We start from the raw sequence: 72,089 nt of genomic DNA on the forward strand, positions 1-72,089 counted from the left end.
ACCCATCTCTTCACAACTATTAATTTACTTCCTGTCTCTACAGATTTGCGTATACTGGACATTTCATATAAATAGAATTATACAGTATGTGGCCTTTTATGACTGATTTATTTCACTTAGCATATTGTTTCGAGGTTCATACATATTGTAGCATGTATAAATATTACATTACTATTTAGAGCCAAATAACATACCACATTTTGTTTATTTATTCATTTGTTAGTGTACATGAGAGTTGTTTCCACTGTTAGGCTATTATGAATAAGATGCTATGAATATTCATGTAAAACCCTTTGTGTGGACATGTTTTCTTTCATTGGGGGGTATATTTAGGATTGAAATTGCTAGATGAAATATTAACTTGATGATTAACTTTTTGAAGAACTGCCACATGGTTTTCCAAAGTGGCTACATTATTGTCATTCCCACCAGCAGTGTATGACCATTCAGATTTATCCACAACCTTGACAACGCTTGGTTATCTGTGTTTTTTATTACAGCCATCATAGTGGATGAGAAATGGCTATTCATTGTGTTTTTCATTTGCATTTCCCTAATGACTAATGATGTTGATATCATTTCATACATTTATTGTCCATTTATATATCTTTAATGGGAAAATATCTCTATCGATACTATGCCCATTTTAAATTGGGCTGTCTTTTTATTATTGAGTCATGAGAGTATTTTATATATTATTTATACAAGACCCGTGGTAGATATACAATTTGCATATGTTTCTCCCATTCTGTGAGTCATCTTTTTATTTTACTAATGGTATCCTCTGAGGTTCAGTTTTTATTATGATGGAGACCAATGCATACATTTTTTTCTTTTGGTGATTGTGCTTTTGATATCTATGAAACCAATGTCCAATGTCATGTTATATCCAAGATGATATATATGAACTATCCAATGTCATGAAGATTTTTTGTATATTTTCTTCTATATGTTACAGTTTTAGCTCTTAGATTTAGCTCTTTGATTCATTTGAGTTAATTCTTGTGTGTGGTGTGAGGAAGAGCTCCAATCCCTCTTGCCCTTTATTTAGCATTTGAATATCCAGCTTCCCTGGCTCCATTTTTTGAAAAAGTTTTCTTTTTTTATTGCATCTATTTAATTCTTCTCTCTTTTCTTCTTTATTAGTCTTTCTAGTGGTCTATCAATTTTCTTGATCTTTTCAAAAAGCAGCTGCTGGATTCATTGATTTTTTGGAGGGTTTTTTGTGTCTCTATCTCCTTCAGTTCTGCTCTGATCTTAGTTATTTCTTGCCTTCTGATAGCTTTTGAATGTGCTTGCTCTTGCATCTCTAGTTCTTTTAATTGTGATGTTAGAGTGTCAGTTTTAGATCTTTCCTGCTTTCTCTTGTGGACATTTAGTGCTATAAATTTCCCATCATGGAAAACACTGTGGCGATTCCTCAAGGATCTAGAACTAGAAATACCATTTGACCCAGCCATCCCATTACTGGGTATATACCCAAAGGATTATAAATCATGCTGCTATAAAGACACATGCACACGTATGTTTATTGCGGCACTATTCACAATAGCAAAGACTTGGAATCAACCCAAATGTCCATCAGTGACAGACTGGATTAACAAATTTTGGCACATATACACCATGGAATACTATGCAGCCATAAAAAAGGATGAGGTCGTGTCCTTTGTAGGGACATGGATGCAGCTGGAAACCATCATTCTCAGCAAACTATCACAAGAACAGAAAACCAAACACTGCATGTTCTCACTCGTAGGTGGGAATTGAACAGTGAGATCACTTGGACACAGGATGGGGAACATCACACACTGGGTCCTATTGTGGGGAGGGGGTAGGGGGGAGGGATAGCATTAGGAGATATACCTAATGTAAATGATGAGTTAATGGGTGCTGCACACCAACATGGCACATGTATACATATGTAACAAACCTGCACGTTGTGCACATGTACCCTAGAACTTAAAGTATAAAAAAAAATAAATAAATCTTACCTTATGGTCAGACATTAAAAACTAAATAAATATGTCTTAAAAAAAAGAAAAAGTTTTCTTCTCCATATTAAATTATTTACCATCAATTTTAAAAAATCAATTGACCATAAATTGATAGGTTTATTTCTGAGCTCTCAATTTTATTCCCTTGATCATAGTTTAAAATTTACTCAATATATCGATATCACACTGTCTAGAGCTAAATGATAGCACTGTTTAAAGCTACATGATAGCTGTTGTGGAAAGTCAGGGACCCCAAATGGAGGGACTGGCTGGAGCTGCGGCAGAGGAACAGAAATTGTGAAGATTTCATGGACATGTATCCGTTCCCAAATAACACTTTTATAATTTCTTATGCCTGTCTTTACTTTAATCTCTTAATCCTGTTATCTTCACAAGCTGAGGATATACATCATCTCAGGACCACTGTGATAACTGTGTTAACTGTAAAATTTATTGAAAATCATGTGTGTTTAAACAATATGAAATCAGTGCACCTTGAAAAAGAACAGAATAACAGCGATTTTTAGGGAACAAAGGAAGACAACCATAAGGTCTGACTGCCTGCGGGGTTGGGCAAAAAGAGCCATATTTTTCTTCTTGCAGAGAGCCTATAAATGGATGTGCAAGTAGGAGAGATATCGCTAAATTATTTTCCTAGCAAGGAATATTAATATTAATACCCTGGGAAAGGAATGCATTCCTGGGGGGAGGTCTATAATCAGTTGCTCTGAGAGTGTCTGTCTTATGTAGTTGAGATAAGAACTGAGATACCCCCTGGTCTCCTGCAGTACCTTCAGGCTTGTTAGGGTGGGGAAAAACTCCACCCTGGTAAATCTGTGGTCAGACCGTTTCTCTGCTCTCAAACCCTGTTTTCTGTTGTTTAAGATGTTTATCAAGACAATACATGCACAGTTGAACATAGACCCTTATCAGTAGTTCTGCTTTGCCTTTGTCCTGTTGCCTCAGAAGCATGTGATCTTTGTACCTACTCCCTGTTTTACAACCCCTCCCCTTTTGAAATCCTTAATAAAAAAACTTGCTGGTTTGAGCCTCAGGTGGGCATCATGGTCCTACCAATATGTGACGTCACTCCCAGTGATCCAGCTGTAAAATTCCTTTCTTTGTACACTTTCTCTTTATTCCTCAGCCAGTCAAAACACTTACAGAAAATAGAAAGAACCTACATTGAAATATTGGGGGCAGGTTTCCCCGATAGATAGATAGACAGATAGATAGCTTTCTAGTAAGTTATAAAATGTAGAAGTTTGAGTCCTGAAAATTTGTGTTTTGTTTTTTGATTTTCTTTTCAAAATTGTCTTAGCTATGCTGAGTCCTTGCATTTCCCTACAGGTTTTAGGATCAACCTGTCAATTTCTATGAAGAAGCCATCTGGAATTCTTTTTCTTTTCCTTTCTTTCTTTTTTTTTTTTTTTTTTTTTTTCCTTGAGATGGAATCTCGCTCTGTCACCCAGGCTGGAATGCAGTGGCATGATCTCCGCTCACCACAACCTCTGCCTCCCAGGTTCAAGTGATTTTCCTTCCTCAGCCTCCTGTGTAGCTGGGATTACAGGCATGTGCCATCACACCTGGCTAATTTTGTATTTTTAGTAGAGGCAGGGTTTCTCCATGTTGGTCAGACTGGTCTCAAACTCCCGACCTCAGGTGATCCAGCCACCTCGGCCTCCCAAAGTGCTGGGATTACAAGCATGAGTCACTGCACTGGCTGCCATCTGAAATTCTAAAAGATACTGTGCTAAATCTCTAGATCACTTTGGATATTCTTGCTGTCTTAACAATACTGTCTCCCCATCTGAGAGCATGTAATTTATTTATTTATTTAGATATTATTTCATTTCTTTCAACAAAGTTTTGTACTTCAGTTATATGTTTTACATTAATTTTGTAAAATTTATTCCTGAGTATTTTTATTTTTTTATGCTATTATAATTATTTTGCTCATTTTATTTTCATTTTGTTCATTGCATGTGTATAGATACAGAACTGAATTTTGTGTATTAACCTTGTGTCTTGCAACATTTCTGAGTTTGTTTATTAGTTCTAAAAGATTTGTGGTGGATTCCTCAGAATATTCTATATACAAATGTTATCTGTGAATAGAGATAGCTTTATATTTATTTCCAATATGAATGTCTTTTATTGGTGTTTATTACGTGTTGCCCTGTGTAAAATCTCCATTACAGTGTTAAATATATGTGATGAGAATAGACATCTTTGTCTTGTTTCTGATGTTAGGGGTAAAATATCTAGTCTTTTATCATTAACTATAAGGCTAGCTGTGAGTTTTTCATAGATGCCTTTTATCAAGTTAAGGAATAGTGTGTTGAGTGTTTTTATAATAAAAGGTCACTGAATTTTAGCAAACTCATCTCTGAATTATTGAGATTAGAATGTGGGTTTTGTTTTTTATTCTATTGCTATGGTATATTACATTTATCAATTTTCGAATATTAAATCAACCTTGCATTTCTTGGATAAATCTCAGTCATGGTATATAATTTTTATCTGTTGCTTGATTCGATTTGCTACTACATTGTTGAGAATCTTTGCATTAATATCCATAAGAGATACTGGTCTGTACTTTCTTTCCTATCTTGACACTGTTTTAGTATCAGGGAATGGATTGCAAGTATCCTTCCTTTTCTATTTTTTGTTAACAGGTTGTGAAGAAATGCTGTTAATTCTTCTTTAAGTGATTGACACAACTCTAGAAAATTTTTCAGCTCTTTAATGAACTAAAGATAGTCATAATATACATAAACCCAAATTCAGGAGCTTAATGCCTGAGTATTTTTACAATGATATAGAGGTTTGCCTATTACCAGGTGTAAATATTATTGAACTGAATCTCTACTGTTCTCTACTCTTCAACCCAAAACTATAAGCTGAAAAAAATAATTGCAAAAATGCAACCCATTGTCAAGAGAAAAAGCAAACAAAAGAACCAGATCCAGAGATACCCCAGAGATTGCAATTATCAGACAGTGACTTTCAAAAAAACTATAAAAAATATGTAAAGGATAACAATAATATGAAACATACCTAAGTAGAGGGTGAATTTCAGATGAGAGAGGAAAATTGTAATAAAGAGTAAGATGAAAATGCTATAAGTCAAAAGGAAAATAATATTAAAAGAGATAATGAATGCCACTGATGAACACAGTCAAGTGAATTATCATTGGATTTGAAAATAGACCAATATACATTTTCAAAACTAAAACACAAGGAGAAAAATTATTTGAGTTGGAGAGCCAGGACAGAATATCTATGAACTGCTAATTAATGACAAAGATTCTAATATCTATGTAATTGGAGACCCCAAAAGTAATGTTGAAGAAGTATTATTTTAAAATACAAGAGCCAAGCATTTAACAAAAAATTAACGATAGTTACTAAAACTCAATCCCAAGAAGATCACAAAACTCTAAACACATGCATAAATTTTTAAAGAAGAAACATTTTATTAAACTATTGAAACTTAAGCGTTTTTTAAAAGCTAAATATTTTTTAAAAGAAATATCACATACAGAAGAAGAAAGATAAGAATTTCAGTATACTTTTCACCAGAAACTGTGAAAACCAGGAAACAGTGAATTGACATTCCTAAAGTATTATTTTTAAAAAGTAACTGTCAATCAATCATTATATACCCTGTAAAAAATATTTTAAAAGGCTTTTTTACAAACAAATGATGAGAGAATGCATGACCAGAAGACATATAACATAAGAAATAATAGTTGAAGTACTTCAACCAATAGAATATTATATCAGACAGAAATGTTAATCTACAAAAAAAAAAGTTTTCCAAAAATGGCAATATCAGAGATAAATATATAATACTTAAATTGTTTTTAAAATTGTCTTATATATTATGGATTTTAAAAAGTAATAACAATGCATATTGGGAGTTATGACATACATAAGATTAAAATGTGTGATAATATCACATTCAATTTAAGAGGAAAATTGTTAGGAAATTGTAAGGTTCTTACACATCACGTGAAATATTATATTATTTGAAGGTAGAATGTGCCAAAGTTTGAGGGTCTCCAAGATCACCTTCAGGTTCAATAATTTGCTAAAACTCACAGAATTCACAGAAACAATTATACTCCCAGTTACAGTTTATTAGGGTAAAAAAATACTGATTCATAGCAGGTAATGAAAGAGGCATACCAGAGATGGTCCAGGACTCAACAAATATGAGATACCAGTTGTCTTTTCCCTATGTAGTTCTGCAGACAGTGCCTATTTCTCCCAGCAATGATGTGTGGCAATATATAGAGATGAAAGAGCTCATCTAAACACTCAGTGTCTAGTATTTTTATTGGGGGTTGATTTCAGAGATATGGCTGATCAACCACGTAGCTGACCTTAGTTTCCAGTTTCTCCAGAGGTTAAACTGATAACTGTCTGGCCCAAGGCCCCCATCATAGATCACGTGGTTAGAATAGGCTACCTAGAACGAACCAAGGACCTCATGTAAATAAAGACACTCTTATTAAGCAGGACATTCCAAGGATTTTGAGGTTACCTTCCAGAAGCCAGGGGGAAAGGGTAAAACCTTTATTTAGGCAAGATTAATCTTTTCCACACACTGCAATAAATTGAAGAAGTATAATGCAAATGCTAGAATAGCACTAAAAATATTTTTCAAGGATTATTAATCACATAAGGGGAGAAAGTCAAATTATAAAATACACACAAGCCACAATCAGACAAAAAAATTAAAACGTAAGAATGACCACATGGAACAAATAGAGAAAAACTAGTGAGATGATAGATTTAAATCCAGCCTCATCAATGATTGTTTTAAGTGTAAATGGTCTAAATTCCACAACAGAAAGACAGAGATTATCATATTGGTTAAGAAAAGAAGACCTAACTATATACTGTTCACAAGAAATCTGCTTTAAATAGAAAAACATGTGTGTTAGTCTGCTTTCTGTTTCTTGTAACAGAATACCTGAACCTGGATAATTTATACAGGAAAACAATTTATTTCTCACAGTTGTGGAGGCTAAGAAGCTCAAAGTCAAGGGGCTACATCAGGTGAGAGCCTTCTTGCTGGTGAAGACTCTCTGCAGAGTACTGGGGGAGCACCAGGCATTACATGGTGGGGGGCTAAGGGTGTTAGCACATTAGCTCAGGTCACTCTTCCTCTTATAAAGTAACTAGTTCCATTCCCATAACCACTCTTTAAACCATTACTCCATTAAGTCATAAATGTATTAATCCATTCATGAAGGCAGAGACCTCATGATTCAATCACCTCTTAAAGGCCCCCCTCTCAATACTACCACGCTGAAAATTAAATTTCAATATGAGTTTTAGAGGAAACAAATATTCAAACTATAGAAACATGGATAGGTTAAAATTTAATGGATGGCTATATATACATATATGTTATGCAAACACTACTCGAAAGCTAGAGAGTCTACATGAAATTCAGTCAAAGTAGACTTTAGAACAATGAACATTTACTTGGATAAGTGGGTTAATTCACCAAGAATATCTAGGAATATTTTTAATATTATAATGATCAAGAGACAGTGGATAAATTGGGTAAATCACCATGAATTATTAGAACACCTAATAATTATAAATGTGTATTCATCAATATAAAGCTTTTCTACACAGACACAACAAAGATAAATAGAACTCAAAGGATAAATAGAAAAATCCACAGATGTATTTGGAAATGTTAGCATTCCTCTCTGGAGTCAATAGAACAAAAAATCAGTTGAGTAAACAGAAGAGTTGAACAACATAATTAACCACCCTGACCTAATGTACATGAATAAAAAAGTCCACCAAACAATACAATTGATAGTGCTTTCAACTACCAATTGAACATACATCAGAGATGTCATAATTAATAGAGGAAAACTAAATATTGTTATCTCCAAGACTGGGAAAAGATAAGGATATTCACGTGTACTAATCTTATTCAACATCACTGGATGGCCTAACTGGTGAAATGAGAAAAAAAAATAGAAATTATGAAGTTCAAAAAAAGAAATAAAACTGCTTCTATTCACAGAAGGCATACATATTTACACAGAAAATAATTGAAGACACTTTCTTTTCTTTGAGACAGGGTCTTGCTCTGTTGCCTGAGCTGGAGAACAATGGTACAGTCATGGCTCATTGCTGCCTCAAACTGCTGGGCTCAAGAACTTCTCTGTCTCAGACTCCTGAGCAGCTGGGACTACAGACATGCACCACCACATCTGGCTAATTGTTTTAATTGTTTGTAAAGACAGGTTCTCACTATTTTGCCCAGGCTTAAAAACTACTTAAAAAAGAAAACATTTAGAACTAGTAAATGAGTTTAGCAGGGCTCCTGGATGTAAGATCACCACACAAAAATTACTTTTTATAAACTAATTTTTGTTTTTTTTTTATTTTTATAAACTAACAATAAATGACAAAAATGGGGGCACAACCAAGATGGCCGAATAGGAACAGCTCCAGCCTCCAGATCCCAGCGTGAGCAACACAGAAGATGGGTGATTTCTGCATTTTCAACTGAGGTATTGGGTTCATCTCACTGGGGTGTGTCGGACAGTTGGCACTGGTCTGTGAGTGTAGCCCAACCAGCGAGAGCTGAAGCAGGGTGAGGCATTGCCTCATGTGGGAAGTGCAAGGAGGAAGGGAATTCCTTTTCCTAGTCAAAGGAAATTGAGACACACAACACCTGGAAAATCGGGTAATTCCCACCCTAATACTGCACTTTACCAAGGGTCTTAACAAACGGCACACCAGGAGATTATATCCCACACCTGGCCCAGAGGGTCCCATGCCCACGGAGCCTCCCTCAATGCTAGCACAGCAGTCTGAGATCTAACTGCAAGGTGGCAGCAAGGCCAGGGGAAGTGCTCCTGCCATTGCTGAGGCTTAAGCAGGTAAACAAAGCTGCAGGAAAGCTCAAATTGTATGGAGCCCACCACACCTCAAGGAGGCTGCCCTGCCTCTCTAGACTCTTCCCCTGGGGACAGCGCATAGCTAAACAAAAAGCAGCAGAAACCTTGACCGAGATAAATGCCCCTGCCTGACAGCTTTGAAGAGAGCAGTGGATCTCCCAACATGGAAGTTGAGATCTGAGAATGGACAGACTGCCTATTCAAGTGGGTCCCAGACCCCTGAGTAGCCTAACTAGGAGACATCCCCCACTAGGTGCAGACCGACACCTCACACCTCACACGGCGGGGTACACCCCTGAGACGATACTTCCAGAGCAAGAATCAGACAGCAACACTTGCTGTTCAGCAATATTCTATCTTCTGCAGTCTCCACTGCTGATACCCAGGCAAACAGGGTCTGGAGTGGACCTCAAGCAAACTCCAAACAGACCTATGGCAGAGGGTCCTGACTGTTAGGAGGAAAACTACAAACAGAAAGGACACCCACACCAAAACCCCATCAATACATCACCATCATCAAAGACCAAAGGCAGATAAAACCATAAAGATGGGGAAAAAGCAGTGCAGAAAAGTTGGAAATTCAAAATATCAGAGCACATCTCCCCCTCCAAAGGAATACAGCTCATTGCCAGCAACGGATAAAAGCTGGATGGAGAATGACTTTGACCAGTTGAGAGAAGAAAGCTTCAGTCGATCAAACTTCTCAGAGCTAAAGGAGGAACTACGTAACCAGCTCAAAGAAACTAAAAACCTTGAAAAAAGAATGGATGAATGGATAACTAGAATAATCAATGCAGAGAAGACCTTAAAAGAATGGATAGAGATGAAAACCATAACACAAGAACTACGGGACAAATGCACAAGCTTCAGTAACCAACTCGATCAACTGGAAGAAAGAGGATCAGTGATTGAAGATCAAATGAATGAAATGAAGCAAGAAGAGATATGTAGAGAAAAAAGAGTAAAAAGAAATTAACAAAGCCTCCAAGAAACATGGGATTATGTGAAAAGACCAAATCTATGTCTGATTGGTGTGCCTGAAAGTGATGGGGAAAATGGAACAAAGTTGGAAAACACTCTGCAGGATATAATCCGAGAGAACTTCCCCAAACTAGTAAGGCAGGCCAACATCCAAATTCAGGAAATACAGAGAATGCCACAAAGATACTCCTTGAGAAGAGCAACTCCAAGACACAGAATTGTCAGATTCACCAAAGTTGAAATGAAGGAAAAAATGTTAAGGGCAGCCAGAGAGAAAGGTCGGGTTACACACAAAGGGAAGCCCATCAGACTAACAACAGATCTCTCAGGAGAAACTCTCTAAGCCAGAAGAGAGTGGGGGCCAATATTCAACATTCTTAAAGAAAAAAATCTTCAACCCAGAATTTCATATCCAGCCAAACTAAGTTTCATAAGTGAAGGAGTAATACAATCCTTTGCACACAAGCAAATGCTTAGAGATTTTATCACCACCAGAACTGCCCTACAAGAGATCCTGAAGGAAGCACTAAACATGGAAAGGAACAACTGGTACCAGCCATTGCAAAAACATGTCAAAATGTAAAGTCCATTGATGCTAGGAAAAAACTGCATCAACTAGCGAGAAAATTACCAGCTAATATCATAATGACAGGATCAAGTTCACACATAGCAATATTAACCTTAAATGTAAATGGATTAATGGTCCAATTAAAAGACACAGACTGGCAAACTGGATAAAGAGTCAAGACCCATCAGTTTTCTATATTCAGGAGACCCATCTCACATGCAGAGACACACATAGGCTCAAAATAAAGGGATGGAGGAAGATCTACCAAGCAAATTGAAAACAAAAAAAAAGCAGGGATTACAATCCTAGTCTCTGATAAAACAGACTTTAAACCATCAAAGATCAAAAGAGACAAAGAAGGTCATTAAATAATGGTAAAGGGATCAATTCATCAGGAAGAGCTAACTAACTATCCTAAATATATATGACCCAATACAGGAGCACCCAGCTTCATAAAGCAAGTCCTTAGAGACTTACAAAGAGACTTAGACTCCCACACAATAATAATGGGAGACTTTAACACCCCACTGTCAACATTAGACAGATCAATGAGACAGAAAGTTAACAAGGATATCCAGGAATTGAACTCAACTCTGCACCAAACGGACCTAATAGACATCTAAAGAACTATCCACCCCAAAGCAACAGAATATACAAGAATATACATTCTTCTCAGCACCACATCACACTTATTCCAAAACTGACCGCATAGTTGGAAGTAAAGCACCCCTCAGCAAATGTACAAGAACAGAAATTATAACAAACTGTCTCTCAGACCACAGTGCAATCAAAGTAGAACTCAGAACTAAGAAACTCATAATCAAAACCACTCAACTACATGGAAAGTGAACAACCTGCTCCTGAATGACTACTGGGTACATAATGAAATGAAGGCAGAAATAAAGACGTTCTTTGAAACCAATGAGAACAAAGATACAACATACTCGAATCTCTGAGACACATCTAAAGCAATGTGTAGAGGGAAATTTATAGCACTAAATGCCCACAAGAGAAAGCAGGAAAGATCTAAAATTGACACTCTAACGTCACAATTAAAAGAACTAGACAAGCAAGAGCAAACACATTCAAAAGCTCGCAGAAGGCAAGAAATAACTGAGATCAGAGCAGAACTGAAGGAGATAGAGACACAAAAAACCTTCCAAAAAAATCAATGAATCCAGGAGCTGGTTTATTGAAAAGATCAACAAAATTGATAGACTGCTAGCAAGACTAATAAAGAAGAAAAGAGAGAAGAATCAAATAGACACAATAAAAAATGATAAAGGGGATATCACCACCGACCCCACAGAAATACAATCTATCATCAGAGAATACTATAAACACCTCTACGCAAATAAACTAGAAAACCTAGAAGAAATTGATAATTTCCTGGAAACTTACACTCTCCCAAGACTAAACCAGGAAGAAGTTGAATCCGTGAATAGACCAATAGCAGGCTCTGAAATTGAGGCAATAATTAATAGCCTACCAACCAAAAAAAGTTCAGGACCAGACGGATTCACAGCTGCATTCTACCAGAGGTACAAGGAGGAGCTGGTACCATGATCAAGTGGACTTCATCCCTGGGATGCAAGGCTGGTTCAACATATGCAAATCAATAAACGTAATCCAGCGTATAAACAGAACCAAAGACAAAAACCACGATTATCTCAATAGATGCAGAAAAGGCCTTTGACAAAATTCAACAGCCCTTCATACTAAAAACTCTCAATAAATTCGGTGTGGATGCAACATATCTCAAAATAATAACAGCTATTTATGACAAACCCACAGCCAATATCATATGGAATGGGCAAAAACTGGAAGCACTCCCTTTCAAAACTGGCACAAGAGAGTGATACCCTCTCTCACTACTCCTATTCAACATAGTGTTGGAAGTTCTGGCTAGGGCAATCAGGCAAGAGAAAGAAATAAAGGCTATTCAGTTAGGAAAAGAAGAAGTCAAATTGTCCGTGTTCGCAGATGACATGATTGTATATTTAGAAAACCCCATTGTCTCAGCCCAAAATCTCCTTAAGCTGATAAGCAACTTCAACAAAGACTCAGGATACAAAATCAATGTGTAAAAATCACAAGCATTCTTATACACCAGTAACAGACAAACAGAGAGCCAAATCATGAATGAACTCCCATTCACAATAGCTTCAAAGAGAATAAAATATCTAGGAATCCAACTTACAAGGGATGTAAAAGATGTCTTCAGGGAGAACTACAAACCACTCTTCAGTGAAATAAAAGAGGATACAAACAAATGGAAGAACATACCATGCTCATGGATAGGAAGAATCAATATTGTGAAAATGGTCATACTGCCCAAGGTAATTTATAGATTCAATGCCATCCCCATCAAGCTACCAATGACTTTCTTCACAGAATTGGAAAAAACTGCTTTAAAGTTCATATGGAACCAAAAAAGAGCCCTCATTGCCAAGACAATCCTAAGCCAAAAGGACAAAGCGGAAGGCTTCATGCTACCTGACTTCAAACTATACTACAAGGCGGTAGTAACCAAAACAGCATGGTACTCGTACTAAAACAAAGATATAGACCAACAGAAGAGAACAGAGCCCTCAGAAATAATACCACGCATCTACAGCCATCTGATCTTTGACAAACCTGACAAAAACAAGAAATGGGGAAAGGATCCCCTATTTAATAAATGATGCTGGGAAAATTGGCTAGCTATAAGTAGAAAGCTGAAACTGGATCCTTTCCTTACTCCTTATATGAAAATTAATTCAAGATGGATTAGAGACTTAAATGTTAGACCTAAAACTATAAAAACCCTAGAAGAAAACCTAGGTAATACCATTAAGGACATAGACATGGGCAAGGACTTCATGTCTAAAACACCAAAAGCAACGGCAACAAAAGCCAAAATTGACCAATGGGATCTAATTAAACTAAAGAGCTTCTGCACAGCAAAAGAAACTGCCATCAGAATGAACAGGCAACCTACAGAATGGGAGAAAATTTTTGCAATCTACTCATCTAACAAAGGGCTAATATCCAGAACCTATAAAGAACTCAATCAAATTTACAAGAAAAAGACCAACAACCCCATCAAAAAGTGGGCAAAGGATATGAACAGCCACTTCTCAAAAGAAGACATTCATAGAGCCAACAGACACATGGAAAAATGCTCATCATCACTCGCCATCAAAGAAATGCAAATCAAAACCACAACGAGATACCATCTCACACCACTTAGAATGGCAGTATTAAAAAATCAGGAAACAACAGGTGCTGGAGAGGATGTGGAGAAATAGGAACACTTTTACACTGTTGGTGGGACTGTAAACTAGTTCAATCATTGTGGAAAACAGTGTGGTGATTCCTCAAGGATCTAGAACTAGAAATACCATTTGACCCAGCCATCCCACTTCTGGGAATATACCCAAAGGATTATAAGTCATGTTGCTATAAAGACACATGCACACGTATGTTTATTGCAGCACTATTCACAATAGGAAAGACTTGGAATCAACCCAAATGTCCATCAGTGACAGACTGGTTAAGAAAATGTGGCACATAGGAATACTATGCAGCCATAAAAAAGGATGAGTTTGTGTCCTTTGTAGGGACATGGATGCAGCTGGAAACCGTTATTCTCAGCAAACTATCACAAGAACAGAAAACCAAATACCGCATGTTCTCACTCATAGGTGGGAACTGAATAATGAGATCACTTGGACACAGGATGAGGAACATCACACACCGGGTCCTATTGTGGGGAGGTGTGGGAGGGATAGAATTAGGAGATATACCTGATGTAAATGACGAGTTGATGGGTGCAGCACACCAACATGGCACATGTATGCATATGTAACAAACCTGCACGTTGTGCACATGTACTCTAGAACTTAAAGTATAACAATAAAAAATAAATAAGTAAATAAATAAATAAATGACAAAAAATAGATACTAATAAGAATTGTATCATAGCACCAAAAACACTAAATCTAAGTCTTACAAAACATGTCCATAATTTATATTCTGAAAGCTATATAACTTTAATAAAACAAATCCTTAGGATAGCCAGTCAAAAGATTTAATTGGCTATGAAGGGGGAAAATCCAGCATGAGACTTCACTGAAGAAATATTGAAAGCTAGAAGACAGTAAAACAAGGTAAAACAGATGGAAACATTGGTATAAAAGAAGTGTTTCATTCTCTCTGTCATTCTGAATCAATTGGGAAAAAATAAAATGAAGAAGATGTAAAGCTCAAAATAACATAAATACTAAGTTGGATACAGTGGATACTAATTGAATTCTGTCATGAAAACAGAGAATGTTCATAAAACCTTCACAAAATTGACCATATATTAGGCTATAAAGAAAACTGTGACACAAGATCGAGAATAGAAGAAATACCAACTATATTATCTGAATATATTTCAATAAAATTAGGCTTTCCTAAGAGAGTCAGAAAACAGGAAACCCTACCACTTCTTCCTTTAAAAATTTTTTCTTAAAGAGGAAAATAAAGAGGACATTTTAGAACACCGAAAAATAATATTACACATAAGATCATATAGGATATGACTCAAATAGTTATTTTAAAAAATCATGGTTTAAATTTAAAATCACAAATATTAGTTGTCAAAATTGGGAGGGAAAAAATTGGTAGCATTAATAAATCAACACAGGAGTCATTTTGGGGGTTGGGAGACAGATAAAACAATCTCAAAGACATTGTATATAAAAAGCCAATTTCTGGGGGTTATGTACTATATGATTTCATTTATATAGCATTACACAAAATGCGGTATACACATTCAATAGAATATTATTCATTTATAAAAAGGAATAATGTTCTGATAAATGCTACAGCATGGAAGAACCTTGAAAACATGCTAAGTGAAATAAACCAACAAAAAAAGGATACATATTGTATGTTTCCACTTCTATGAGGACCTAGAATTGGAAAATTCATAGAGACAGAGAAAGATCAGAGATTGCTATGGGTTGGGGGAACGAAAAAATGGTGGAGTCGCTGCCTAAGGAGTAGTTTCTGTTTGGGTGATAAAAAAATTTTGGAAATTAACAGTGATGATAGAGGCACAACATTGTGAATATAATTCATGCCACCGAATTGTACACTTAAAAATAGTTAAAACAGCAAAGTTTATGAGATCTACATTATAATGATCTTGCAGTATCAAAAACCATTGGATTGTACACCTTAAATAGATGAACTGTGTGGTAGGTAAATTACATCTTAATAAAGCTGTCAAAAAATCAAAATGATAAAATTTTATAGATGAGAACAGTTTAATGATATCCAAGGGATAGTAATGGGGAGGGTGACTATAAAAAAAAAAAAAAAAAAAAAAGTAGAACAAGAGAATCCAGTGCTAGAACAATTCTGTGTCTTGATTGTGATAATGATTTATGGAATAAAATCGTTCTGAGCAACACACACACAGACACACACACACACACTAATGCATATAAAACCATGAAAATCTGAGTAATCTCCAGCCCGGCTACTGTATTGAAATAATACCAGTTTTCTGGTTTTGATACTTTACTGCGGTTATTTTTTGTAATGTTACCATTGGAGAAAGCTGGGTGAAGAATACACAGGACTGTACTATTTTTGCTATTTCCTGATATTTCCTGATATTTCAGAAAAATCTCAAATTTGAGAGTGGTTTTTCTCAATCTTAAGGAAGTGATTCTTTTGGAAGAGATTGGTCATTGGATCTGGGATATAATTGACTCACAGTTCAAATCTTTGCATTTTTTCTCCACCAGAAGCTGGTAGCTTCATGTACACCACCATGATTTCTCATGTGCACTTTGCAATAGCCTTCCAACTTATCTCTCTCATCCCATCTTATGCTTCCCAATCATTCTTCATACAATAGCCAGAGTAACCTTTTTAAAATGTCAATCCTATCAGGTCTCTGAAAGGGTCCCTTTCCTATATTAAAATATGGAAAGTAATTCTCTTTGTTTTTTTCCCATTTTTCTGTAATTTTTTTCAAGTAATTTCTTTTTTAAATTTCATTTTGATGTAAGTTATGGGAATCTATTTTTCTTCCAGCAGTTGACTGTTTATACTAAATTTAGTTATTAAATAAGACTTTCTCAATGTGTTTATCTGTGATGCTAGTTCTATCATACAATAAATCCAACATACCATTATCTATTTCTGAATTATTTACTGTGTTAAATTGGCCTCTCTGTTAATTTGTGGTTCATTGTTACATTATTTTATTGTTGTTTTACTTTTATTATAATTTATAGTGTATTGCAATACCTGATAATATAAATCATCCTTTAAATATTTTAATATCTAAAATTTTCAATATTCATTTTTGAATATTGAATACAAAGTTTTGCAGGATTCTCAGCCATTTTATCTTTATAGAAGAATTATTTATTCATGCTTGCACATTCCAAAACAAGGCCTTTCGGGATTTTCAATGTGTTTGCATTTAAACATATAAAATAAGTTGTAAGGCTTAAAATATTCAATCATTTTATTTTGGAACTAAATGAGCCCACTGGATTAACTTCTTATCATTTCAATATCTACCCTGCTGATACTTCCAAAAGAGTGGGTCTCAGTTTCTTGATGTTTTCTCCTCCAATGACCTTATCTTCCTTCCTACCTTACGCATTTACTCTCATAGTCATAATCCCAGGTCTCGCATACCAATAATTACATTTCTTCTATATCTTCAATTTCCAACTTTTCAGTTCACTGACTTTAGTATCCCAACTCCAGTGGTCCTTAGATCCTTAATTCTGTCATCTTTTCTTATTCCACCTGCCCACTTTCATTGTCACTGTTTTCCTTACACAGCTTGGATACTATGTTCCCATTATATTAATGATTAGTCTCCTGTATAGATAAACTCAACTCAGTTGCTCCTCTGTATATTCTTTTCATTCACCTGGAAAACCTTAGCCCTAATAATTTCATTTCTCTTCCTCCTTATACTAGCACCCATGAAGCAGAATATGTTTGTAGGAAGATCATTATCTTTGCTTTAAATTGATGGCCACCATCTTCCAAGGACCCATAGTACCACATGGGAATTCTACTACATTTCCCCAGCCTATTCAATCTCCAAATCATCTAGTAACTATATCATACACTCCTACAGTCTGCAATACATCTTCCCCATTTTCACTTTCAACTGATAATTTTGCTTTCTTTTTCAGTAAGAAAATAGAAACAAGTAAAAAAAGAACTTTTGCATGCTCATATCAGTATAACTTCCAACCCACCTGCATTTGTGCCCATAAAGTCTGCCTTCCATTCTGTTAATAGAGTTAAATGGTTTATGTGACATTCTAAGAGCCAGCTCTTCTAACTATAAACTGAATTTCTTTCTTTTGCCTACCCAAGGACATTTGGCCTGGCAATTGTTCCCTCTTTCTCTGGCGTCATGAAATTTTTCATCTCTAGGTTAATTCCAATCATCATGTAAACTTTTCTCCCATAAAAAAAAAAATTTAGGTTGACATCTGTATTCGTTCATTTTCACGTTGCTATAAGGACATACTCGTGACTGGGTAATTTACAAAGAAAAAAGCTTTAATTGCCTCTCAGTTCCACAGGGCTGGGGAGGCCTCAGGAAACTTAGAATCAGGGCAGAAGGGGAAGTAAACATAGCCTTCTTCACATGGTGGCAGCAAGGAGAAGTGCTGAGCAAAAGGGGAAAAACCCTTATAAAACCACTATGTCTCCTGGGAACTCCTTCACTATCACAAGAACAGCATGGAGATAACTGCCCTCATGATTCAATTACTTCCCACCAGGTCCTTTCAATGACATGTGGGGATTATAGGAACTACAATTCAAGATGAGATTTGGGTAGGGACACAGCCAAACCATATAAGCCTCAGATCCTCTTTCACCAAACACCTCATTCATCCAGTCTTCTGTATGACAAATTTTTTTTTTCTAATTTATTTTATTTTTTTATTATATTTTAAGTTCTCAGGTACATACACACAACGTGCAGGTTTGTTACATACGTATACATGTGCCATGTTGGTGTACTACACCCATTAACACATCATTTATATTAGGTATATCTCCTAATGCTATCCCTTCCCCCTCCCCCTATCCCACGACAGGCCCCATGTGTAATGTTCCCCCTCCTGTGTCCAAGTGTTCTCATTGTTCAATTCCCACCTATGAGTGAGAACATGCAGTGTTTGGCTTTCTGTCCTTGCAATAGTTTGCTGAGAATGATGGTTTCCAACTTCATCCATTTCCCTACGAAGGACATGAACTCATCCTTTCTTATGGCTTCATAGTATTCCATGGTGTATATGTGCCACGTTTTCTTAATCCAGTCTATCACTGATGGACATTTGGGTTGATTCCAATCTTTGCTAGTGTGAATAGTGCCGCAATAAACATACGTGTGCATGCCTCTTTATAACAGCATGATTTACAATCCTTTGGGTATATCCCCAGTAATGGGATGGCTGGGTCAAATGGTATTTCTAGTTCTAGATACTTGAGGAATTGCCACACTGTCTTCCACATTGGTTGAAGTAGTTTACAGTCCCACCAACAGTGTAAAAGTGTTCCTATTTCTCCACATCCTCTCAGCACCTGTTGTTTCCTGTCTTTTTAGTGATCACCATTCTAACTGTTGTGAGATGGTATCTCATTGTGGTTTTGATTTGCCTTTCTTTGATTACCAGTGTTTATGAACATTTTTTCATGTGTCTGTTGGCTGCATAAATGTCTGCCTTTGAGGAGTGTCTGTTCATATCCTTAACCCACTTTTTGATGGGATTGATTTTTTCCTGTAATTTGTTTAAGTTCTTTGTAGATTCTGGATATTATCCCTTTGTCAGATGGGTAGATTGTAAAAATTTTTCCATTCTGTAAGTTGTCTGTTCACTCTGATGGCAGTTTCTTTTGCTGTGCAGAAGCTCTTTAGTTTAATGAGATCCCATTTGTCAATTTTGGCTTTTGTTGCCATTGCTTTTGGTGTTTTAGACATGAAGTCCTTGCCCATGCCTATGTCTTGAATGGTATTGCCTAGGTTTTCTTTTAGGGTTTTTATGGTTTTAGGTCTAACATTTAAATATTTAATCCATCTTGAGTTAATTTTTGTATAAGATGTAAGGAAGGGATCCAGTTTCAGCTTTCTACATAGAGCTAGCTAATTTTCCCAGCACCATTTATTAAACAGGGAATCCTTTCCCCATTTCTTGTTTTTGTCAGGTTTGTCAAATATCAGATGGTTGTAGATAGATGTGTGGTATTATTTTTGAGGACTCTGTTCTGTTCCATTGGTCTATATCTCCGTTTTGGTACCAGTACCATGCTGTTTTGGTTATTGTAGCCTTGTAGTATAGTTTGAAGTCAGGTAGCGTGATGCCTCCAAATTTGTTCTTTTGGCTTAGGATTATCTTGGAAATGCAGGCTGTTTTTTTGGTTCCATATTAACTTTAAAATAGATTTTTCCAATTCTGTGAAGAAAGTCATTGGTAGCTTGATGGGGATGGCATTGAATCTATAAATTACCTTGGGCAGTATGGCTATTTTCACATTGATCTTTCCTACCCATGAGCATGGAATGTTCTTCCATTTGTTTTTGTCCTCTTTTATTTCATTAAGCAGTGGTTTGTAGTTCTCCTTGAAGAGGTCCCTCACAAAAAGAGGAAGTCAAATTGTCCCTGTTTGCAGAGGACATGATTGTATATTTAGAAAACCCCATCTTCTCAGTCCAAAATCTCCTTAAGCTGATAAGCAACTTCAACAAAGTCTCAGGATACAAAATCAATGTGCAAAAATCACAAGCATTCCTATACACCAATAACAGACAAACAGAGAGCCAAATAATGAGTGAACTCCCTTTCACAACTGCTTCAAAGAGAATAAAATACCTAGGAATTCAACTTCTATGACAAATTTCTTAAAAGATCTGTCCATATGCGTGATTGTCAATTCTCCTCCCATCTGTATTATTTGGAACTACTCAAATTATGCTTTAACCCCCATACTCCACCAGCACAAAATCTTATCAAGGTTACCAATGATCTCCATATTGTTAAATTTAATAATCAATTTTCATCTTACACAATCTATCACTGGCATGTGAATCAAGGATTACATCCTCCATTTTGATTCAATTTTGCAAGTTGGCTTCCTGGACAACACAGTTTTCTTTCCTTTGTTGTTTTCTCCTCATTTTTCTTCCAGCTTCCTAATGTAGGGCTCTCTCAAGCTTCCATCCTACGTATCTATATTTCTATCTCCAAATCTTGGTAATCTGTTTCAATTCTAAAGCTTTTTATAAGATTGAATCATATGAAATTGCTATTACTTTTAGTCCAAAATCATCAAGTATTGTTGATTGTATGTTATCTGACCTATCTCCCATCTACATGGTACCAACTCGCAGCTGAGAAGCATCTTCTAAATCACAACCTGTATAATCAAATGATAGATAACTCAGCTTCAGTCATCTATGACTGAACTGCTCATTTCCACCAAACCACTCATTCTGCAGCTTAGCCCAAGTAAATTCCTGACAAATCCATCCTTTCCACTACCCAAACCAAAAACCTGTGAGTCATCTCTGACTGGTATCTTTCTCTTGCTTCCCATATCCAGGCTGCCAAAAGAGCCTATTGGTTCTAAATTCAAACTATGCCCAGAATCTAATCAACTTCTCACCTACTTCATGGCTGTCACCTTGGGGTAGGTCTCCAGCATCTCTGTCTTGTGTTACTGCCCTGCTTCCACCTTACCCTCTACAGTTTATTCTCAACACATAGTCAGGGTCATCTCCTTAGTAGATAAGTTCAATTATTTCACTTCCTTTCTCCAACCCACTGATGGCTCCTCTTCTCACTCAGAGTCAAAACCAAATTCAGTTAATTGGCCTTGAGAACCTTCCTAATATAGCTCCCTCTGATTTTATCTCACAATATTCCCCCTCCCTCATGAGGCTTCAGGCTTGCTTTTCCTTCTGCCTGGAGTATTCTTCCTCTGGTTAAGCAAGTGGCAAACTCCAGTACCTACTTTAAATCCCTTCTCAAATGTCACCTTATCAGTGAGACTTATGTAAGCAACCAAACCTCCCTTCCAACTCCACCAAGGCACTGTCAATCTCTGCAATCCTGCTGAATTTTTTTCATTATTTAATCCTGCTAATTACCTTTTGACACACTATACAATTGGCATCTTTCTTACATTTATGGTTCTTTTCTTATTTACCTCTGCAAAAAGGCAAGCTCCAAGATTTTCTGATTTGTTTATTGATTCTATTCTGAATACCTAGAATAGTATCTGGCATGTAGTAGGTAATATTAATGCAATAAATATATGTATTCTTTCATTTAAAGTATTACCCAAATATCAGAAAAATCCATGCAGTCTTACTTTCTGTATTGCTTGAACAGAACTACCTTTCATAGAAAATTGTTGCAATTTTGTTTATCCAATTGATAGCACTCAGGATGTTCTTATCTTAAACTATGGGCAATCCTAACATATGCATCTCTTTTCATTCACTCTTCCTTGTTTTTTGTTTTAAACTTCAAAATGGTAGTCCAAAATCTGAACCACCAAGTGTGTTGACATCCAAATTTAAACTGAAATATCACCATATTAACAGGTTTTAAAACCTCTATGACAATTCACAATATAAAGTTTCTTTAATAACCACAGGTTCCCTAAACTCAGTTTTGACAGAGTTAAAATTTCTTTAACTGATTTTTCCCCCTCTCCTTAAACTTTTTAGCTGACACACTAAATTGATGCAAGTCATGTGATTCAGTGGAATATGAATTTGCCATCCATCTTGCTACATCCCAATTCAATGTGCCAGCTGAATTCATTTTCAAAAGCCCTGCAGCTCCACAGAAACGCTGCTTTTTAAAGTCACATAAAAATAATAAAAGATTGCAGGTTGGATGCTAACTTTCTAAAACACCACAAGCAATAAAAGCCGCTCCTTAATAGGAAGTGCTCCCTACCCATCCCTCGAAATAGCACACATCACTCTACAATGATATTCAGAATATGGTTTCCTCATCCTGGGCCTCTTCCAGGTTCTGTTCCTACGGTAACCAAAAAATATATTGTAAAGTGATCTCATATAGTCAGCAATGACACACACAGATCTCAAGGCTGGCATAGAATGTACCATTCAAGTATGACCAGTAACTCTTTTTCTCTTCTACTTTGAGTACCAACATTCTCTCTAGACCCACAAAATGAGAAATATGTAACTGACAGACATACTTTTCTATGTGTAATAGAAATAAATTGTAAACTCCAATATTTCATATTAAGTGGTTATCTACTGGCTCTAGATTTTGATATCAAAGGTCAGCATCTCTTTGCAGAAAAAAAAATCGTTTAGAATTTTTTTTTTTTTTTGATTTGATAGAAAATGTTGTGTGGTCATTTGGCTATGCTGTGGTACTCAGATATTTTGTTAAGCACTGCTGTTGATGTTGTAGTGAAGGTATTTTTTAGATGAGATTAACATTTAAATCAGCAGACGTGCAGTAAACAGATTACCCTCTAAATTGTGAGTGGGCCTTATCCAATTAGTTGAAGATCTTAAAAGAAAACAAAAATGCTGCTCTCCAGAAATAGACAATTCTGCCCACAGTCTGCCTTTGGACTTGAACTGCAACGTGAACTCTTCCCTGGGTCTCTAGCCTGCCGGACTACCCTGTCAATTTTGGATTTACCGGACTTGCCAGTGTCTATCATGGTGTGAGCCAATCCTGAACCAAATCAATCTCTTTCTCTCTCTCTTTCTCTCTATCCCTGTCTTGGACATATATATCCTGTTGGTTCTGTTTCTTTGGAGAACTCTGACTAATGCATGTGATACCACTAATAAAAAAATTTCAAATTAATATGAAGAAAAATTAAATCGTACTGTTATATTTTTACTTCCTTCTTTCCTCAAAAGGAAGTAAATTTGGTACCAATGAACTAACAACCTTATTTATTTGTTTATTTTTAATAATCAATACTTCTAGGAAAGAAAATAGTTCAGAATGGCTATAGAGAGAACCACCCTTGGTTGACGTTAGAAAATTGTTTTTTTAATCAAAATGTTTGAAATGTTAGGCTTAAGGTTTATTCTCAAAGAGTTTTCTTTTTTTTTTTTTAATAAGAGAAGTAGCAAAAACAGACAGTCTTATTTCAGAGTATGTTTAACTTATTTGATCTTTAGGGATGAGGGAGAAGTGAATTATTTATTTGGTTTGGACGCATTTTATTTCTTACCATGGGAGAATAAAATTTGGCCATCTCTTCCTTTACTTTCATTTAAACTATGAGAAAAATTATACATAAAATGCTTCTAAATTTCTTTTTCAGTTATAGTTTAACATAAATCTACAAACCATCACCATAGCACAGTGGTTGGTTGTGAGGGTATTTGAGTTTGAATCCTAATTCTTCCATGTACTAGCCGTGGAATGTGAGGTGGGTTTTAATCTTTGGGCCTCTATTTCCTGTCCATAAAGAGGGAAAATAATTGTACTTTTCCTCATTTTATTGTGCTGCTGAAATGAATTTAGTGTGTATAAAATTCTTAAAATGTAAGAAACAATCCATTTGATGTACCCATAATATTAGAGAGGTTTTCATTTGTATTTCTGTTTGTAGATACAATAAAACTAGTTTAGACTAAGAGACATATCTGAGTTTATTGTAACAAACAGAAAGTGGTTACTACTTATATGATTCCAAAGTTTTGTTATCACATTAATTTGAGCATTTTGACTAATTGAAATAAGACCTCTGTGGATCTACCTAGTAGACCTCAGATTTTTTATTATGATGGGAAGTAATCAGTTCTGCTAGATTATCCATCGGAGAAATTTTCTGAAAAACATGTCCTTGGACTTTAGTCTCCTTTCTTGTCTTTCTGGTTTTTTTTGTTGTTTTTTTTTGTTTTTTTTTTAAGATAGAGTTTTACTCTTGTTGCCCACTTTGGAGTGCAATGGCGTGATCTCAGCTTGCTACAACCTCTGCCTCCTGGGTTCAAGCGATTCTCCTGTCTCAGCCTCCCCAGTAGCTGGGACTACAGGTTCATGCCACCATGTCTGGCTAATTTTTGTATTTTTAGTAGAGACAGGGTTTCATAATATTGGTGAGGCTGGTCTCGAACTCCTGACCTCAGATGATCTGCCCGCCTTGGCCTCCCAAAGTGCTGGGATTACAGGCATGAACCACCATGCCTGGCCCTTTCCTGCCTTTTTGGCACCAACTTGTAAGCAAGTAATTTCTCTCTTCTGCAAATTCATTTTGTAAAAATTTTCCATATAATCCTTGCCTATTTTTCTTTGTTCTTCCATCTTCTATTCCTTTTCCCTTGGCATATTTCTGATGGGTTTTATTCTTTCCTTGCTTTCAGATTACATCTTTTTTTTTTTAACTAATACTTTGGCATCATAATTTCCCCTTGTATAATAATTGGCATTGACTGTTTCACTCTCATTTTGCTTTGGCTTCTCTTTAATTTTTCATTCTGTTGTGCTATTTTCTTGTTCTTTATTTTGTCCAGTTAAAGAAGACAAAAGTAAAATCCATGTTCAAATACTATGATATGAATGCATAAAGTATAAAACATAAAACATCCATTAAACAATTTCCTCCTAAATAAACTAATTGAATCTCAATATTTTAGTCTCTATTTTCCCTACTGTCTCTTCAATGCATAAAATTAATAATGCATAAAACTTGTGTACTTCCCCAGCCACAAGGAAAAAATAAATCTTTACCTTCCCCCAATTTCATTTTTTAGGTAAGGTAGTTGCCATATGGACATGTTAAAAATCACATCTAAAATTATATGCATGCAGATGTTCTGAAAATACTGTTTTTAGAGAAATATATTTTTTTCTGAAAATCCGAAACATTAGACATGTTCCATCTTTATTTAATGGAACAGTCTAAACCTTGCTAAAATTAAAACTTTCATGATTGATTACATCGTTGATCAAACCAAAGCTATTCTGGCATTAACATCTGCTAATCAGCCAGATGTTCTCTGTGGTCTCACTGACTGAAGAAAACTCTTTCCCTGCTGGTTAGGGACAAATAGAGAACTCTTTGGGATTTGGTTTTGGTTTTGTTTTGGTTTGGGTTTGGGGTTTTTTTGCAAGGAACTGTTCTCATTGCTGAAGAAAGAGGAGCAAAATAAATTATAAAAAGCACAAACAAATGATGAGTTTCTTTAGATTTGTGCACTGGTCTATGGGAGTTGAACATACACAATCTGCGTCTTCTTTGGGTTAATAAATCTGAGCCATTTGTGACATCAATTCCAGTCTTATATTAAAAGAGCATATTTGGAGTTTCAGTGACACAACAAAATAAAAACTACTTGTAAACCACAGCTCTTCACCTATGTTATAACTCAGTTTCTTACCAATCCTTGGCTTGTCCAAGTAAAATGTCAATATGTAAATTTACCTACCAGCAGTAATGCCAAATTCTCAGTGAGTGATTCATAACTAATATATCTTTAGTGATATCCAGGTAGAATTATTTTTTTAAATGCTCCAACAAACTTAACCTTATACCCTTGTTATAAAAGAGAAAAAGTGCTGGGGAGAGAAACAAAGGAGGGAAGGAAGGAAGGAAGGAAGGAAGGAAGGAAGGAAGGAAGGAAGGAAGGAAGGAAGGAAGGAAGGAAGAGAGGGAGGGAGGGAGGAAGGAAGGAAGGAAGGATCATAATATTTGATTTATTTATTCCTGAGGATGTCTCAAATCAACATAGGGCACCAAGTTATCCTTAGGAAGTATGAAGAAAATTTAATTTTTTCAATCGTGCTTCAAAGCACATCCCATGCCTAATATTTACATATATTATGCTTTAAGTAAACCTAAAAGAGCATTAGAGTTATAATTATAAGCTAGAAAACATTTTTAGCCTTAGAAGTCTAAGGCGAAAAAGATAAATGGGCTATGTTAAAGATTGACTTTGGGGTTATGGAAAACTGAGGCGATATTTGCACATTTTAGAGCCCTGACTTCTTGTAGCAGCAGTTAGCAGACCAGCCTCAAATCAACCTCCTCCCTCCTTTCCTTGGCCACTACTTGCATCTGAATCCCTGACCAGGTAAGCCTGCCAGGGCAAGGGAAAAGCAGGACTGCGCATGCCCTCCTAAAGACACTGCTGTTAATATCACAATGGTTCTGCTTTATATGATCACAATGTTGTTTTCCTTGCATTCTCTCATTTTCATCCTCACAACAAACCTGTAAGGTAAGCATTATAACACTGACTTCATAGCCAGGGGAACTAAGGCTCAGCATAGCCAAGTGACCACCCCAGGAATACACATTTGGTGGGGGAGCTGTAATTCTAACCTGGGTCTTCAAATCTCAAGTTAGAGCAGTTCTTTCCCTATTCTCCAGGGTAAAGGAGGTGGTTCACAAAAACAGTGAAAGGTCAGAAAGGATCAGGGCTGAACAAGCTGACATTTCTTCCTCAGTATCACAAACTCGCTTTCGGAATAACGTAACATGGACTCACCCCCACACTCTGTTATGTTCACAAATCCAAGATGCTGGATGCCTCATCTGGGAGGAGGGGCGGGAGGGTGGATGTCTCCAAAGACAGTAGCCTGGCCATGTGACTATTGTTTGTCTCTTGTATCCATGGAGAATGAAGGAAGAGTGATGAGTTTTTGCTAACAAACAACCATTGGAAAAAAAAAAAAAAAAAAAAAAACAAAGAGCCAAAACAATTTATATTTGTGAGTGATCTTTGCCAGGTGGGACAATTACTGACCTTTTCTAAAGCCACTTGCAGTGTCGAACTGCATGCATCTGTGTTTCACCTTAGAAAATCACAATGAGAATTAATAGCAGATTTCTTCACAGTAGGAGGGCTGGAGAGACTTTGATTTTGCAGCAGGGACCTGGCAGGCTGTTACTAGTTCTGAGCTTCTCATGCATTGTTCTAGTGATGCAATATTTCAGAGTTACAAAAAGCTGGCTTTGAAGGTGAAGTACCCAGGGAGAAATTTGTTCCTTTCCCAGGTAAGTAAGTGTCCAGCTGCAGCCAAACCTGACTGGGCACATCTTTCCTTTATCTTTTCATAAGCTGACCCTAGACTCAGATGGTAATAAGGGAGAAAGGCACTCCATGAGGTCATCCGACTCAAGTTTAATAGTTGTTTATTGTTGTTGTGGTTGTTGTTTTGCCTTTTCTTTAAGTATCCTAATGTATGGTCCCTAGTAAGCTATGTAGCCTTGTGATTATTAAGTGTCTTCACTTGGAATATTAAGAGTTTTTGTTTAAATAGCATCCCTACTACTTATTAACCACATTTTTTTCATCTGTTAATGGGGATAATGATAACTCACTTTTAGGATGATAGTTAAGATTACGAGAGTAATATTTGTAAAGTACCTAGCACATTGTCTAGCACATAACAAGTGCTTAATAAATCATAACTCCACAGATATCATAGGAGTGTATGTATGACACAAAGAAAGTTGAATAAACCTCACACACTTGAAAAAGAAAGAACAGAAGAAAAATAAATCCTCCTAAAAAAAGAATGTCATAACTCTAAGTCTTTTTGTAAAGTCCTCCTGAAAAACTGCAATCATGTTAGGAATAATAAATATAGCTATAAGGTCACATTCCTAGTCCTATTTATTTCTCTTCAATCTGATCAGCCCTCATCACTGACTCTGATGTCAGCTCTCTTAATTGAACTTGTTAATGCTATTGGCTTGAAGGAATAAGGTAGCAACCAATCAGGACATAGCAGGCAAAGCTCTCTTCATGCCTTCCTTTACAATTTTAAGAACTTGAATGTCTTGTATACTCAATGGACAATTCAGAGCAATGTCATGTTGATTTCCCAAAGGATAGAATTCAATGGTAAATCATTGCACATATGGAATATAGAGTCACATACTTGAAAATGAGAGCAAAGCTAGAATGCGTTCCTTGTTTGAAGTTAATTTAAGTTGTAGTGACACAGCACATAAAACACTGTCTACAGTCAACTAATTCTTCTATTGCAAAGATGTTGATTTATGTTGCTTCTAGTGCATATATTTTTCAAGGATATTTTTCTCCTCAAATTAAGAGAGAAAGGCCGGATGCGGTGACTCACGCCTGTAATCCCAGCACTTTGGGAGGCCGAGGGGGCTGATCACAAGGTCGGGAGTTTGAGACCAGCCTGGCCAACATAGTGAAACCCCATCTCTACTAAAAATGCAAAAATTAGCTGGGTATGGTGGCACGCACCTGTAATCCCAGCTACTAGAGAGACGGGCAGGAGAATCGCTTGAACCCAGGAGGCAGAGGTTGCAGAGACGAGATTAGGCCACCGCACTCCGGCCTGAATGACAAGAGCAAAACTCTGACAACAAAACAAAACAAAACAAAACAAAAAACAGAAAACAGTTCTCCTACTCAAATAAACAAGAGTGACTTTTTTTAGTTGTTTGAAAACTTACAATGGAGACTAAAAATTGGAAGTTTCAAGTACTTCCTGCTGGTCTTTTACATGGCATTCACTTCAGGCCGCAGATAAAAGGAACACAACTGTTTTTCCTGTTTTATTTTCCCTCTCAATTTCAGTAAATCTTTTCCATTAAATACTCCCTGCATCAAGAACAGAGTCTGATTGTCAATACTTCTATGACTGTTTAGTGAATAAATACATAACGTTATATTTTTGCTTTCTAAATGGCTTATGCCTAGCTATGTTCTTTTTGTATTATCAGTAAGACTCAAGCAACAATTGAATGATCCAAGCTGATATGTGTATATATATATATTTATATATATGAGATATTTGTATTATATATAACTCTCTCATATATGACATGTATATATGTAACATACCTATAAGATATACATACATATATGTGTATATGTGTATCTGGAAGGATAAAGTTAAAATTCTCTAAGGGTAAAGTCAATAATGTAAGGGTAAAGTCAAAATTCTCTAACACAGCGTTCAAGGTTCTATGGCAATTGTCTTCTCCATACTTTTGGTACTCCAAAACAATTAGCATTTTACTCAAGCTATTCACTTTTATTTCTCCATCACTTTATTTTTTCTATTTATAAGTTTATAATTATAAAGAATTATGATTTTTTTCTCTGCTGTAAAAAATCTACTTATATTTCAAGCCCCAGAGTCATAGATGTCCTCTACAGTACGTTCTGTAATTCCAAGGTCAGGATTGATTCTTCTATCCATTGTACATGTAACACTCTGGCCATGTTGTTAACCTTAGTTCTGAACATGCTTGTCTTCCCATTATTTTGAGAGATTCTTAAGCCAAGTAGCAATGTCTTTTTCAGGTGTTTATTCTCTAGTTCTTTAGACCAGGTTTTATCCTTAAAAGAAGGACCCAATAAACATTCAGCAAATGATTGAGGAAATGAATGAATATACAAAAGCAATGTCAAACATGTTTTCCATATGAAACATGTTGCTAAGCACTGGTGTTTATGAAAATGGATCATGATATAGTCTGTGCTTTCAAAACAGAGTCTAATGGTTTCTCTCTGAATATTCCAACTCATCAAAGATTTGTTGCTGTTTTTTGTACGGTTGTTCATTTATCTCAACTCTTTGAAGAGGTTGGAATTCAAAGCTACCTTTTACCTTTTGTCATATTTTATTATATATTTTAGGCTGTTCTTGAATTAAGATGCATAAAACCACTTACCCTAGAAAATGCATGAGATCAAAGTAAAATACCTCTGGAGAGTTCACTTAAGAATTAGGAAAGGTAGTCATTTTACCATATAATCATTTCTATTGTATCTTTCAAAGCCAAAATAATCTTTCTTTGTGTTTCCAGACAATCATCATCCATTCCTTCTTATAAACTCAGAAAGCATGGTGTACCACTCATTTGCTAATTAATCACTGCCTCATATACATTCTGTATTACCACCTACTACTGCTATGCAGTCTTCTTTCATTTAGTTTCAATATTACAGATACATTATTTCCTCACTAGAGTTTAAACTCTTTAAGTACAAAATCTCCTTCAGAAATTAGTGGTCTGCTTCATATATTATTCAAATAATAATTCATTTTTGCTTTGTTTTAAACTTTAGAACATACAATGAAATATTCATGTTTGCTTTATTTGGGGGAGGGGTGTCATTTCTTTTGCTTAGTTTGGCTAATTTCACTCTCTGTTATATGTTCAGCTTTTGCTGTTTTTTGTTTGTTTGTTTGTTTGTTTGTTTTACTTTTGCAATGGTGATGAAAGCACTTAATTCCAGCAAGCTATACTATATGTATTTTGATTGAACAGGAATTATTTGGTGGGACGATACTAAGGGAAATCATCTTGTGATTCATATTATTTTGCTCAGGATTTGAATGATTAAGCATACATGGTTCTAGAATTGGTTTTGAGAAATAACAAGAAAGAAAAGAAATGATTCATGCTGCGTTAGTAATAATGGAGTTTAAATGTCAAGTCTGATTTTTAACTCACAATTTTTGCTACTCCATGCCTTGGTCTAGTCTGCTATTATTTTACCCATTTTGCTTTTTTTATTTACTATACATACTGGAAGGAAGAAAGTTGCTTCCTTCATGTCTGTCTATTTGTCTCAGGTTTTTAGATTCATATCTGATTTCAATGAAGAAGAACTGAAAGCAAATGAGGGGCTTCTATGGGATCCTTGAGGCTGTTTAATTATGAATAAATAAATGATGGTGAGAATCATGTTTAAATAGTGGCAGTAAGGTTGTACCAGCCTGGGGTGGGAGAGCATGTTAAGCAGAAGCAAAAGCAGTCTCTCTGCTTCTCACCATCAACCTTGACTGTAGCCTGCTTAGAACACCAAAATGACCCATAACCCTTCCTTCCCCACTTACTTTGAATTTGGGCAGGACTGGGGGGGAAGTAGGCAGGTAATCAGAATGAGTAAGTAGAATTAAAATATCCATAGAAAAATTAGAACACAAATGTTGCTAAGTATCCTTCTTTCTCTTCTCCCCTGCTCCCTTGCCAACACCACCACTACCACCACAAAAAAAAAAAAAAAAAGAAAAGAAAAAGAAAAAGAAAAAAAATCACAAGTGACTCTAGTTACATTTGGAATGAAAAGTTAAGGAAAGACTGGTAGTCAATGTGTTTTTCTGAATTTTCTGCAAAGCAGCTCCATTCCAATGTCAACACTGCCATAATGCCTTGCCAAGCATCCACTAAAGAAACTATCTATCCAACTGTATCACCATTCCCAAGACGTGGTGGGTGGACAGTTTTCTGCTGTGGAATGTCAGTTTGCAACCTGCTCATCAAGCCCTCTGAAATCCCTAAGCCAGAAAGACTGCTGCAGAATAGAACTCTTTATTTGAATACTCAAAGCTCAGTTCCTTTAAGAAGCTCCAAACTTCCTTCCCTACAAACATCTGACAGGTGAAAAAAAGAGAAGGCTACTGATAGGGTTTCCCAAGGGTGAAAATCTTTGTTAATATTTGTTAGCAACATGAAACAGGGAATCCCCAGGCAGCACTTCTGTTCATTTAGCCTGCAAAATCCTCTCATTGTCCTTTTGTATATAATGGAGTTAATTCCCAGAGTCAGCACTAAACTAACACACGATGACAACTTCCTTAGCTGGACCTGGGGAGCTTGCAGTGTGAGGTTCAAGAGACGATGATCACCAGTCCTACTGTTTTCTAGCAGTGATAAACAATATAGAGAAACTTTTTGAAATCTGCTTTGAAGCCAGTTTGCATTGGTCCGTCCCCTGCCGCTTGTTACCGACAGGTGGAGCTGCTGCAAAGCAGATCAATGTATATACATGTACAGCGCCTACAGGACTGTGTTCAACACATAGCCACTGAGACATGCATGCACTCTGGCATACCCTGACAGCTATCAGAGAAACCAGCCTTAATTCTGTCAACAAAAATGATATTTATTCACTAAGTAGGGGATTCATCCACAAATTAAAAGAGTATGTATTTGCCCGAGATCCAAATCTTGACCTTAACTTAAACAAACCTAGACTTTTCTTTAATCATTTTTGAGTTCTTTTCCTTAAATGAACTTAACTATAATTGATGTCATTAAAACATTTTTAAAATATTCTTTACAGTACAATTTCCTCAGCAAGTCCTACTGTTAGAGCATTGTTGTGGTCTGTTTTAATAGATGACAAACAAAACTTCATTTATTTTCCCTGCTTACCTGGCATGGTTCTTCTGGGCTTTGAGAACAAAGCTGTTTAATGATGCCATGGACCCTAGGCAAGAACAGAAGCTCTGACTTCAGTAATCTATCCAACAGAGAGAAGGAAAAAAATCAAAACCAGATAAAAGCGTGTACATACACACGTACATACATAGACACATACATGTACATGAATGTATATATCTTTCCTACAAAAATGTGTCCATGTGTTTTATTATATACCTTTTCATATCTTGACAGGAGAAATGTAGTCATTTTATTGAAATTGTGTGCATAAAGATAAAGCCACATTAAAAAACAACGAGGAGTTGAGCATTACTCCAATTCATCTGAAATGTGTTGTTGATCAGCTAAAAAGAAGCTGTGAGGAAAGAAATGCTAAATAAAGCCAATTGTCCTGCCTTACCTATAGTTGTCTATTTCTCTTCTCCAATTATGGGGCTCATTAGCCCCATAATTGGAGAAGCTTCATGTAATTATGATTTCATGGGGAAAATAACATGGACCTGTACAAACTTCCAAACCTACAAGACATCTCTGAATTGTTTCAGCCATACAAAAACGACCCAAAGCCTTCCAAAATTGGTCCTGAATATTTTTGCTTATAATTCTGGCAAGACATAAATTTCCAATGATACCCAATGTAACTTTTCCTGAAATCATTCACTTCCTCAAGAAGCTACTGAACTATCTAAGTTTAGATAGATAAACTAAACTTAACTATCCAAAAGCCAGCCATATACTTTCTCCATAATTTAATGGGATCAGGCAAATGTTAGCCTCACAAGCATGGAAGGCCTGGGCAGGCCAATAGTAAGCAGAGTGCCAAGCAGATACCAAGAGCAATGGCCTACATGAAAGTTATTAGAACTCAGTTGGCCTCAACTCTAGTTTCATCACCAGTGGTGCTTGTTTATTCCTGCCAAGCTCAGCCTTTCTAAAAAGGGCTATCTCCTCAGGAACCTAACATAGGAAAAAGCAGACTTCCTGAAATTAGATATTTTAAAACATTAATTATGCAACCTTGGTTAATGGAATACCCTAAGAATGCCCAGAAACCTATGATGGTTCCCAGCTTAGGTTTTAGTTGCAGTGAACACTGAGCTGAGTTTGCCAACCCTGTTTCAAGGTTCCATGATTAATATTTTAAAATATCTAGTTTCAGGAAGTCTGCCTTTTCCTATGTTAGGTAAATAATGCATTTTCACATAGGAGAAATGTGATAGTATCAGGGAAATTGCTCCAAATGCATGACCTCCATCCCAATGGAAAATTATTGAACCATAAATTCAATATTGCGAAAATCAATTCCTAAACCTCCTACAGCTGACTGTTTATTCAGTTCAGTCCTGTCTCCATGCATGCTACTATATGTTTCTCCAAATAATGTCTTTTAAACTAACTCATAGTTTTCTTTTAAAAAAAAAAGATCATCTTCCATTTCCAAAGACAAGGAATATTTGAAACCCAATTAAATTGTTTTTTCTTGATAATGCAGACATTTTCTAAAAGTCACCTTTCAGTCAATGCAGGGTCTACCTTAGATAGCCATTGACAAATTCTATTTCTGATCTTTATTTCTCTCCCCTTGTTTCCCTACTCCTTATTCTTCACATTAGATTTAAAGCAAAATAAAACACAAAGATGCTTGGGCTCACTCCAAAAGATTCTTGTTCACTTGCTGTGCAGGCAAGAGATTTTAGAATCAGAGATCCGGTGAAAGACTATAGTTTATTGAATTTTCTCTGAACAACACATTGTCAAAGCATCATTTCAGAAAACCTATGACACGTTCATTGGTCTCATGAATTTTTATTAAGTTCTTAGTCAGTGGGGCAAATTAAATTTTAAGGTAGTGGTTATAAAGGCTATAATTCTTCAAAGTGATTCATCTCAACCACAGAAGAATATTCTTAATAGCACTCATCACCTTCTAAAAGTATCAAATTTATCATGTTCATTTTATCTCTCGCCCAATGGAATGAAATTTTACTAAGAACATTAGAATAGTACTTGATACATCACAGGGACTCAATAAGAAATTATGATAAATAAATACATTAAACACTGTCCCACACATTGTGGCATTACATATAGATGCCATATAAAAAGTTAATTAATCCTCATTCACTGGTGGTTGGAATGCAAAGTGGTACAGACAGTTTTGAAACTAGTTTACCAGTTTCCTATGAAATAAAACAAACACTTACTGCATTACTCAGCATAGTGAAGCTCAGCTACCTCACTTCTGGGTATTTGCCCAGGTGAAGTGAAAATTTATGTTCACAAAAGAACCTGTACACAAGCTTTATTCATAATTACCCAAAACTGGAAACAACCAAGATGTTTTCCAATAGGTGAACAGATAAGCAAATTCTGGTACATCCATTCAATGGAATGTTACTTAGCAATAAAAAGGATTGAGCTATTAATGAAACATGAATTCATTTTTCTAACAAAGGAAATTTAGACCCAAAAAACTGTACATGGTATAGTTCACTTAAGTAACAGTCTTGAGGAGGCAAAATCTTGGAAACAGAAAACAAATGAGCATTTGTTAGAGGGATTTGAGGAGGGTAGAGGCTGACCACAAGGAAGCACATAGGGAATTTACAGGGTGATAGAACAATCTGTATGTAATGCAGAGGCATATACATGACTCCATGCACTCATCAAAACCCATAGAACTATACGCTGTAAAAACTGAAAATCACAAGCAAATTAAAACAAATGAATAAATAAAAACCATCAGGGCAATCCCAGATGGAATGCAGACTCTGATAAATGAAATTAACTATATTAGGATTAGGTGAGAAAACCTCACTGAAGGGAGTGGAACAAAAAATGAGCTGGCTTAAGTAACTGGTAAACAGTGTATTGACTGGAAAATACAGGACTTAAAGACAAGAAAAAAGATCTGTACACAAGCACTACACTGTAGTGGGAATGTGTGTCTCTCAGGGGTACAGCCTAGCAATTCTGAAATTACACGTGGTTAGAGTTTAACAAATAAGTAAATGAATTGTAAGTAATGGGGGAGCCAACTTTTCAAAAGAAGCTGTAAGTAATCAAGTGGAAGGTGGATTAGAGTAAGAGATGTAGTATAAATTCATTTTATTTATTTATTTAGATAGAGATAGATAGATGTTTGTATACATGGGGTAGTATTCATACAGATATATTTCACAGTTCTGTGTGCTGAGAGGGCCTAAAAGCAGTGACAGTGCAGTAGCAGCAAGTACCACTAACACCAAATCTTGATTTCTAAATATAAGTTGTACTATCTCTCTTCACAGATGATATAATTCTGCATCTAGAAAATCCCATAGACTCCATCAAAAGGCTTCTAGAACTGATAAATGATTTCAGTAAAGTTTTGGGATACAAAATCAATGTACAAAATTAGTAGTATTTCTGTACACCAATAACATCCAAGCTCAGAGCCAAATCAAAATGGCAATCCCATTTACAATAGCCACAAAAAGAATAAAATACTTAGGAATAGAGCTCACCAAGGAGACGAAAGATCTCTACAGTAAGAATTACAAAACACTGTTGAAAGAATTCAGAGATGACTCAAATAAAAAAAAATTCCATGCTTATAGATAGGAAGAATCAATATTGTTAAAATGGCTATACTGCCCAAAGCAATTTATAAATTCAATATCATTACTGTCAAACTACCAAAGTCATTTTTAGGTACCTACAAAAAACTATTCTAAAATTTATATGGAAATAAAAAAGAGCCTGAATTACTAAAGCAATCCTAAGCAAAAAGAACGAAGCCAGAGGCATCATACTATCCAAACTTCAAACTATCCTATAAGGCTACAGTAACCAAAACAGCATGGTACTGCTATAAAAACAGATACATAGACCAATGGAACAAGATAGAGAACCCAGAAATAAAGCCACATGCCTACAAATCATCTTATCTTCAACAAAGTCAATAATAACTAACAATGAAGAAAGGACTGCCTATTCAATCAATGGTGCTGGGATAACTGGCTAGCCATATGCAGAAGATTGAAAGGTGGACCCCTTTCTTTCACCATGTACAATAATTAACTCAAGATGGAATAGAGACTTAAATGAAAGACTTAAAGCAATAAGAATCCTAGAAGAAACCTAGGAAATAATCATTCTGGACATTAGCCTTGATAAAGAATATATGACTGTGTAAGTCATCAAAAGCAATTGCAATAAAAACAAAAATTGATGAGTTGACCAATGAAAGAGCTTCTGTACAGCAAAAGAAACTATCATCAAAATAAACAGACAACCTATGTTTAGATGGGGGAAATATTTACAAACTATGCATCCAACAAAGGTCTAATATCCAGAATCTAAAAGGACCTTAAACAACTAGCAAGCATAAAACAAATTACCCCATTACAAATGAGCAAAGGACATGAACAGGCACTTCTCAAAAGAAGACATATATGCAGACAACAAATTCACGAAAAAATGCTCGTCATCATGAATCATTAGATAAATACAAATCAAAACCACATGAGATAACTATCTTAAGCTAGTCAGAATGGCTACTATTAAAAAGTCAAAAAACAACAAATGCTAGCAAATCTGTGGAGAAAAGGGGACACTTATATACTGTTAGTGGGAATGTAAATTAATCACTGTGGAAAGCAGTGTGGAGAATTCTCAAAGAACTTAAAACAAAACTACATTTGATGCAGCAATCCCAATATTGGGTATCTATCCAAAGAAAATAAATCATCCTACCAAAAAGACACATGCACACATACATTCATGGTAGCACTATATACAATAGCAAACATATGGAATTAACCAAGATGCCTATCAAGGTAGACTAGATAAGAAATTGTGGTATATATACACCATAGAATAGTATGCAGTCATAAAAATGAATAAAATCCTGTCCTTTGCAGCAACATGGATGGAGCTGAAGGCAGTTATCATTGGCCTCATTGTAGAACTAATACAGAAACAGAAAGCCAAATATCACATGTTCTCACTTGTAAGTGGGAGCTAAACACTGAATATACATGAACACAAAGATGGGAAAAATAGACACTGGGGACTCCTTGAGGTGGGAGGGTGGGGAGGGAACATGGGTTGGAAGGCTACATATGGGGCACTATGCTCACTACCTTGGTAACAGGATTAGTTTTACATGAAGCATCAGTGACACACAATCGACTCATGTAACAAATATGCACATGTATCCCGGAACCTAAAATAAAAGTAGGAAGGAAAAACTGTGCCATTTTGCTCCTCCCTTCCCTCATCCTTTAATAAACATCATCCGAACCTCTAAATGCCATTCTCCATTAATAGGAACCAAGGATCCTTGAAGAAATAGCTGACTCTGGGGTAGTCTCCAGGAAAATATGAGATAATTCTGCAGCATCTTCAAGTACCAGAAATTAAAGAAGTGCTTAAAAAAATGGGTGCATATCAAAAAGACATAAGAGCTCCCAAAGTACAATACTGGAACAAAATAAATAAAGGAAATATTGAATTATAACACTAATAATGAAATAAAGGTTCATGACATTCTGATATAAATAAATAGAAAAATTGATAAATATTTTAATGGAAAAATCTTTAGGGTTACAATGATAAACATAGGAGAAATGAAGGAAATAAAAAACCATTATTAGACCACCATAGAAGTAATTACTTCTTGCAAGATCCACAGATAGATGTTAAAATTAATGAGCAAAATGTTAAGGAGAAACAGAAAGTTTGAATAGCCTCAGAGTAATCTCTCCCACAACACATATTAATTAATTGCCATCATGATTCTTAACATATGTCCACAAATTCTTTGGTACATCTTTCTGCAGGAAGCACACCTTAATTCCTCTCCTCTGTAGTGTAGGCTGGACTTAGTGACTAATTTCTAATGAATAAAATATGAAAAGAAAAAATAGTAACTTAGTAGAGAAACCTGGTAGATGCTAACGTAACAAGTGCTTAATGTTGGCATCATCAATAATAAGCCATGATGACATCATGTACCTTCTAGTAAGATGTATTAGTCTGTTTACACACTGCTATAAATAACTTCCTGAGACTGGGTAATCTATAAAGGAAAGAGGTTTAATTAAGTCACAGTTCCACATGGCTAGGGAAGCCTCCAGAAACTTACAATCATGGTGTTTTCATGGTGGAAAGTGGAGGATAAATATGTACCTTCTTCACATGGCGGCTGGAGAGGAAAGCAAGCTGAGGGATTGCCAGACCATCAGATCTCGTAAGAACTTACTCACTATCACGAGAACAGCATTGAGGGAAACTGCCCCTATGATCCAGTTACCTCCACCTGGTCTCTCCCTTGACAAGTGGGGATTATGGAGAGATTATAGGAATTATAATTCAAGAGTAGATTTGGGTGGGGACACGGAGTCTAACTATATCAGATGTTATGATGGGGGCATTTCATCTTTCCAATATTTTGCCAAAAAATTCATAACCTTCATCTAGTCATGAGAAAACCTAAGGTAAATTCAAACTGAGGGACATTGTACAGAATATTTGTCCAGTACTCCTCAAAGTGTCAAAATCACACACACACATACATGTAAAAAAACTGTCAGATATTGCTGAAGACTAAGGTGGCATGATGACTAAATGCGAAGTGGTATTCTGTATTGAATTCTGGAGTAGAAAAAGGTCACATTTGAAAAACTAGAGAAAACCAAATAAACTCTGTAGTGTAGTTGTACCAATGTTAATTTCTTAGTTCGGATAACTATACCATAGTGATGTAAGATATTAACTTTAGGGACAGCTGGATAAAAGATATACAGGAATTCTATATACTATCTTTGTAATACTTCTGTAAATCTAAAATCATTTTAAAATAAAAACTTTTAAAAGAAAAGCAAATTAATAACACATGCCAAACAAATATTAAGAACCAAAACTGATCACGGATAATGCTGTGAAGCTGGACATTATCAAGGGACCAGGTTAGAAATTGAATGCTGAAGGGTGGTTGAGATTTGGAGACCTAGACAGTAACAGAAAGGTGCAACATGAAGAGTTACAGCAACAGAAGTGCATGAAGTGGGTTAAGAGAGCAGTGAGTGAACTAGTCACTGAGTCAGGCTGGGAACTCAGTGAGGGGCAGAGATAGGGCTCTTTTACAGCATTGCAATGTAGGCATTTGATTTAATTACTTGCAATATTTCTTTTTCTAAATGAAAATATCTTTACCCTTATTCCTAGATGAAAGGGTGAGTTCCTTACTACAATCCAGACTTTATGTCGTCAAATTGTGTGACTAATAACGATACAGGATTTGTTTTGATTGAATTTGAGGCTTTTGTTCCTCACTATCAATGACCATTACTGACCCAAATGGTGGGTAAAACATATATTTAAGTCAGTGTCTTAGAGGCACATTAGGTGGAGAAGTTTAAGTCGATGGGTTAGAATAAATGATGTGAGCTTCCCTGGATCAGTATGTTTGTTTGGCAGTTGTGGTGGTTGTTTATAATTTTAGTCAAAGACCCAAGCAAGCACTCCAGAGGCAATGCCCTCAGTTATTGATTATTTCTCCTCACAAGAGGGTACCTACCCAAAGGTTTCTCCTCTCTTGTCATCTTTGTGCATGGCTTCAGTGAAGGCATCTTTACTGAAAACACTCCTGGTTGTTTCTATATGATTTAACATTTATGTTAGTTAAGCAGACTGCTTGGAATGACTGTGGCATTGTGCATTTTCACATCCCCTTTTATTCCCATCTAGAAAGCTTCCTATGGTACTCAAGAGCTTTCTGTGGTGTTCTTTACTGTGCAGCATCTTTTCCACATCAATGTTTTATGGGAGAAACACAAAGCTAGTCCTCTAGGGGCCTAGCATGCTACTTAGTTGAAGTTAGACTAATGATAGGAACTGCACATGAAGCATGGAGGCTAATTCCCTTCACTATCTTTATTTCATTGACAATCATTAAATGCTCCTGGCAAAGTGTTTCCAAGTATCAATCCCTCCATCCAAATGCAAACACACATTAAGCCTCCTCATTGCTGTCAGTCCTACACACACACACACACACACACACACACAGATATACTGCACCTTCATTATTGGAGAATCAAGCCTAGAAATGATAGTCTGCTTTTGGAGAGGAAAATTATTTCTTTCCTGAAGGTAATGAAATGTGTAAAAATGTGCCCATGAAACCTCTATCTCCCAGGAATTCACAGCTGCTAAAGTCAGAATTTCTGCTGGCAACAAATTACTGAGGAGGGGACCTGGGGTTTTTTTTAAACAGCTTGAGGTGGGCCAAAAAGGTATCTTCATCACACTCCATGCTAACATCTGGACAGTCGATGGCAAAGTAATCCTGGAAATTATTTATTTTGTCCCCTAGTCCCAACAACAGGATCTAACATGAGTAATTTTAATAAACCTACTTTTGTTTTTAAAATTAATTATGGACCAGTCCAGAGAGCAATGAAGTTTAGCTCCTGCCTGACGAGAGTGTCTTATTGTAGAAGGTGGCAGAAAAACATTTCCTAGAATATGGACCTAATTAAACTGAAAATATGGAATGTTAAATTTCAGGCCTTAGACTCATAGTGTGATTTGATCCAGAAAAAAACAAAAACAAAACTAAAAAGCCTTTTAATCCATGCAGAAATTAATGTTGTGTAAGAATGTGAGTTTGGTGCCAATGATGGATTCCAGCCAGAAACCCAGAGACCAAGAGAAAGCCCAGGTAATTGTAACCAATAACTCTTACCATCTCCTCCCAGCTCCTGCCTGGAACCACAGCCCTGTCCCAGAGCCGCTCCATCCTTTATATAGAGTAGCATGAAGCCCCATTCAGACTTTTGCATTACTATGAAAAGTCAAACAAAGGATTGCTTATTGAAGTGGTTTCTGTCCTATGAATGCCTCATATTTTGAAGGGGAAAGAATTATGTTTAATCTTGATTTTTTATTGTTTTGCTGTGCTGGTCAATCTGCCTGCAGGAATTCTCTTAGATCTCCCCATGCTCCCAGATCCTTTCCCCTTGATGCACACATGCATGCACACACAAACACACATGAACACACACACACACACACACACAAATCACTGGAACTGAATCCCTAAGAAAACTGAGACACAAGGCCCTTTTATATGCACAGTGCCAAGCAGGAGCAAAAACTGCCTGCTCCTATTAATAAATTCTGTTTTATTTCAACAAGAAAGCATGCTCTTTCTCCATCTCTGTCTTGCATATACTCACATACATCTACTCACAGAAATGTTCTTACTTTCAGCACATGATCAATAGTAGGGTATACTCCTTAGGAAACTTGTTGAGTGGACTTCATGAATCTAGCAGGCAATAGAAACTCTGGCAAAGTTTTCCAGGAAGAATCAGCGGGGTGATCAGCATGAAACCTGATTTTAGTCACCTGCAGAGAAAGTGAGTGAGCATTGGCCAGTACGGGGTGGGACTCACACAGTCACTTCACCAGCTGAACCTGCCACAGGGTGTCCTTACATGATAGCTTGACATTAGATAAATAGATAACCAGGATGAAAAATCACTGGGGAACATAATTGCACCTGACAGAAAGGGATAGTGCAACATTTCTGGATCCTCCAAACTTTTTTTGTAAGAAATCACTCTTTGCTGTCAAAAAGCCTCATCGTTAAAGTCTGGTAATGTTAAGGGGTTTTATTATCCCTGAGGAAAAAGGAAACAGAACAGTCAAACAAAAAATGTTTCCTAGGAAAACAATACGGTGGGTTCTTTCACACTTCAGATGAAGAACTCAAAAATCAATTTACAAAGAAAATCTTGCTATTCCTGTGAATTAGGAACTCTGCAGATGAAAATTTCCCTTCTTTGACTTCAATTTCTGCCTTAAATTTCAGAAGCAGCTCAGCTGATATTCTCGAAAGCTCCACCTGTTGAGGATATAGCATACCAAAGTTTTTTTAATAAAATGATCTTTTCCTTTCTTATGCATACAACCTTCAATTTCTCCTCCTCTATGCTTCAGCAAATACAAGCAATACACTGTGTTTAAGGAGAATTTTTCACCTAGCTCATCCTAGACATCATGGCCAATTCCAACCTGAATAATTTGTATACTACTTAATGAAAATGTTTTCTTTGTTTAAAAGAAAAAAGTTTATCAAGCTTTGAAATGCGATCACTCTATCTCAGCTCATTACAATTACCCTTTAAATAATCAGTAATCATCCCCTTCTAATGTTTAATTCTTTCCTTGGCTGTGACTGAAGGATTCAAAACGTCAAAGGAATGGGTGCTCTTCCTCTCCAGCAATCGGGTTTAAAGTTTTCTTTCTCATCCTTTCATACTTCCCACTTTGTTTCCTTTACTTGGGTGGCTTTCTCTTCACTACCACCCATATGTATAAAGAATGGTATTTGTCCTAATTAAAAAAAAATGATTTTCAAAATCTGATAGATACTACCTCTTTTTTTTTTTCTTTTTGAGATGGAGTCTCACTCTGTCACCCAGACTATAGTGTAGTAGCATGATCTCAGCTCACTACAACCTCCGCCTACTGGGTTCAAGTGATTCTCCTGCCTCAGCCTCCCCTGTAGCTGGGATTATAGTGCCTACCACCATGCCTGGCTAATTTTTATATTTTTAGTAGAGATGGGGTTTCTCCATGTTGGCCAGGCTGGTCTCAAACTCCTGACCACAAGTGATCTACCCATCTCGACCTCCCAAAGTGCTGGGATTACAGGTGATTACAGGCTGAGATAACATGCCCAGTGAACATTACCTCTTAAAAGCAAGAGAAGAGGTATGAACCGTACTTATACTCTGTAATACATCTATATGGTTTGGCTCTGTGTCCCCACACAAATCTCATCTCAAATTGTAATCCCCACATGTGGAGGGAGTGACCTGGTGGGAGGTGACTGGAACATGTGGGTGGTTCCCCCATGCTGTTCTCGTGATAGTGAGTGTATTCCTACGAGTCTTATGATTTTATAAGTATTTGCATTTCCTCCTGCTCTTTCTCTTTCCTGCTGCCTTGTGAAGAAGGTACTTGTTCCTCCTTCGCTTTCTGCCATGATTGTAAGTTTCCTGAGGCCTTCCCAGTTATGCAAAACTGTGAATCACTTCAACCTCTTTCCTTTATAAATTACCCAGTCTTGAGTAGTATCTTTATAGCAGTGTGAGAACGAACAAATATGTATGTTATTTTATTTTTCCTCATAATAAGTGTGTGCCAGGCATCACTGATCTCCAGTACTTAAGAAAACTGGGGTGCACAGAGTTTATGTAACTTACACACAACTGAGCTGAGAGATGGGATATCAATTCAAGCTTCTGTTACTGTCAAGCCTATCTTCCCTCTGCTGCACTGTGCTACTTTCACAGGTCAAAAATGGGTGAGGAAGAACTACCAGGTAAAATCTAGGAAAACTGAAACTGGGGATATTTTTGTTTGCCTTCCTTTTAAATGAAATATTAAATCATTAAAAACGGCATTTGTATTGTTCAAACTTCAGTATTAACATTGGTGTTATACGTTTTTTGAATGAACGCTAGTGGAAATCAGTTACTATAAAATAATTTTTAGAAACTAATAAATGTGTGTTTTTAATTCCAAGAAAAATAGAAAGAATTTTACCCCCCTTTAAGCATCATCTGGATCTTTAATTTTAAAATGCCAACATAAGAAAAATGGCAGTGCTAAAAGCCAGAAATTTACCAAACGAAACATGTATCTGGCCCTTTAATTACCTATGCTGAATAGAATTTCAAAAGCACACTATGAATGATGAAAAATATTCTCCTGTTAGGAAAGAAGCCTGTCCTCTATTGGTAACAAGAGCAAGAAACATTTTTTGAAGTCTTAATTCTATCTTTGTGAATGGCATCTACAAATATACATAGATCAAAAGGCAAAGAATAATTTACCACCTGTATGCAAAAGTATAATCTCTGCATTTTACTTTTTAAAATTCAATTTATCTTAGCATCTTCCTCTTAAAATATAATCTCAGTATCTTACCCTTAAAAATCTAACTCATGCAACTCAATTTTTTTATGATGTGAATTAAACGTGTGTCTACAAAGGAGGAAATTTAGAAATCCTATGCAATAACACCTATACAGTAATTAATACATAACATCTAACTAAATTCTCATTTATTTATTTTTTATTACAATATTTTTATTGGTAAGTATTAGAGTACTACTACAAAGACCAGCTGAATGTTATACCAATGTTGTCAATAAGTTATATAAAAGGTAGAAAGTATGTAATTATATATTGCATATATCTGGTTTCGAGGTATAATATAAACATATTTGTGTTTATGTAGTGCTTCTTCGCCAGGGGTTGGCCAACTACCCTTAGGGCCAAATACTGCCCACTACCTGTTTTTATACATAAAGTTTTTTGGAACAAAGCCACATTCTTTTGTTTATGTATTATTTATGGCTGTTTTCATACACACACAATGGTGGAGTCAAATAATTGCAACAGATACCTTCTGGTCTACAAAGGCTAAAATATTTATCATCTGACCCTTTACAGAAAATGCTTGCCAATGTCGGATCTATATATGACACAACACTATCAGTTTTTGTAGGACTGAGTTTCATTAAGGATCTTTCCTGGATTTACTGCAGCAACAAATTCTGAAATTATTTCTGTAAATTAATGGGAGGATAAATTTATATAGTTGAATAAACTCTGTGATGGTATTTCTGTTCAATATAACACAACTGAGAAATTAGTAAATACCGATATATCTCTATATGGGTATATATACATAGATTAGATAGATAAATAGATAGATAATAGATGATAGATAGAAAAATAGATAGATAAATAGATAGATGGATGGATGGATAGATAGATAGATAGATAGATAGATAGATAGATAGATAGATAGATACATTAGAAATATGGTTTTGCTCTCTTTCCCAGGCTTGAGGGCAGTGGCATGATCATAGTTCACTGCAACCTCGAACTCCTGGGCTCAAGTGTTTTTCCACCTCAGCCTCCCCAGTAGCTGGGACTTACAGGTGCCTAATACTACACCCAACTAATTTTTTTAGTTTTTATAAAAATGGGACTATGTTGTCCAAGCTGGTCTCAAATGTGCCTCAAGCAATTGTCCCACCTCAGCCTTCCAAAGTGCTAAGATTTCAGGGTTGAGCCACTATGCTCAGCCTACATACCTATATATAAATCGTATATACCTGTTTCCAGCTCTGAGGGAAGTCATGATTATCTTTTATACAGGGAGAACTAAGACTCAGAATATTAGTTTCATCATCTGTACCACCAATATGTAAAGTAAATGGATGCTACCTTAACGATGTGCCAATAATTTGAACTGAAGATTCCTGTCAGAGCTTAGTCTAGAATACCTTGTCTTCAACTCATGTGGCGGAGGGGGGAAACCTCAAAATAATTAGAATCTACTACAAAGAGTGCTAATCACTCTTCTTTCCGGATTTCTCTGGTTTATATTGCATCAATTTGCACAGAAAGAGAAGAAAAAATCTAGGTGGTGTTTATTTCTCTTCCCATCAATCTATCAGGAGCCAGAGAACACCTTTAAATTATCAGAAATACTAGTCCAGTCCTATAGAAAATTGCTTTAGATTGGGGGTTTTGTACACTCAATGACGTTTGGAGTCTGCTTCTCTCTTGTACCTCTTTCTGTCATCAGCTCAACCTGGTTTTCTAGTTACTGATCTCAGGTGATCATTTCTTGGCTCCAGCTCTGGTTTCTCTCATACAGCTTTTGTCATCTTCTCTATATTTCATTGTCTCAGTGTTCAACTTTTTTTTTTTTTTTTTTTTTTTTACTTCACTATAGGGACTGGAAAAGATTAATTCTCTCTGCTTCTCCAGAAAAGCAGCTCACCACCAGCTCCTGCTGATCATAACCCTTTTGCCTGTGTCACATCAGACATAGTAAAATACTTGCGCTGAATTAAAATTTAACATTACGTCCTTATTTTTCTTTAGGATCACTAGAAGAAATGTCCTCATGAAGGAAGTTTTTGAATCTTCTTGAAAACTTGCTTTTGAAGGAATTGTTCATTATTAATCAGGAACCATAACAAAATAATTTGTGTTAGGTTGTGCTTGCAGAATTTAGTGCCAAAAATTGTCTCTTCAAAACAACCTACATGCATGCTTTTTTCACATCATGAGTAAAGAGAATCTTTCTTATTTATTTGTTTGTTTTTGTTTTAATATCTGGGAAGTCAAGACTACACATTTAAATGTAGCTACTGCTGAGGCCAAATTTCTATGAGAATTTTTACTCCCACTTTCTGTGAAATCACAGATCTCTCTTTGGGACCCAAAATAAATATGAAAACAACCAAGTACTGTCTACTTTATTGTGATATTTTGCTGGTATTTTTGTTCTTATGATTTATGGATAAATTGGACATAGTGTTGACCTATCATATGCTCTCAATAAATAATCACTATCTGTATAGGTATATGATTACTGCTCTATACACATTTGGAAAAAGAGAGCCCATTTCTGAAAATGCATAGAGAAACAATCAAGTGCTTCGAGATTCATATATTTTTACAGAGACTTACTGACATGGTATATTGCTATTTTAGTGTAGTGAAGACATAAAGTGAGAAAGTAAGTCAGTCTACCTGTTAACAGTGATCGCTGCATAATGTAGGAATCTAGATTTTGGGAAAGACAAAATACGCAATGAATAATGCTTGCTTAAAGGAAATCACAATCTTTTTTGTTGCTTAAAACAACTCATTATTATTTCTCAAGGTTCTGGGATTTGGCTGGGCCCACCTAGCTGGTTTTGCTTGGGGCCTTTCCCAACTTGTAGTGAGAGAGTTTTCCCTTGAGTGTGGTGCCTGGGCTGAGATGTCTGCAATAGTTGAGTATTATTGATTGGGCTTGTCTCTTCCTCCCACTCTCTCTGTGCAGCCTTTCCATGTAAGCTACTTCACAGCATGGCAATCTCAGAGTAGTTGAACTTGTCACATGGCAAATGGCTTTCTTTAAGCAAAAATAACAAGAGCTTAAAAGCATTTTAAGAGATTTTTTAAAAAATGGTAGTAATAGTTAATGAGCACTTATTCCCATGTTAGATACTATGAATATATCTTACTCCATTCTCATAATAACCCTGCAAAATGGGTACCACTTTTCCTATTTTAATGATAAGGAAACTGAGACTCAGAATTTTTATGTGATTGTGCCAGTCCACCTCACTATAAAATGAGCAATCCAGTTTTTTTTTCCCTAAAACCCTCATATTTTCTTCTATCAGAGCCCCCTCTGATAAAACTATAAAATGTTGAATGGTAATACAATACATAAATAAAATTCAATACATAATACAAGCGATGTTATAAATCCCATGTGATTAACAGCTAAATTAAAATGTAGACAATTACTCTAGAAATAGAGTAGAGAAAAAATTCCCTATGAACTGGTATTTCTGAGGAGCCTTCTTAGAAGAGGGTAAGTGATCTAAGTGGTACAAAATTTTGTGCACAAAAATTGAAGATAATTTATCAAAGCATACATTTCATTATTGTTTATCAGAAACTTTTGCTTACTTAAAAATTCTGTAGCTATATTTCCCCTTCCTTTATATAGATATTAAAATCCCAGATCTGTGAAAGACAGAGTAGATACAATTTTCTTTAAGTGGCTTGGGTAATAACTCTTGTTCATCAAGATATTTTTGCTGATTTCCTTTTTACTGTATTAGATTATATGACCATTATGATATAATCCTAAAAGAGAGTACAATCAGCTGATTAAAGCAGGAAGAAGAGACTATTTCATTAGAAGAAGCAGTTGTCCTTTTCTTTATGGGGAGAGTAATGATCATAATGCTAAATTGACTGAGTATTTTCTCTGCTGGTTGCAGACAGAGATGGGCCTTGTGCAACCCTAAAATACAGTTCCAACTTTGTCTTATTCCTGCTGGATGTGTTATCACTGAGTTTAGAGCTCTATTCTTATGTTGCTTTTCACTGCAACCACATCCCTGATGAAAGTTCCAATAAGGTAGAAGGCATGCAGCAGATTCATCTTTATGCTGGCAATTTAACCCAAATCCAGCAAGGTGGGCCAGTGACAAGTTAGGCAGTAGAGCCATGCAATAGGTTTGCAAGCTGGTATTTAATAAACCATCTATTGTTTCTAAAGCTAGAGCTAACATCCTTTGCCAGAGCCTTGAATAATAAAGTTGCCTTGGTAAAGTGTGCATACAAACGTTCAAACATTTTTTTTCTTATTATGCTTTCTACCAGTAGGATTATAATTTTCTTAATATTTCTTTGGCACCAACCAGAGTCTTTTGGTTTGGTATATAAATTAATTCAATGATTCTCTCAGGTACCTAGACTCTAAGTTCCTGGGGGCAGGGATGTAGTCATGGCAGTGGAATCCTTCCAGGTTTCTAAGGTGGTGCTTGCCTACATTGTGGTTGCTTCATAAACAACACATTTTGAATGACTTCCTTCTGTATACTTCGTTCTCTACTAATATTGAACTTGTGCAGCTGGCTTCACACCCAGTCACTAATCTGTCCCTTGCTTATATTATTTCCTCCATTATTCTTCACTCATCCTAATCCTCCCTTCAAGGCTCAGCTCAGGTGTTTTCTTCTCCAGGAAACTTTCCTAAATTTCCCTTTCATTCCATGCACACCTCTGTCATGTCACTGAAATAGTCTTTTGGAGGCATCTGTATATTTGACTCCATGAGGTCATTGAGATTAAACATTATTTCTTATTTTTCTTTGAATTTCAGCCCCTCACCCAGTGCCCGACTGGTAGTTTAAGCTCACTAGCATATGTTGAACTGATCTGAAGAGTGGGAATGGAGACAGAAAAATCGTTAGGAAAATAAGGGGGTTGAACATTCCAGGAGCCATTAGTGTCTTTTGCATCTCTTAGGAAAGGTTCCTTGTATGGAAATTTTGTTCAAATTATCTTTATATTGTATCACAGAAGAATACTATTAATATATTTTTTAACTTTCTAAAGTTCAAAATTGTTATAGAAAACACAATTGAAAGGTTCTAATAAATAATTGAATCTGTCTCACTTTCCTTAGGAGTCATAAGGAAACAGATACAAGTCATATAATCAGAGCGGTCCCATGGACCTCAGGGCTGAAATGGGAATTTCTTATTATCACCAGAAAAGCACCAAATCTGAGATTCCTGATCCTATCTCAGAGGAGATCTCACAAAGTCTGCTAGCTAACTCAGGTGGTGGTCACAGGCCCCACAGGAGACAGTGAATTTGTTCACATGCTTGGCACATTGGTACTACAATCAGCATCTGAGAAAGCCATTGCACACAGATTCTCTATAACCAAGGAACTCATACAGAGTCATCACCACTGAAAGCACACAGAGCTGAAGCTAGGTGACAATAAACAATTAACTTTAAAGTTACAACCTCAAGGGATAAAACAAGAAATGTAAAAACTCAATTTCATACAAACTAATTAGAAAACATAGTCTACCCAAATGAAAAGGACCTGGAAAATCAATATTGGCAATATGAAAAAATGGGGCTCTATAACACCCCCCAAAGATCCACAAACTCTCCAACAGTGAGTACCAACCAAGATGAAATCTTTGAAATACCAGATAAATAATTTTAAAGTTTGATTATTAAATTATTCAAGGAGAAGCAAAAGAAAGGTGAAAATCAACATAAAGATATTTTAAAAATTCAAGATATGAATGGAAAACTTTGTAAAGAGAGAGTTATTTTAAAGAAAAACCAATTCAAACTTCTGGAAATGAAAGACATATTTAGAAAACTACAAAATGCAGTGGAAAATTTTGACAATAAAGTAGACCAAGCGTAAGAAAGAATTTCAGAGCTCAAACACCAAACTTTTATATTACCATAATCAGAAATAAAATAAAGAAAAATAATTTTAAAAAATGAATAAAGTATCCAAGAAATATAAGATTATGTAAAATGGCCAAACCTAAGAATTATAGGTGTTCTTGATGGAGAAGAAAAAACATGTTTGGGAAACCTATTTGAGGGAATAATTGGGGAAAACTTCACTGGCCTTGCTAGAGATTTAGACATCCAAATACAAGAAGCACAGAGAACTCCTGGAGACTCTTTGCAAAAAGGACATCAACAAGACCTATGGTCATTAGACCAACTAAAGTCAACCTAAAGGAAAAAAATTTCTAAAAGCAGTGAGACAAAAACATCAGGTACCTACAAATGAAAACCTATCAGACTAACAGTAGACTTCTCAGGAGAAACCTTCCAAATCAGAAGGAATTGGGGTCTTTTCTTTAGTCTCTTTAAACAGAATAATTGTCAGTCAATAATTTTCTATTCAGAAAAACTAAGTTTCTATATATAAAATTTAGAATGGAGAAATAAAATCTTTCTCAGACAAGCAAATGCTGAGAGAACTTGTCAATGCTAGACCAGCTTTAAAAGAAATGCTAAAAAGGGTTCTAAATATTAAAACAAAAGGTTGATACACACCAGACTGGAAACTCCTGAGAGCATAAAATCCAAAGAGCTTGTAAAACAATAATACAATGAAGAAAATAAACTCACTAGGTAATAATCAACTGAATGACTGAAACAGAACCCCACATCTCAATATTAAAGTTAAATGTAGATTGGTCTAAATTCTCTACTTAAAAGTACAAATTGGCAGCTTGAATTAAAAAAAATCACAAACCAAATATCTACTGTCTTCAGGAGGCACACTTAACACATATTCTTATAGACTCAAAGTAAAGCAGTGGAAAAACATATTTCATGCAAATGGAAACCAAAAGCAAGCAAGACTAGCTGTTCTTACATCATATAAAAAGACTTTAAGTCAATAACAGTAAAATAGACAAAGAATGTCATTATATAATGATAAAAGTATCAACACACACATAACAGTCCTAAATATGTATGTACCTTATTTAAGAGCCTCTAGATTCATAAGTCAATTAATAAGAAGAAAAGAGATATATAGCAACTTTCCAACTGAGAACACTAGACATATCATCAAGGCAGATCATCAACACAGAAACATTGGATGAAAACTGTGCTTTACTAAAAGTGGATGTAAGATACCTACAGAACATTCACCCCAAGAACTGAAGAATATACATTATTTTCATCAGCACATGGAACATTTGTCAATTTAGACCATATGATAGGCCACAAAACAAGTCTCAGAAATTGAAATTATATCAAGTTTCTTCTCAGACAACAGTGGAATAAAACTAGAAACCAATTCCAAAAAGAGTCTTCAAAACTATACAAATACATGGAAACTAAAGAATCTGCTGCTGAATAATTTAGCTAAGAGGAAAGTTTATAGTGTTAAATGCCTACATCATAAAGTCTGAAAGTTCACAAATTGAGTACCTAAAGTTACACCTCAAAGAACTAGAGAAACAAGAACAGACCAAACCACAAACTAGCAGAAGAAAAGAAATAACAAAGATCAGAGCAGAACTAAATGCAACTGTAACAAAAAAGAAAAAAAAAAAGAAAAGAAAAAGTCAATGAAACAAAAAGCAAAATGCTGGTTCTTTAAAATAAATAAATAAAATTGACATACCACTACCTAGATTAACCAAGAAAAGAGAGAAGTTTCAAATAAACTGAATTAGAAAAATAATGGAGACGTTATAGTTGATACTACAGAAATACAAAAGATCATTTGAGACTGTTTTGAACAACTCTATAAACACAAACTAGGAAATCTAGAGGAAATGGTTGAATTCCTGGAAACATATGACTCCCTAGCTTGAATAAAGAAGAAATAGAAATCCTGAACAGAACAATAGCAAGCAGTAAGATTGAACCAATAATAAGATAAATCTGCCAACAACAACAAAAAAGCCCAGGGATAGATGGATTTACACCTCAATTCTACCAGATATTCAAAGGAGGATTGGTATCAATTCTACTGAAACTATTCCAAAAGATTATGAAGAAGGGACTCCTCCCTAATTCCTTCTACAAAGCCATTACACCCTGATACCAAAGTGAGGAAAGAAAATAGACAAAAAAGAAAACTACAAATCAATATCTCTGATTAATATAGATGAAAAATCCTCAACAAAATACTAGCAACTAGAATCCAACAGTACATCAAAAAATAATTTAGTGTGATCAACTGGATTTTACACCAGGGATGCAGGAATGGTTCAACATAAGCAAGTCAATAAATGTAATTCACCACATAAACATAATGAAAGACAAAAACCATATGATCACCTCAATGGATGCAGAAAAGGCATTTAATAAAATCCAGCATCCCTTTGTGATAAAGTTATTCAACAAACTAGGCATAGAACAAACATACACAACTCAAAATAATACAAGCCATATGTGAAAAAACCTACAGTCAACCTTATAATGACCAGGGAAAAGTTCAAAACATTCTCCCTAAGAATTTGAAAAAGACAAGGATGCCCACTTTCACCAGTCCGACATAGTACTGGAAGTCCTCGTCAGAGCAATCAGGAAAAAGAAAAAATAAAAGGCATCCAAGTTGGAAAAGAGGAAGACAAACTAACTCCGTTTGTTGATGATATGATCTTAATCCTACGAAACCCTAAAGGCTCCTCCAAAGGACTCCTAGATCTGATAAATAAATTCAGTAAAGTATCAGATTATAAAATCAATGTATACAAATCAGTAGCACTGTTATAAACCAACAATAATCATGCTGAGAATCAAATCAAGAACTCAATCCCTTTTACAATAGCAACACAAAAGATACTTAGGAATATACTTAATCAAGGAGGGGAAAGGTCTCTACAAGGAGAACTACAAAACAGTGCTGAAATAAATAATAAGTGACACAAACAAATGGACATACCTCCCATGTTCATGGATTGGAAGAATGAATATTGTGAAAATGGCCATACTGCCCAAAGCACTCTACAGATTCAGTGCAATTCCCATCAAAATACCAACATCATTTCTCACAGAATTAAAAAAAGTCTAAAATTCATATGGAACCAAAAAAGAGCCAGAATTGCCAAAGCAATCCTAAGCAAAAGGAACAAATCTGGAGCCATCATATTACCTGAATTCAAAGTATACTACTAGGATATAGTAACCAAAAGAGCATGGTGCTGGCATAAAAGTAGACACATATTCCAATGCAACAGAATAGAGAGCCCGGAAATAAATCCAAACACTTACAACCAATTGATCTTTGACAAGGCATGCAAAAACACAAACTGGGGAAAAAAACACCCTATTCAATAAACAGTGGCTGGGAAAATTGGATAGTCACACACAGAACAATGAAACTGGATACCTATTTCTTACTATGTACAAAAATTAACTCAAGATGTATTAAAGACTTAAATCTGAGACCTGAAACTGTAAAAAATGTAGAAGAAATCTTCTGGCATTGGCTTAGGCAAAAAAATTATCACTAAGGCTCCAAAAGTAAATACAACAAACCTAAAAACAAATAAATAGAACATAAGTAAATTAAAAACTCTCCAAAACAAAAGAAATAATCATCAGACTAATCAAACAACCTACAGAATGAGAGAAAATATTTGCAAATTATGCATTTGACAAAAGACTAATATCCAGAATCTGAAAATAACTCAAACAAAATCAGCCAGAATAAAAGACAAATAACCCCATTAAAAAGAGGGCAAAGGACATGAACATACATTTCTCAAAAGAAGATGTACAAATGTCCAAGAAACATGAAAAATATCTCCATATCTAATCATCAGGGAAATGCAAATTAATACCACAATGAGATACCACCTTACTCCACCCAGAATGACCATTATTAAAATGCCAAAAAAAAAAAAAACCCAATAGATATTGGTGTGGATGTTGCAAAAAATGAATGCATATACACTGTTGGTGGGAATGTAAATTAGTACAACCTCCATGAAAAACAGTATGAGGATTTCTCAAAGAACTGAAAGTAGATCTACCATTAGATTCAACAACCCCATTGCTGGGTATCTACCCAAAGAAAAATAAATCACTAGATCAAAAAGACAGTTGCACACATGCACACATATGTTTATTGTAATGTAATTCACAATTGCAAAGATATGGAACAACTTAAGTGTCTATCAATCAGCCAATGAGTGGATAAAGAAAATAAGGTGTGTATACAGTATGAAATACTGCTTGGACATTAAAAAGTGAATTAATCTCTTGCATAGCAACTTAGGTGGAACTGGAGGCCATTATTGTATGTGAAGTAACTTCAGAATCAAAAACCAGATACTACATGTTCTCACTAATAAGCAGGAGCTAAGCTTATGGGGACACAAAGGCATACACAGTGGTATAATGGACATTGTAGACTCAGAATGGGGGAGGATGGAAGGGGTGTGAGGGATGAAAATCTACCTATTGGGTACAGTAGGTGAAGAATGCATTAAATCCTAGTCTTCACCACAATACACTTCATCCATATAACCAAAAACCACTGGGACCCCTAAAGCTATTGACATTCAATTTCTTAAAAAATTTCAAAATGAAAATAAATTTTAAAAGAGAGAAGCAACAAATACAGGAAAGCTGAAAGAATAGTGTGATACAAAACTGAAGGGTGTGTTGTCCTGGCCCAGGAGAAAAGAGAACAAGCCAAAAAGTATAAGTATAAATGCAACAGAATCCAGGTTAATTTCCTAGTAGAACTGACAATATTTGAGACTTGTTTGAGCATGCCAGACTTGAAACGGCCACAGGATGAATGTGTAGTGATGCTGGTTGCCTTGTAGTGCTTTCCAGAGATAGGCAGCACATCCAGGCCTGCTCCATGGCAGGTCAGAAATGAGGAAGCCCAAAATGCCGACTGCTCCTGTGAATAATCCAAGCACTGATCAGCAGATCACAAAGTTATTTAAGGCCAGCAGGAAACGAAGTAGGCATCAAGGCCCCCCTAATATTGTCTGATCAGCTCAGAAGGCAGGGAGGCAATGGGATGCAGTAGATAGTCCTCCAAAATGAGTGAACCGTTATTTGCTTCTCACTGGGGAATAGGAGACGGTGCCAACATGAAAGGACAGGCAGGCATCTGTTTCACCATCATGCTGTGAAGCCCCTAGGAGCTTAGACCCAGCTTCACTGCTCTAAAGATATTAGAATGAGATCTTCTGCAATGTGTGCCTTCTGCAAATGATGGTACGGTGTTTCCCGTTGAGCTTAAAGAAAAACAGTCAAAGAATTGCATCATCTTCCTTAGTTTCATCATCAGTAAATAGGATTCACAATCTTGGACTAAGGGGCTTTGGAATTCTTCTGGTCAAATCCTGTCCATGAGAGCAAGGCTTGTGGCTTGTTTGCCCTGAGCAATTGAGAGATGCTCCTGAACAGAGGAAAACAATGAATTGTGGTTCCCAACTGCATAGTGAATGTTTCCTATTAGCTCACTATCCTTTGCAATAAATCAACTTAACTCTCCATTACAATAGATGGCAATAGTGCATTACTTGTCAGCAAGATGCTGCAATAATAAGGCTCTTTCAGACAGCCTCTCAAATACAGATAGTGATGTCTGTGGAGCAATAGAATAGCTTTTAAAATGAATATGAGCAGTAGCTTCGTAATAAGGCCAGATACAGTATTTCAACAGGAAGATCCCTGCATTTTCTTGCATGGCAAGAAATTTATTGAAAAGAGCATGATGACGAATCATTATTTAATTGAAAACTCTGTAAGAAATTTAGCCCCTATTAATTCAGTGAAATATAGTCTCCAAAATTTTTGAAGCTTCCAGAAACTACAGATTGTCTGGTGGGCTCTGGAAACAGCCAGAATGCTTCAATTCAAACGCTGTCTCTGCAGATTATCAGCGGTGGCAGTATAGGTGGGTTATTTAACCAACCACCTCTCAAAACTTTGTATGTGTGATGGAAACAATAATAGTGCTTTCTATATGGGATTGTAGGTTAAATGAAACAACGTCTGTAACATTCTTATAATAATGTCTGCAACACAAGCATCTAATATATGTTATCTGTTATTATCTTATGCCCAATGTTTTAAGTTTCTAACATTGAAAGGCCAGATGCTTCCTTTAATTTAGGGGACCCATGGTAATGTCTGCTCCTTATCTGTTGCCCTTCCCCTCATGCCAACATAGATTTGAATTCTCAGAAAATATTCCAGGGGGATTGAATTTTGAGCTTCCCAAAGGAAGAAATAAAGAGACCAAAGTCAGCCTGTCCCCACTGGGGTTGGCATATGACAAATATCTGACGTGGCTCTGAGGCATCATGGAGAACAGTTGAAAACCACATTGTCAGCTCGAAATGCATCAAAGCTATTTGCTGGCTTGAACTAACTTAGAGAGAATTCCCATTCAGTTCAATCCGTGCAAAATCATGCTTGGCCCTGGCAGGACTGGGACTAAGTTACCACCCCATATGGCACCAAGTTTGTGATAATCGCTCTATGAAAAAATAATAATGACAGTAATAACCCCTCTTCACCCAGAAACACTACTTAGTAAGGGACATCTGTCACCATTATCATCACTGAGACAAATTTTGATATTACTCCCTGCTGTGGAAAACCTGACAAAGCTCTTCACTCCATAGCTAATAAGGAGGATATCTTGCTTATGCTGTATTAAGGAAATCCACCAATATTAATAAACACCCCTGCCCCTGATCTCTGTGGGTGTGTTGTCAAACACAGAGAAAGAACTGATACATCCACTTCAAGTTATTTTTCTAGTGTTTAATTGTACTTCATTAGTCAGAATTTCCCCTGTACCTTAGTGTAATCTAGATTCAGTGACATTTATTTTTCATTTGGATGGTTGATTAATGTGTCCCTTCTACTAAAAAGGACTCTGCAACCTTCAAGAGGAAGTTCCAACTGCGAGAAATATGACCAGCCCAGCCTTTCCTCATTCAGTGGTGGCATTGAGCCCCTTCTGTCACACACATCCCATAAGTCTTAAATAATTCAGCTTCTTGGTGATCAGAGGTATACAGTGTTCCTGGGACGGTGGTTCGTAAAACACATACAGTTGATTTCGGTTTTCTCATGGATTTAAGGACATATCATAGTGCAGGCTATTTCTACACAGAAAGAAGCAGGTTAATGGCAAAAGGGGGCAGGTTACCAAAACCTTCAGAATTTGACAAAGGTCAAGACAACATGGAGCCTTTTATTCCTCATGATTCCTTAGCAGGTCTCAATATTCTGATTAGCTCAGAGGAAACAAAATTTCCATGCCTGATTAATCCAAAGAAATGAGCAAGTCCAAGTCAACTGAAATGTTTTCAGTCAAGGTAAACACACTTCACATTGTAAATGGTAAGTGTCAACTCCCTGCCTCTAGTTGGTAGAACTTGGTGACCATCACTACGCTGACACTCATATGGTTTTCCTCATATCCTTATCATTCTTGCAAAAAATACTGGACCAATGGTAAATGTTTCTGAATCATAAACCAGCCATAAAATTTTCAAATTAGATCTTTCTGTTTGCCACTAAAGCCGTTAACATGCACAAACCCAATTTCTTAATAATCTGCCTGATATATCAATAATATATTTTATATTACATATGTTCTAAATAAGTCTAAAGGTAAATTTTTAAAGGCCTGAAAATAATAACTGAGACTTAGATGAGTGGATAGTGTTGGTTTGCTAGTAAGAGATCAATTTCCATACTCTGTTCTGTCTGCTTGTGCTCAGCTGAGCACTTCCACCCATCCCTCAAATTACCTGTCCTCTGTAAGCCTGCATTTCTCATTTCTAAAATGAGAATAATATTTTCATCTCATAGAATTTTCATAATGATTAAATGAACTGATCCACAGATGACACTTATCCCAATGCCTACAATGCAATAAGCCCTTAGTGAGAATTATCCATGATGATGTTGATGTTTACTATTTTACTTTGCATTTTATTAAGTTTTTCAATCTTTGTAAAATCACTGGATTTTCTTTCCTGTTTCACTTTTCTTTTTCCTCATCTCTAAAAGAAGAGGAGTGTTTGAGAGATGAAACAATAGTGGCAAGAGCAACTTTCCATTGCCTCAAAAATGCTCCACTCAATAATTTAACATTAACTGAAAGAAACCAGGCTCACGAAGGCAAACATCACATGTTCTCACTTATCTGTGGGATCTAAAAATCAAAACAATTGAACTCATGGAGATAGAAAGTAGAACAATGGTTACCAGAGGCTAGGAAGGGCAATGGGGGGCTGGGGTTGGGGAGGTAAGGATAGTTAATGAATACAAAACGTAGTTAGAAAGAATTAATAAGACCTACCATTTGATAGCACAACATGGTGACCACAGTCAATAATAACTTAATTGTACATTTTAAATAACCAAAAGTATGTAATTCAATAGTTTGTAATGCAAAAGATAAATGCTTGTGGGATGGATACCCCATTCTCTATGATGTGATTATTTCACATTACATACCTGTATTAGTCTGTTCTGACTATGCTAATAAAGACAAACCCAAGACTGGGTAATTTATAAAGGAAAGAGGCTTAATTGACTAACAGTTCAGCATAAATGGGGAGGCCTCAGGAAACTTGCAATCATGGCAGAAGGGGAAGCAAATATGTCCTTCTTCACATGGCAGATGGCAGCAGGAAGGAGAAGTGAGTGCTCAGCGAAAGGGGAAGCCCCTTATAAAACCATCAGATCATGTGAGAACTCACTCACTATCATGAGAACAGCATGGGGGAAATCACCCCCATGATTCTATTATCTCCACCTGAAAATAACTGAATCACAGGCAACCCCCATTACTCAATTATCTTCAGCTGAAAATAATCAAATCATGGTGGTGGGGGATGGTTTCTCCCATGGTCCTGCCCTTGATACGTGGGGATTATTACAACTCAAGGTGAGATTTGGGTGGGGACACAAAGCCAAACCATATCAATATCTATTTCAAAACATCTCAGGAACCACATAAATATATACACCTATTATATACCCACAAAAAAATTAAAATTAAAAAAATGTTTTTAAAAAGCTCCACTCTAGGGAGAACGAATATCCAGTGCAAGAGATGAGAGTTCCCATTGCAGGTGAAAAAGAGAGAGATGAAGTGAAAACTTTGTGAAAAGGAGTAGAAAAGGATAAGGGCAGTCTCAATTGGGGGCAGAAGGAAGAAGAGTCAGGTGCACAGAGCTACCTAACTGTGAGCCTGTGGGAGTTTAACTTGTCACTGATTGAATGGAGACCCAAGGGAAATGATAAAAGATGACATTTATACCATTTCCTGGGCACAGAGTCTGTTCCTAATTTATTCCTAATTGGCTTCCAGGAAGAGCAGATTCTTTGGGCAATGAAGCAATGCAGTCCTTTTTGGATATTAAGGACAGAAAGGAAGAGTTACATAAGCTGTCTTAGCTGATTATCATCATCACACTCTGGGCTAGATAACATTATTATCCACATTTAATAGGTTAGACAGTGATTGGTTCCTCACATTTTTGGGGTCACACTCATTTCTGAGACTTGATTGAAAGGGCTGGTCTCTTTCCAAGCAAAGTTCTCATACACGTAAAATGTTGCATACAATTTCTGGGAGTTTGCCCATTACATGAGACACATTCATAAAATTATTTTAGGATTAATGCAAAGAATGAACATTTCTCCCCAAAGTACAGAATGAGCTACCTGTGTACATGGACTGGGTCTTGCTTGTTCATTGTGCTGCCCCCACTGTCAGATAGATGTGTGAGAGGTGGTTTTTGGTAGAAACGTAAAACAATAAACAAATGTATCCTCTGACCATGTGTTTTACAAACATTATCTTAGCTAATCTTTTCAAGACCTTATAAAAAAAGAGATTATTAGCTCAATTTTACAGATAAAGAAATAGATATAGAAGGATTATGTGTCTTTTCCAATGTCACAGGGATTTTAAATTATAAACTCAGAATTTGAACCTAGGTCTATGTTCTCATTCCTTTAGTTTCTTGGTCAGTGTGGGTTGCCATAAAAAAGAATACCACAGACTGGGTGGCTAAAACTACAAGAATGTATTTCTCATAGTTCTGGAGAGTAAAAATTCAAGATCAAAGTGTCAACTGATTGGGTTCCTGGTGAGGGTTCTCTTCCTGGCTTGCAGACAGCCACCTTCTTGCAGTGTCCTCACATACTGCAGAGAGAGAGCTAACTCTGGTGTCTCTCTCTTTTTATAAGAATACCAGCCTTATTGGATCAGGACACTTCCCTAATGACCTCATTTAACCTGTCACCCCCTCAAAGGCCCTATCTCTACAAATACAGTCACATGGGGGTTGGAGCTTCAATATGATTTTTGGGGTGACTCAAATCTTCAGTCCATAACATGCACCATTCTGCATCTAGAGGAAGGTAGTGAGATAGAAATAATTGAGTCTCTCGTTGCAGCATCATATCCAAGTTTGTACATTTTTTATGTTGTTCAACTGCTGAGAGGCATTTTGTCTGGGTAATTTTTGCAAGCTCAAATGGCTGATTTCCCATAGAAAGATACCCCCTGCTAGGTTAGTGACATTTTCTGGACCTGCAAGAGTGATTTCCTCGCATTCTGGTAGCATGTGGTTTCCGTAGAATGGATCTTCTCACATACCACTAATCTTATGTCAATATCAATATCCCACAGGAGTTGCAATATCTAGGTCTGATAGGACAAGTGAAGTCTTGCATTTCTATTCCCACTGGGATGACGAGCTTTCACAGGCTAGTGGTTGAGAGTCTGTGCTCATAGAACTTTAAAGTAACTTTTGATTGGAATAAGAACAAGCTAAATCAGAGCAGTAGGTGGAAGAAGCTGGACCCAAACCTATCATTTTATATCTACCCTTCCACCTTTATTCACCTAACTAGGTTTCAGTTGCCTAAGGAAAAGAAGACATTGTTTTCCTTTTCTCTTTTTACTTAATGTCCCCTGACATGTAATCTCAGCCATCATTAACACTCAAGAGTTTCCCTTCCTAAGTCCTATGGGCCACTTTTATCAGAACCATGGTGCCTCTTTCAGTGAATTCCCAGATGGTCATCAGCCCAACTCCTTTTCCCATGGTTGTTTTACTCTAAGTGGTCAAGGGAACCCCCAAATAATCTCTATTTTCACCAACTTTTTAAAAACATAGAACATGTAAATGTACTTCTATCTTTATTATTTATTTTGCTCACATATTTTTATTATTTATCTCCTGGAAGAGGTAAAAATTGATGAGGTAGTTTAGGATTTACATGATTTTGAATTAATGAGGTATGAGGTGCTGCATCTAATGTAAGATGGCTTATTTCACCATAAGGTTTTGTTAATAATGTAATCATGAAAGTTGATATTTATTTTTGTCTTTATTATATGTCAATATTTTGCTAAGTACTTAAAACATGACTTATAACTTTAAATCTTTATAATGACTGCATAAAGTAAATGGCATTGTTAGCTCCATTATGCAGATGAGGAAATCAAGGTTAAAAGAGTTGTCACGACTTGCCTAGTGACAGAGAGCAAGAGGTGGTAAAATCAGGATTTGAACCTAGGTGGTCCTAACTCCAGAGTCTATACTTGTAACCACCATGTTCAGGTGATACACTGATCTAACATCTGCCTTGTCATGCCTGTCTTATTCCTTATTTGTTTGTTTGTTTGTTTGTTTATTTATTTATTTATTTATTTATTTTGAGACAGAGTCTCACCCTGTCACCCAGGCTGGAGCGCAATGGCGCAATCTCGGCTCACTGCAATCGCCGCCTCTCAGGTTCAAGCAATTCTGCCCCAGCCTCCTGAGTAGCTGGGATTACAGGTGCGGACCACCACAATTTTTTTATTTTTAGTAGAGGCGGGGTTTCACCATGTTGATCAGGCCGGTCTCAAACTCCTGACCTCATGATCCACCTGCCTCGGCCTCCCAAAATCCTGGGATTACGGGCGTGAGCCACCACGCTGAGTCTCTTCTTCCATTTTTAAAAAATTATTTCTTTACATTGTAGAAGGGCTGGTGGTTTTGATTAGGGCATTCATTTATTGAACAGATATTTACTATGGCTCATGCAAGTGTAAAAGCAATCTAAACTGGATGAGAAGTACAAAGAAAGAAGAAAGTGGGTACATAAATAATTATTTTATAACGTTCCCAGATTCTTTCTTTCTCCACATCTTATGTGTTTAAGTATAATTTCTCTATCCCACTTTCTCCTATAGCGGCTCTGTAGCTTTTTGTACTTAACAATCTCTGTTTTAAACTATGCAGTGCGGTGTAAAATAGTATATAAGATGTTTTGAAGACCACCTTGGATAACTTTCCTGTAATGTTTGACTCTGAAATATTTCCCCCTAAACCCACAATTTCCCATACAGTCAAGCTGCTAAATTGCCTCTCTGAGAGGCAGAAATTACTGTTGATTTGATTTCCTTTGTTTTCTTAAGCAACTATAAAATATTACTGATTTCCTTTTAATGCTACCACTTTTGCTACGTATCCCTCCTCATTTCAAACATGCTAGACAATCTTCCACAACAAGTACTTGCAGAACTATTAACTTATAAAGAATAGGAAAAAGTTATGTGCTCCAAAATTTAAATCAGAATCCTTACCCTCTTTAAGAGTTTTCTAGCCAGGTTTAAGAGAAGACAACAATAACAAACAAAAATCAAAACAGCCAGGAGTCAATAGCTTGTCTTTTTTGTGTGTGCTTATGTGTCTATTACTTGTCAAGCATCTATTATAAGGTTTTCTTTAAAATTTCCCTTAAGAACCAAAAGTTGATGTATTTTGAAAACTTTTCTGTGCACTAATAAGTCAATATGAGTAAGGGCAGACCTTGTGTTATGAAAATTTGTCATAGAAGTGACACTCATTTGGGAAAAGATGGATTTGAACTCTTGCTTTCCATATGTCAGAGCTACTTAAAATTAGAAGTGAACAATAGTTAATGATTAGAGTTTCTTCCCCTGAACCTGGATCGTGACACAATTAAGTCAAGGGAGTATCAAATAGGGATAATTTCTCTCTTTCAGAACAAGTAAAGTATTATAAGGAATTATGCCACTTCTTTAAATAACCAAGTCCAATAATTCAAGAGCTTGAGTTTGATTATACCCTTATGACCAGAATTCCAGCTTTGTACCTACTGAAAATGCAACACCTGCTATTATTTTCTGCTTTGGTCAGAAGTTTTTCTCTGGGATTTTGTCTGTTTTTCAATGTCTGTTCTGGTTCTTTTTAAAATATTCTACTTATACATGCCCAGAGTTAGTTTACGATTTAGGCATATGTTGACATAGCTTTGTCTTGTTTGGGGTATTTTAGGACCACAAAGCTAAAGCATTCATTCCAGTTTATGTGAGATATATATTATTGAATGAAGCCTTGTGCACTTTTGTGAATGAACAAAAAGGCTACTTTAGAAATTTCTGATATAAACATACATGCACATTCATATAGAGCTCACACACTCCCAACACAGCCCAAACTTGAATTATAAACAAAATTCAGTGACATAGAAAACTTTGGTCTTATTCATATTAAATGAGATTGAATTGCTTAAATTATAAAGGGCTAAAAAATATGCTTTGCAAATGAAGTGGGTTTTTTATCTAAGATGTTTTCACTGGGTTTTACATACCTGAAAATATTTTCATATTGAGATAAATCAGAGTACTTGACAAAATAATGAATTGAATATTGTGGGCATGATAGTTTATGAAGAATTTTAGACTTTAGATAATACCCAAGTGGATGGTTACAACTATGAAAAATAACCAGGGAAATTCCTCTGTCCTTACTTTGTATAAAGCTTTCTTTACAATTCTGTGAGTATGTTTGAACAGAACCATGAATGGCTTGTAGTTAATAGAGAATGCTTTAGGTTAAAGCTCATACTCTAAGACAGTGACAGACCTCATGGTTACCGTTTCAGCATAATCTTTATGAGCATTGTAGAAACTTTCCACCCCATGAACTTCTGCAATTTCCATTATACAAATTCTAATCCTGACCCTTTCATCCTTCCTATTACCCCAGATGTGTTAACTCCCAGCTGCTGAGCATGGGGAGAAAAGTCAAGAAAATTTGTTTTCTTTTCATTTATACTTATTTATTTATTTTGGAGACAGGGTCTCACTCTGTCACCCAGGGTGCAGTGCATTGATGCAATTATAGCTCACTGCAGCCTCAATTTCCCAGGTTCAAGTAATCCTCTTTTCTCAGCCTCCAAGTAGCTGGAAGTAGAAGCGCGTACCACCAGGCTGATTTAATTTTGTAAATTTTTGTGGAGATAAGGTTTCACTATGTTGCCCAGGCTGGTCTCAAACTCCTGGGCTCAAGGAATCCTCCCGCCTTGGTCTCTCAAAGTTTTGGGATTACAGGTGTGAGCCACCCCACTCGGCCTAAGACATTAGTTTTCTGTTATCTCCTAAATTATCTATCCAAACTCAATTAGACTTCCTAGAAAACTTTTTTTTAAATCATTTTCTAACTCCTTCTTTAATATTCCATAGCAGGTGATTCCAAATTTCCTTTGCAGTGTTCACTGCTACCTCCAGATCTCTAACTTTCAAGGAGTGATTTTTATCTTCACCGTGTAGAGAAATTCCAGTTCATCTAGCATTAATTCCTAATCTCATTTACCCTTCACCTGAAAACAAATGTTTCTTATCATCTTAGCATTCCTTTGTGTGTTACCCTATTCTCTTTTCCTTTCTGTCTTGGAGGATGTATATTATTGACACTACAGTCTTTTGCATCTTGCAAGAACTTGCTTCTTTTTCTTGCAGCTTTATTGAGGCATAGTTGACAAATAAAAAGTGGATATACTTATCACATATGATATGGTGTTCTGATGTGTGTGTATACATACACACACACATATACAGAGAGAGAAATGTTTAGCACAATCAAACTAATTAACATAACTATTGCTTCACATAGTTTCTCTGTGTGCATATGTTTGGTGAGAACATGTAAGACTCACTGTTTTAGCAAATATCAACTATGTAATACAGTCTTATTAACTATAGTCACTATGCTGTAGTTTAAATGAACATACTCACCCTGCCTAACTGAAACTTTATACCCTTTGACCAGCATCCCTCCATCACCCCCGGCTCCCAGTCCCTGACAGACACTATTCTACTCTCTGCTTCCATAAGTTTGACTATAGTAGATTCCACATATAGATGAGATTATGCAGTGTTTGTCTTTCTGTGCCTGGCTCATTGCACTTAGCATAGTCCTTTCAAGGTTTATCCATGTTGCTGCAAACAACTTGATTTCCTTCTTTTTTAAAGGCTGAGTAATATTCCATTGTGCGTGTGTGTGTGTGTGTGTGTGTGTGTGTGACATTTTCATTACTCATTTATTCATCAATGGGCGTTGAGATTGATCCCATGTCTTGGCTATTGTGAATAATGCTGCGATTAACATGGGCATACAGATATCTCTTCAAGGTATTGATCTAATTTTCTTCACATATATACTTAGAAATGGGATTGCTGAATCATATGGTAGCTCTAATTTCATTTTTTGAGGAGCCTACATAATGTTTTCCATAATAACTGTACTAATTTACATTCCCACTAACAATGTAGAAGGGCTTCCTTTTCTTGACATTCTTTCAACTCTTATCTTTTGTCTTTCTGATAATAGCCATTGTAACAGAAATGAAGTTATATCTCCTTGTGGTTCAATTTGCATTTTCCTGATGACTGGTGGTGCTGAATATCTTTTCGTCTACCAATTGGCATTTGTATGTTTTCTTTGAAGAAATACCTATTCAGATCCTTTACCCATTTTTTTTAATCAGAAACATATTTTCTTGTTATTGAGTTGTCTTAGTTCACAATATATTTTGAATATGAATCCCTTATCAGATTATGGTTTGCAAATGTTTTCACCCATCTCATAGGTTGTCTCGTTACTCTTGTTTCCTTTGCTATGCAGAAATATTTAGTGTGATGCAATCCTATTTGTATATTTCTGCTTTCATTGCCTGCGGTTTTGGGGTCATATCAAAAGAAATCATGACCCAGACCAATGTCAAGAATATTTTTTCTATATTTTATTCTAGTATTTTCACAGTTTCAGGTCTTACTTTTAAGTCTTCAATACATTTTAAGTTTATTTTAGTATATAATATATGATAGGGATTCAATTTCATTCTTCTGCATATGAATACCCAGTTTTTCCGATGGCATTTATTGAAGAGACTGCTTTTCCCCATTGTGTATTCTTGGCACCCTTATCAAAGATCAACTGACTATTAATACACGGATTTATTTCTGGACTCTGTTATTCTTTTCCATTAGCCTGTATGTCTACTTTTATGCTAGTGCCATGTTGTCATGATTACTAGCCTTGGAGTATATTTTGAAAACAATTAGTGTGATAACTTATGCTTTATTCTTTTTGCTCAAAACTGCTTTGGTTATTCAGAGTCTTTCATGGTTCTATATAAATGTTAGAATTGCTTTTTCTATTTTTGTGGAAAATGTCATTAGAACTTTTGGTAGGGATCATACTGAATCTATAAATTGCTTTGGAATAATTAATAGTGTGAAAATGTCCATACTACCCAATCAATGAACCTGGGATATCTCTCCATTTATTTGCATCATATACAATTTATTTTATAAGTGTGTTATAATTTTTCGTATGTAGATCTTTCACTTCTTTGGTTAAACATATTCCTAAGAATTTTATTGTTTTTGATGCTATTGTAAATAATTGTTTTCTTAATTTGGGGGATAGTTTTTTTGTTATTTTATAGAAATACGACAATCTTTTTATGTTAATTTTGTAAACTGCAATTTTACTGAACTCATTTATTAGTTCTAATGGCTTTTTGGTGGAGTCTTTAGGATTTTCTATGTATAAGATCATGTTCTTTGCAAACAGAGACAATATTACTTCTTCCTTTTCAATTTGGTGCCTTCTCTTTCTTTCTCTTGATTAATTGCTATAGTTAGGACTTCAGTACTATGTTGAATGAGTGGTGAGAGTAACACCTTTGTTATGTTCCTAATCTCAGAGGAAAAGCCATTGATTATGATATTACCTGTGGGTTGTCTTATACGGCCTTTATTATGTTAAGGCTCATTCAGTCTGTATCTATTTGACTGAATTTTGTCAAATGTTTTTTCTGCATCTGTTGAGATGATTATGTAATTTTTTTCTTCATTTTGTTCATATAATATATCACATTTATTGGTGTGTGTTGAACTATCCTTGCATCCCAGGAATAAATTCCACTTGAAAATAATGTGCTTTTAATGTGCTGTTAAATTTAGTTTTCTTGTATTTTCTCGAGGATTTTTTATCAATGTTCTTCAGGGACATTGGCCTGTAATTTTTTTTTCTTACAGAGTGGTTGAATGGCTTTGGTATCAGAGTAATTCTGGCTTAATAAAATGAGTTTCGAAGTATTTCCCCATTCAAGGATTGGTGTTAATTCTTCGAATGTTTGGTAGAACTCATCAGTGAAGCCATGAAGTCCCTGGCTTTTCGTTGATGAACGACATTTTATTTAGTCTCCTTACCTGTTTTTGGTCTGTTCAGATTTTCTTTTTCTCTATGATTCAGTCATGGTAGGTTATGTGTTTTTAGGAATTTATCCATTTTTTCTAGTTTATCCAATTTGTTGATGTATAATTAAGAACTCACTTCTTTATATTTCTTCTTAATATTTTTTCCTGGCTTTTCATTCCCTTTTTCCCTTCTGTTTTTTCACTTTGTTCAATTTTCACTTTATGAAATAATAATTTTTTAAAAAAACTAACAAAAATCATCCTAGTATATAATAGCAAGAATTTAAATCAGAATCTCCCCTCTTCCTGCAGGAAACATTAGAAATAAATAATGAGGTGGGTGTAGGTGCTTTCAAAAAGGCACAAACACTTAAAGTGGAACAAGAAAACAGAGAGCTACCAGGCATAGGGCAGAGCTGTAAGGGCGTTGACCAGAGCAGCAGTGAGCAGTAGGCAAAATGCAAAGGGATCTCAGTGTGGGAGATCCCAGGAAGCACTGACAAAAATGTATTTCCTGATGACAGAGGACAATCCTAAGGTACAGAAACCAAAATGGGAGCTACTGAGAACAGAACGGAGATTATCCAGAAACCTCGATGAATAGAGATGCCAAGAAAAGTGACAAGAGGGGCTGGGGAGCACAGCTGATGTTAAAAAGTGTTTTGTGAAATAGCCGTGAAATAAGCTTCATAGAAATAGCCACCATGAGACCAGAACTGGTAGCAGAAACCCTCCTGGGCCAAGTTAATTTTGAAAAAAGGAGGATGCCTGTCGAGAAGCCATGTGGAGAAGCACACAGAAGTGTCATACTTTCACTGAATAGTCTATTTCTCTGGCCGCAGAAGATAGAACCCTTGAAGCTGTAACTCCTTTTCTGTGCGCCATACATCCCCCATCCCACCTACCATGGAAAAATCTTGCGAATAGCTGGTCAGGAAAAATCTAATCTATTTAACTTTGAGTCATAAAAGAACAGTGGCACTGAGTCCACACAAAAGTACCATTAAAATGTGTACAAAAGCAATAAAACTTTCCAACAGGAGGAAAGAAGCAGAAAAATATTGCCAAGTTGTTGCTGAAGATTTAGCCAAAGATCACACCATTAAAATGAGTTATGAAGCAATCACTGCAAGAAAGAAGACCACAAAGTAGAAAAATAAGAGCTCAGAGGGAAAATGGTGGCACAATACAGAAATGTGAAACATGAGCTGACCAAACTCAGGAAAAGAGAAGGAGGGTGAAAGGATTGCAGAAATGAAGACTATTGGAAAGAGTACTAGGAGAATAGATGCTGTGGCTACCAGTAGTGCCATCATAGAACACTACATCCTTGAGCTCCTGGACTCAAGTAACCTTCATGTCTTAGCCTCCTGAGTAACTGGGGTTACAGGTATGCATTACCACACATGGCTCTTATTTGGATTTCTTAAAATCCCACAACAAAGACAAATATTTTAAAATACAATTCAAGAATTTTTTTTTCTGGAAATAGAGAAGCTTTGAGTCTACATTTTGTCCCAGGAAACTTGACTGGAGCAGTCAACTTCACGATGCATTCTAGTAAAGTTGTTGGATGTTAAATATAATGGAAGACTCTCCAGATGTGGGATTAAAAAAATAAATCACTTCTATGAAAACAAAATTCCATATGATCCAGCTAACATCAGACTCCTCTCTCTACCACAATATCCAATGTCAGAAGACAGTGAAGCAGCACCTAAGAAATACTACAGGTAAAAAGAATCTGAGTCAAGGATTTTCTATCTAGCCAAGCTATCCTTTAAGCATATAACATATACAAAGCCGTTGATTAAAACTACAGAGAAATAGTTTAAAATGGAAAAAGGCAGAGAAAACTTCTTCTCTACTTGACGAAAGGGTTATCAGAATTCTGCCCAACTAAGAAATAACTGGGGAAAGTTTGGCAAAAAAAAAAAAAAATGGAAAGAAAAAGATAAATCTTGCTCCACAAAAAAAAAAAAAAAAAAAAAAAAAAAAAAAAAAAGTGGGGCATAAGGGTACCAGAAGATATGGAAATACAAGGTGGCTTGATGACATGGAAATAAAACCATTAACAAAATGAAAAGTGGGAGAAGACATGGGAGGCTACATGTAAAGTAAACATGTTTATTGATGTGGATTGGTTGTGTCCCCACCCAAATCTCACCTTGGATTGCAATAATCCTCATGTGTCAAGAGCTAGGCCAGGTGGAGATAATTGAATCATGGGGGCAGTTTTCCCCATACTGTTCTTATAGTAGTGAATAAGCCTCATGAGATCTGACTGTTTTATAAATGGGAGTTCCCTGCACAAACCCTCTTGCCTGCCACCATGTAAGACATGACTTTACTCCTCGTTGGTCTTCAGTCATGATTGTGAGGCCTCCCGAGCCATGTGGAACTGTAAGTCAATTAAACCTCTTTCCTTTATAAATTACCCAGTCTTGGATATGTCTTTATTAGCAGCATGAGAGCAGACTAATATACTTATGTCTCCTCTTAAGTAGCTAGAGGCCAAAAGAGCAGTTAAAGCTGGCAAATCAAATTGTATAGAAATATAAGCATATTTAAGAGTACAATGGTAACCCCTAAGGAAAAATACCATTGAGTACATTTGAGAGGGAGCTATACTGGGTTGAGAGGGAAATGGATAAAGAATGTAAGAAGATATAAATTAGTTTTTGAATGCTCATAGTGGGAAACAAATAGATAGAAGTGTGATTATAGTGGAAATCACCAGAAAATACAAACTTTAAAAATAGCAGGCATAAACAATTCTTCTAAGGTAAATAGTAAACATAGTGGATGGCATATATTCATATTTCCTTATATTTGCATAAAGAAAAGCCAGGAAAAGTATACAAAAAATTGATATACATGGTTTCCTGTTGGAAGCCAACAGCAAAACCCAGGGGAAATAGGGCTTGCCTTAAAGAATAACATTCCACCTTTATCTTTTTTGTTCCAAAATGAAAATATTACCCATAAAAATTTACATTTATTTTTCAAAATTTTAAAAGACTACATTTTAATTCTTGAAACTAAAATAAGTTCCATTCCAGTTACAAAAAATTTACCAGAAAATTGTCATTTTATCTTGTATCTTCACATTACCATGCTACTTCCGTTCCACGTACAGACTTCTTAAAAGAGTAATAAATATTATTTTAATAAAAGCATGAGTAAATTACATCAGATTTCTCCACTTCTTCCCCATCTTCTACTTATCACAGAAATATTTGCAATTGATTTCCCAAGGTCATCAGTGATCTCATGTGGAAAAAGCTGTAAAACGTATCATCATTAATATATCCACTTTTACTTAACAGCCATGTGTAATGCTGCAGCTAAAGAAAATATTGGTAAATTGACTAAATTTGGACAATATTAGGGAAGCTTGACACATTTTGTTCTGCATAACAACATTTTGGTCAAAGACTGATCACATATATGATGATGGGTCCATAAAATTACAACGGACCTGAAAAATTTATATCACTTAGTGACATCATAACCATCAAAGCACAACGCATTACCTTTCCTGTGTTTAGATATGTCTAGAAATACAAATGCTTACCATTGTGTTCCAGCTGCCTAGAGTGTTCATTTAGTACAGTACCATATTGGACAGATTTGTAGCCTAGGAGCAATAGGCTAATCCATGTGGCCTGGGTGTGCAGTAGACCATACCATCTAGGTTAGGAGAAGTACACTCTGTGATGTTCATACAATGATGCATTTCTCAGAACATATCCCTGTCGTTAACTGATGCATGACTGTATTAAATGAAGACAGAAATGAATCTTTTTTAGTAAGTAGTATTTGCCTCCTAATTTTTTTGTTTCTTATGTTTCAATTTTTGGTAGTTTGTTAAAGTAATGTTGAATTAAATGATTTTGATTTTTGAAATGGTATTTTAACAACAAAATTAT

The sequence above is a fragment of the Theropithecus gelada genome, chromosome 8 (genome assembly GCF_003255815.1).
Source record: "Theropithecus gelada isolate Dixy chromosome 8, Tgel_1.0, whole genome shotgun sequence".
Taxonomy (NCBI): domain Eukaryota; kingdom Metazoa; phylum Chordata; class Mammalia; order Primates; family Cercopithecidae; genus Theropithecus; species Theropithecus gelada.